The sequence below is a fragment of the Phycodurus eques genome, chromosome 9 (genome assembly GCF_024500275.1).
Source record: "Phycodurus eques isolate BA_2022a chromosome 9, UOR_Pequ_1.1, whole genome shotgun sequence".
Lineage (NCBI taxonomy): Eukaryota > Metazoa > Chordata > Actinopteri > Syngnathiformes > Syngnathidae > Phycodurus > Phycodurus eques.
In genome coordinates, this window is record NC_084533.1 from 11961924 (window position 1) to 12016661 (window position 54738).

Consider the following 54738-nt stretch of genomic DNA (forward strand, 5'->3'; position numbering starts at 1 on the left):
GAGACAAATTCCTTGTGTGTTTTGGACATACTTGGCAAATAAAGATGATTCTGATTCTGATTCTGATCTATCAGTCTGTAAAGGGTTACAAAAGCCATTTCTGAAGCTTTAGGATTCCAGCGAACCATAGGGAGAGCCATTATCCTCACATGGAGTAAACATGGAACAGTGGTGAACCTTCCCAGGAGTGGCGGGCCTACAAAGATTATCCCAAGAGAACAGCAATGACTCATCCAAAAGGCCACAAAGAAACTCAGGACTTCTAAAGGTTTGCAGGCCTCCTTGGCCTCAGTTAAGGTCATTGTTCCTGACACAACAATAAGGAAGAGACTGGGCAAAAATGGCATCCACGGCAGAGTTCCAATGCGAAAAAATTGCTGACCAAAAATAACACAAAGGCTCATCTTACTTTTGCAGAAAAACATCTGAATGATTCTCTTTTCAAGACTTTTGGGAGAATAATATTTCAACTTTTGGGAGAATATTATATGGACTGACGAGATGAAAGTTGAGCTTTTTGGAAGGTGTGTGTCTCGTTACATCTGGCGTAAATGTAGCACAGCATTTCAGAAAAAGAACATCATGCCAACAGTCAAACATGGTGGTGGTAGTGTGATGGTCTTGGGCTGCTTAGTTCCTTCAGGACCTGGACAACTTGCTATGATTGATGGAACCACGACTAATGCTCTTTAACAGAAAATCCTGAAGGAGAGTGTTCAGCCATCAGTTTGTACCCTCAAGCTGAAGCGTACTTGGGTTCTGCAGCAGGATAACGATCCAAAACACACCTGCCAGTCAACTTCTAAATGGCTTGAAAAAACAAAATGAAGGTCAAAGTCCAGACTTGAATTCAATTGAAATCCAGTGGCATGACCTTAAAAAGACCGTTCATGCTCGAAAACCCACCGCTTTTACTGAATTCAAACAATTCTGCAAGGAAGAGTGAGCCAAAATATCTCCAGATGTGAAAGATTCCTTGCTAGTGATAGAAAACGCTTGATTTCAGTTGTTGCTGCTGAGGATGGCCCAACCAGTTATTAGGTTTAGGGGGCCATTACTTTTTCACACAGGGCCAGGTAACTGAATAGTTTATTTTCCTTTAATAAATAAAATCACCGTTTTAAAACAGCATTTCAAGTTCACTTGGGTTATGTTTGTCTGATTTTTGCATTTGTTTGATAATCTTAAACATTGAAGTGGGGAAACTATGCAAAAAAATATAAGAATTTGAGAAGGGGCCAATACTTTTTCATTATGTACAATAACGTGTAGGAGCAGTGCTCACCCCCATCCGTGGGCTAACACCCCGCCCCCTCCTCCCCTGTCCCTGTGGCCCACCAAAAATCGACAAAATGGAATGAAGTCAAAATGTCTCGGACAGCAGCACCCCACCCCACCCCCCTAGGTAACAAAATGAAATAGACTCAAAATGTTTCAGACAGCACCCCACTCCTTCCCACCCCCCACATTGACGGAATGAGTCCGGCCGCCAGGAAATTTCCCGTGGACCCGGTCTGGTCACTCCGCTAAAAACAGGCTTGAACCGCCATTGCCAGTCAGACGCAATTCATGACCGACATGTTGTCAGTGGAGGTGCACTGAAAGGTGGCGTCCTCTCGATCGGGGATGCTCTTGGCGTCGCTGTGGGTGTTAGTTGGCATCGACGTGATGGAACAGTGGAAGCAGAAAGCGTACAAGAACGCCAGGATGAGCAAGAGGCAGACGGCACAAAAAATCATCACGATGACGATGGTGTGCGCTTCCATGTGGACCTCCTCCCATGGAAGCTGTGTAGTTGCGGTCAGGGGGCGAAAGGTCATCTTTGTGGCGTTGAGACAACCTGGTGGGATTACGGTGGTTGTCAGGTGCATGACTTGTGGCATGACTGGAGCCCTACAGGAAAAATACTTCATGTCCAGCATTACAGCAATACAATTGATTATGGCCTCAGTACCATTCACTGACATTATTCAGGATAAAATCCACATTTCAGTTTCAATTTAAATGCAAAAGGGTACAGGATGTCTTTTGTCCCTACCTGTGTATGTGTGTGTGTGTGTTTTGATCCAGTCTGTCAGGCAGTCTTCATTTGAGAAGTGCAGCTACGGCTAAGTGACAGACATACGAGGGAGAAAAAAAGGAGGGGAGGAGACGGAGCTGGTGGATGGAGAGTAAAAAGCAAGGTTGCCATGGAAACTCGTGGGACAATGTGACAACACACAATGATCAAGGGTTGTTTATTTATCCATCCGTTTTCAGAATGGCTTGTCGTCATCAGATGATTTTGGCTGAGAGACGGGATCCATGCTGGATTAGGCGCAAGTCAATCGCAGGCGACATAGACAAACAACCATAAACGTCTTTAATGAACATGTTTTTGAAAATATGTTTTTGAAATATGGGAGGAGAAAACCCACGCACGCACAGGGACAACATGCAAACTCCACACAGGAGGGCCTGAGACGAGATTCAAACCCAAAACCTCTCGACAGAGGCAAACCACATCAGTATTGCTCGTGATCAGACACTCTCACACTGCCACCTGTTGGTTGAAGAAGCACCACTGAACAACGCCGTGCCCTCTCCGGATCCACATGGTTCCCACTACCTCCTGCAGAGCTCCTTCAAAAGATAACAACGTCCACAGAATGTTGAAGGATTGCTTCTACTTTGTGTTGCCATGGAGATTTTCACCACTTACAGTATATTGCGCCAGAATATGTAGCACCCCCCCCCCCCCCAAAAAAAATATAAACACACCAACAACGACGCAAACACTTTAAATGGAAGACAAGCCAAGCCAAGCCTGATGTGGTGTTGAAGTGCTTTCAGATGTCTAATTACATCTCCACATGATAGCAACAAAAAATCTATCAAATCAGAGCCGTGACGGCCAAATGGCAAACATCAAGGTCATCCTCTAATACAATGTACGGTAAGGAGAAAGAAACAGCTCCATGGGCCTCTGGACACATTTGTCCAAGGACAAACAAGGGAAGACTGAGGGAGTCAGCAACTGTTCTGCAGATTACGGCAGTGAAAGTGAAGGAGACTTTCACTCAAATTTACACATGCACGTGAAGCGCTCTGTGAGGAACATAATTCAGGATTACCTCTCATACACACGAATGAAATGCTCTCATACACACTACAGCAATTTCCCCCCGCTTAAGATGCTCTCATTAACACTACTGAAATGCTCTCAAAACAAAAACATAAGTCAATGAATAATTACTTCCAATCAATGTGCCTTTTGCTGTGGCCTAACAGAGACAAGTTCAGAAATGTGCAGGCGGGTGCCACTCTCATATCATTTTCCGCAGCAAAATCTTGCATTTCTTAATTTTCATGTCTTCCATCTGCAAAAAAAAGGTCGCTTGTAAAGTTGTAACGTTGCAAAAATGTCTATGTGTGTGTCTTTACCTCCACTGAAGCCCTGAGACTGACTCAAACCCAGGTTAAGAACCACTACCACTGCCATACATACACACACACACACACACACACAATGTGAGAAGTTGTCTTGAATTATGAATGATGTCCTTTGAAGGCCCCTCATACTATTGCTCCCAAAAAGCCACATGCTGTTCATGCATAAACATAAGATTCATCATAAAGGCAAACCTCAGCAAGGGTGTGCACGCCTCAGTCCTCCAATTAACATTATTTGAACCAAAGCTTCCTGATGACAGATATTCCTGTTCATTTCTTTTATTATGTTGTGTCTTGAAGATGTTATATTATCATTCCATTGTGTGACAATCACCACTTTATTAGGTACAATGAGATCTAATACAAGAGCTTCATCTAAAATATTGCTTTTACTCAAAATAACCCTCAGTTTTAAGCAGTATTGAAAATGGATGGATGGATTGGGCCAGATGGATGAAGAATATTCCAGATTGACAAGAATTTGAGAACAGACATGACAAAGAAGATGAGCGAACATTTTATTGTCAAAAATCTCCCAAATACACATTACACCCACACTGAACTACAGTATGAATGGTACAAATTCCAAAAGTTCTAATATGGTAAAGCTTGCACAGTTTCACAGAATCACCAGACAAAGATCGTTGGGATGAGGGGACAGAAACATTTAGTAGTGAGAAACACTGTAGGAGCCTAATTTACTCATTGTAGCCTAAATATAAATAGCATGACATAGACTACAAAAAGAAAATTCTTCACATCTGTAGTGTGTGTGTCTGTGTGTGTGTTGCCATGATAAAGATGGTGGTTGCCTGTTCCATGTTATTTTGGGATACTGGCTGACTTCTTCTTATTCATGATGTTGTTGCAAATCCAGTTCATGCCATCCTGTTGAAGAGGCAACTTTCATTCAAATCCATCAGAGGAGAAATAACCAAAGCTAAAGTTTCGAGTTTCTGACCTGAACTCCTTCCCCAGACACGGCTGAGCAGGCCTGAATCTGCCACTCACGGTCCCTGTACGTATGAAGGTTAAGTCCCTCTGCGATTTCACTGGCCGCCGATGCTGTAGCCAAATCTTGTTTATTAGCAAAGACGAGGACCGGAACACCCTTCAGGTTCTCCTCGTCTATCAGCTCAGATAACTCCTGCGGGCAAAAAAGAAGTTAAGCAGCATGATGCGTGCAATCTGCCTCGCAGTCACAGGTTCTGGGTTTGAATCTCTGACTTTTCTATGTAGACTTTGCATGTTCTCCCTGTGCTCGTCTGGATTTTCTCTGGGTAGTGTGGCTTGCTTCCGCACTCCGAAAACATCCACGTGAAGTATTAAAGAATCTTAAATTGCCAGTGGGTGTGCATATGAGAGTGAATGGTTTTTTGTCTATATTGTGGCAACCAGTCTAGGGTGTCCAATTGAAGTGAATCATACTGAGAACATTTTTAATATTATACATACCATATATACCATCACAGAAGCTGGCTTTTGAACTTTGCCCCGATAACAATCCAGATGGTCCTTTTCCTCTTTGGCCCAGAGGACACAACATCCATGATTTCCAAAAACAATTTTAAATGTGGACTCGTCAGACCACAGTACACTTTTCCACTTTGCATCAGTCAGACGAGCTCAGGCCCAAAGAAGCCGGCAGTGTTTCTGGGTGTTGTTGATATATGGCTTTTGCTTTGCGTGGTAGAGTTTTATCTTGCATTTGAAGATGTAGCGACAAACTGTGTGAACTGACAATGGTTTTCTGAAGTGTTCCTGAGCCCATGTGGCAATATTTGTTACACAATGTTGCCGGTTTTTAATGCCTGAGGCATCGAAGGTCACAAGGCATTCAATGTTGGTTTTCAGCCTTGCCGCTTACATGCAGGTTGTCTGAATCTGTGTTGTCCACAAAGTGGTGAACTTGGCCCCATCCTTACATGTGAACCACTGAACCGTTCGAAGATGCTCCCTTTTTTTTTTTTTTTTTTTTAACCAAATCATGACATTCACCTGCTTCCAATTCACCTCTACACCTGTGATATAATCCTAAGAGGTGTTTTTGAGCATTCCTCAACTTTCCGAGTCTTTTGTTGTCCTCGTCCCAGCTTTTTTGGAACGTTTTGAAGGCCTCAAATTCAAAATGACAGAATATTTGCCAAAAAACAAACAAACAAAAAAACAAAAAACAATAAGGTTCATCAGTTTGAACATTAAATATATGATCTTTGTAATGTAATTGAATATAGGTTGAAAATGATTCACAAATCATTTTATTCTGTTTTAGACAACATCCTAACTGCATTGGATTTGGGGTTATGGAGTACCTAATAAAGTGATTGGTGGTGAGCGCAATACTCTAGGCTCTCTTGAGAATTGTGATAAAAAGTATGCAGGTCTATAACATCCCTGTCCGTTTACTGTGATCTTGTTTAAAAATATTTAAGATGGTTATAATCAGACACCAGGACACCAACTTCAAATCCCGCATTGTAACTAAACTGCTAGTTAAGCAACTTAACTGCAGTGTGTTGTGATTTATTTATAAAAGGTGGTTCAGGACGAGACGAGGGTTGCAATGTGTATAATAAAGGATATTTCAGGATCAAACTCACCAGTCCTGTTTCCTCAAATCGCTTTTTGTCTGCACTGTCAATAACATAAATCTGAAAGAAAGAATAAAGTACACTTTTTGTTCTTATTTGCACTTTAGCTTCAAACAGTGACTTGTAATGGACACATGAAGTATATTTTATTTGACTTAAATATGTGTGGTCACTCACCAACAGATCTGTGTTCTCCAGATACTTTTTCCAGAAAGGTCTGATCTTCCTTTGCCCTCCAATATCCCACACGTTGAGTTTCATGCCATGAGAGGCAACACTTTTTATGTTGAAGCCCTGTAAAGAAACACACTTATTATGATATTCACATACTGTACGTACTGTAGTTGACTCCAGGCCAATATGCTTGAACACAGACTTGTGCATCAAGTTCAAAAGTATCACGGCCTATTTGTGTGCCAGTAGCAAAGCAACAAGGGATTAAATAAAACGGTCACTGTGTTAATCTGTAGCCTTTTTCATAACAATGCTCGCAATTGAGGTGGTCAAACAACTAATGAACTGATATGAGGAGAAGACAAAATGTGTGGGTGTTTACTTTAGCCATCTAGATATAGGGAAAGAACATCGGTTTTACATTTGCATCTTTTAAATTCGCTGTTTAATTTACATAGATTTGTTTGTTGAAAAACAACCCAAAAACGTTTTCGCATATCTGTTTTTTTTTTTACCTTACGCCCAAGGTTTTACATAATGCTTACTTTCTTTCGTACACATGCATTTGGTACTGTTATTTCTGATACTGGATACCAGAATTCCCTTTGGAATTAATAAAGTGAAAATGCCAAGACTTGTCCTACTTCCAACCTGTTGTCATTTTCTCCCTCATAACCTCTCAGGTACGCATTGTTTTAGTACACATTATCTTCATGAACTCTCAAACATTTTCATAATTCCAAATGTTGATTTTTGAAGAGCAACTACTAATAGTGTGTGGTCAGTCGGGATACGTGTGATGTCACTATTAGTGTTGCCATACTGTAGTTACACGTCAAGGCAAATTAAGATGAGTTAGCCATGTTAGCTTCGAGCCATATGACACATGAACAGCAACTACTGTAAGTGATTATCTTGGTGCCTGATGAGTATATGGCATGATAAACATGAGTGACTTGACTAGATTTTTCAAGCTAAGCCATGTATCAAGTGCATGTCAGATCTTCTTTGAACTTGTCGGAACTTTGTTAGCTGTGTTTCAGTCCTAAATCACACATCAAACGGCATATACAGTGGGTGCGGAAAGTATTCAGACCCCCTTAAATTTTTCACTCTGTTATAGTGCAGCCATTTGCGAAAACCATTTAAGGTATTTTTTTTCCCTCATTAATGTACACACAGCACCCCATATTGACCGAAAAAAATTGAATTGTTGATTTTTTTGCAGATTTATTAAAAAGAATAACTGAAATATCACACAGCCATAAGTATTCAGACCCTTTGCTGTGACACTCATATATTTAAATCGGGTGTTGTCCATTTCTTCTGATCATCCTTGAGACTGTTCTACACCTTCATTGGTGCCCAGCTCTGTTTGATTATACTGATTGGACTTGATTAGGAAAGCCACACACCTGTCTATATAAGACCTTACAGCTCACAGTGTATGTCAGAGCAAATGAAAATCATGAGGTCAAAGGAACTGCCTGAAGAGCTCAGAGACAGAATTGTGGCAAGGCACAGATCTGGCCAAGGTTACAAAAAAAATTCTGCTGCACTTAAGGTTCCTAAGAGCACAGTGGCCTCCATAATCCTTAAATGGAAGACGTTTGGGACAATCAGAACCCTTCCTAAAGCTGGCCATCCGGCCAAACTGAGCAATCGGGGGAGAAGAGCCTTGGTGAGAGAGGTAAAGAAGTACCCAAAGATCGACTGTGGCTGAGCTCCAGAGATGCAGTCGGGAGATGCGAGAATGTTCTATAAATTCAACCATCACTGCAGCCCTCCACCAGTCGGGGCTTTATGGCACAGTGGCCCGACAGAAGCCTCTGCTCAGTGCATGAAAGCCTACATGGAGTTTGCTAAAAAAAAAAAACACCTGAAGGACTCCAAGATGGTGAGAAATAAGATTATCTGGTCTGACAAGACCAAGATAGAAAGTGTTGGCCTTAATTCTAAGTGGCATGTGTGGAGAAAACCAGGCACTGCTCATCACCTGTCCAATACAGTCCCAACAGTGAAGCTTGGTGGTGGCAACATCATGCTGTGGGAGTGTTTTTCAGCTGAAGGGAAAGGATGATTGGTTGCAATCGAAGAAAAGACGTATGCGGCTAAGTACAGGGATACCCTGGATGAAAACCTTCTCCAGAGTCCTCAGGACCTCAGACTGGGCCGAAGGTTCACCTTTGAACAAGACAATGACCCTAAGCACACAGCTAAAATAACGAAGGAGTGGCTTCAGAACAACTCCATGACTGTTCTTGAGTGGCCCAGCCAGAGCCCTGACTTAAACCCCATTGAGCATCTCTGGGGAGACCTGAAAATGGCTGTCCACCAGCGTTCACCATCCAACCTGACAGAACTGGAGAGGATCTGCAAGGAGGAATGTCAGATGATCCCCAAATCCAGGTGTGAAAAACTTGTTGCATCATTCCCAAAAAGACTCCAGACTGTATTAGCTGGAAAGGGTGCTTCTACTAAATACTGAAATATGCTTCTCCTCACTAGGGTCGCGGGTGTGTTGGAGCCCATCCCAGCAATCTTCGGGCGAGAGGCGGGGTACACCCTGAACTGGTCACCTGCCAATCGCAGGGCACACATAAACAAACAACCATTCGCGCGCACATTCAAACCTATGGGCAATTGAGAGTCTTCAATCAACCTACCATGCATGTTCTAGGGATGTAGGAGGAAACCGGAGCGCCCGGAGAAAACCCACGCAGGCACGGGGAGAAAATGCAAACACCACACAGGCGGGGCCGGGATTCGAACGCCAGTCCTCTAAACTGTGAGGCAAATGTGCTAACCAGTCGTTCACCGAGCCGCCCGCAATATAACAAAGAGTGAAAAATTTAAGGGGATCTGAATACTTTCCGTACCCACTAATAGCAGCTAGTAGTGTCGTGTTCGCTTCAAGCTTTAACACTGTGACCTAATGGTCATAACACAGCATCTGTCACCTCACCTGTGTAGGTGTGATGGTGTTGACATCCTCAGAGGCGAGGCTCTTGAGCAGGGTGGTCTTACCGGCATTGTCCAAGCCCAGAAGAACTATTCGCACTTCTTGCTCGCTGGTTCCCTTCAGTTTCTCAATGACGGAGAGTAAGCCCTGCGTGGACGAAAGGAGGAACAGAGGAGGCACAAACACATCTTTCTGCCAACGATGTATAATGACAGGCAGGATAGTTTGATGCTCTTCCATTTGATGGCAGAATGTACAATAAACCATTCAAACAACAGAATTCATGAACAGTCATTGAATCCGGCCAGTATATCAGCTTTGTGTTAAATCAAATCGTTCCAGATTTCACATGAGTGAGGAACTTATCATTATTTCAGTATTTCTACTTTTTGCATCATTTTGGTTTGGTGCTGTGCCATGAGATTTTACTTCTGTAAAATGGGGTCTTTGACTCATTAATGGTTGGGAAACACTGAGTCAGAGTCAGACTGTGAAAAAAATAGGTTAATTTGAACTTTTCTGAAACCTAACCACACTTAAACCATACTGAAAACAGTAAAAGTCCGTTAAAAAAACAACACTTTTCCACACTGCTAATATGAAATGAAGCACATAGCTATGTACTATTAAGCATGAAATCAGCCCCAAAATATAATAATTTAAAATGGATTTTTTTTTTCAAAAAATTGAAAAAAAAACCAACCTCGTTTTAAATTGAAAGCTCCTCTGACACATAGATCTTGCACATCATCTGAGCCCTGTTTTGTAAGGCGTAATCTGAGGCTTCATTTAGAATAGTGCCTCCATTCACGTAATGTTGCAGGATGTAACACGATTAGCCTAAATCAAGGTGCGCCAAAGACGATGCACACTGCAGTGCCACTAAAAGTGAGGCACTTTCCTTTTGCGACAAACTGGATGTCAAGTTGCATTAGAGGAGCCATTAAAAATAGAACCATGAGCTTTGTTTTTAAATTTTTATCAAAAAATATAATCAACAAGGTACCTTTTTTTCAAATTGAAGATTGAAGTAATGCAGCAAAATACACACTATTTTGTCAATCAAATACAAAACAAGTAAAAAAAAAAAAAAAAAGTTTGCTAACCTGTGGTTGGATCGCTCCACTAACCTGCTGAGCTTCTCCCATGGTAGCGTGTATCCTTTAGCTTGTCTGGAGGGCCGATGCTACATTCTCCAATGAGGCTCACTCACATGCAATACAGGTTAGCTATCCACAAAGATACACGCAGCCTCTTTTTTCACTTTCTTCCTGCTCAGATAACCTGTTGAGGTTAAGGATGTGCGTACATGATAGTTGTGTCTACCTGGCCATCGATCTCTCCAAACCATCAGTGCGGAGATGGCAAGCAGGAGGAGAGGGAGGGCGAACAGGAACAGGATTAGGAGGCCAGAATTAGCCCAATAGGAGTCCATAGAAAGGCCACTCACACCATCCATCCATCCACCCACCCCCTTCCTCAGTCCATCCCTCCATCTCCACTTTGCAGTGGCTTTACCTGGATTATCTCCTTAACCACCTGCTACAAGAGCAACCCGGTAAACACTCACACACACATACACATTATCACACAGTTGGGACAGTCTGCCATCTGGCTGAAGACGGAATGCTGCTAATGCAGAAAAGCAAAAATGAGGATTGACAATATGCATGGAGCATAACACTTTTAAACCTCAAAAGGATTATATCGTTGAATTTATTCCTGTGCTGACGCACCGACTCATAACGCATCCCCACATCCAATCCTCTCCGGTCGAGGAGCTGAGAGCACCATCATCTCGTGCATCTTTTCCACGGCTGCTCGTTTAAAGCTGCTCTGTGTCTGTTAGGGAGCGTTCAACTGGATTAGTCTCAGCACGCCTGTTCTGTGTCTGGATTAAAAAATTTCCAGGCTCTTTTGCTCAACTATACACAAGATTTCTGCTCAGTGGGTGTGACCAGTGCTGTGTTACACAATGGCTTGAAATGTGCTATGCAAATGGTCCTGAAAACATTCACCAACACTTTAGCTTGGTACTTACTAAAACTGTGTATTCATGCTGACAGTAGATTTTTTTTTTCTCATTAACTTGCCATTTCAACACTGCTGTATGAATTGGAAATGGCCCTTACAAATAAGTAAATCCCGATAAAAAGAAATCCATCCATCCATCCATTTTTTTAATAGCACTTGTCCTCGTGGCTCATTAGGTGAGCTACACCCTGGACTGGTCGCCAGCCAATCACAAGGCATATAGACAAGCAACCATTTGCAATTTAGAGCAGTGGTCACCAACAAACCACTTGAGGAGCTCATGGACCTGATCTAAAAAAAAAGAGCTCACCGGTGAGATATAGCTCATTTCTTTGTGTTGCTATTCCTTTTTTTTAAATCACACTTGCATTGGTGTAAAGTTGGAAATGGTAATACAGTATTTTTAAAAACTATGATAGTTCAAAGGTCAGTATTGCAGAAAGGCCTCAACTGAGATTTGAAGCCCAAACTTCAAAGCTATGTAAAAAAAAAAAGATGGAGCACCACGGCTAGCCCCGTTGCCTCTTTCCCTTTGTCTGCATGATTTAGCACAGATAAAAGCCAGAAGAGGGGTCACATTTACTTCATGTGATTTGTCATATTTGTTTTCAATTGCACTCAGATCAATGATGTGTTTATGCCCATATTGGCTAAATTATGTATTAGAAGCCAGGTGCTCGGTAGTTTTGGCTTGCACAGACGGAGAGGCAGATGGCAGGTTGTGCCTAAAGGCAATGACATCATCATCATCATCATCATCATCAGATCTACTCTGGACTCTACCAGGATCATATACACAAAGAGAATGCATTTTTTGTTTTGCTTTCTTGTTTCCCTTTTGACAGTATGCAGTAAAGTATTTTACTTGACCTATCATCTTCCAGTCATTTACTTTATTTTGTAATTTTCTGCAGTACATAGTTGTTTGCGCGTCTACCTCACAGTTCTGAGGTCCGTAGATCAAATCTAGACTTGTCATGTTCTCCTGGTGCATGTATGGGGTTTCTACACGTACGCTGGCTGCCTCCCACGTTAACTAAATGAACACTCTAAATGGTCCATAGGTGTGAATAGTGGTTTGTCTATACAGTAGGGGAGAGCGGGCTAAGACGCCCCCTTAAGAAAAATGTATGTTCTGTGAAAATATATATTAAAAAAAAAATAATAATATCAACATAATATGTACACAAGAAGTATGCCTAGGTAAACACATTTGGAAGGTAATTAAATCATTCCAAACTACAGGTTTTTTTTGATAAAACAACATGTAACATCTTCTAAAAGGGCATCTTACCCCACGGCCATGGGAACATGCCCCCCAACTGGCAGAAGACCCCACAAGTCATTTTTATCCATACAAACCTGATATTTATGCATAATATTAAACTTTATTTTCAAATTTTGATATTGCTCTTACTTAACCTGAAACACAAATGTTGAATTGAATCTGTTTATTTCGATGTGCCATTTTAAAAAAATGACAAAAAACAACAACAAAGAAAACATCTTAATAGAAAAAACAAAAATGAAACAATTGCAACAAATGAAAAGAACAACAACAACTAAATTCATAAGTAGCATAAAAATAAAAATGCACATCCGAAAAGGAGTGAGAAGAAGGAAAGCTTATAAGTTCTCACCCCTTATACATAAATTCCAAAATTGCATCTGCTCGCATTCTGAACATCCCCAGCAATCACCACTCAACAGCTTTGTTATGATGTGTTACATAAGCTTTGTTATGTTGTATATAACACATACAGAAATGATTATTGATTGTTTTTATAACAGTTTGATTATTGAAGTGCAAATTAACAGGCCTGTGACTTCATAATTGCAAACACACTCGATTCTGCTGTTAACGGTGCCACCTTGTGGCAAAGACTCAAAAATGCCACTGGAAAGGTTCACAGTGCATTGCCATATGAGGACACCTTTTTAATATAATATCTTTACTCCAATCCACACCCGCTCGCACGCGCACACGACTTTATTGTGAAGCGAAACACAAGATAATGGATTCCCTGTGCAAGAGGTCAATTGGTTGATACGATGCTTTACTTAGCCTCTGTTAGCAAAACCGATGAGAAACATTAATACAGATGCAAATTTAAACAGCAGCAGGATATTATAATAGATTTTGTAGATTTGTGTTGGGAGTCATGGCAAGGAATGGGAAATTCAGTATTGCTGTTTTATTGTTAGCACAAACTATAATAATCCAATCCAAGTCTTGGGCTTTCTAGGCTAGAACTGGTAGAACTGATACCCATATAATACCCAAGAAGTAGCTCTCGGTTTACAAAAGGCTGACGAGGGATGCAAAAAGACGAAAAGAAGTCAGACGATGTAAATCCAGTCGAGAGATACAGTTTATTCTTTATTTATCAACAAGGGAACTTCACTCACTGATTCAGTCAACTGTAACACACTGCCTTTGCACGCAAAATGAAAGGTGAACTGCAATATTGGAGCAGCAAAGTACTGCGTTATTTTAACCAGATCATATCATTGCCTCCCACGCATACCGTATAGGCATTTTTATCCTGAGACAATGTAAAAATAACACTTCAACTGACAGATTTGTTATCCAGGCCTTGGGAGCTGATGTTGGCAGCTAGCTAGCAACTAGTGATGCACTGCCAATCAAGCCATCCTGTCTCACCTGCTGCGTACGTCAGGTGTCATTGGCACCAATCAGGAGAATCAAAAGCTGTCAATTCCTACCTGCTGGCTCTCTTCACGTTCCATTCAGACGGAGCATGGTTGCGTTCAAGGGGCTTTATCGTCGTTTCTCCCACCTGGCGAAGGTTGTGGCACACAAGCAGATAAGAAGATGTGACAAGCGGCGAGCTGCGTTAACAGAAATGGACAGTGAAAAGGTAGCTCAATTAATTGTACAGACACACAAATAATGTTCGGCTATGACGACGGTGCCGTCGAATAGCTGGGTATCACTGCGGAGGACTGCCTAAATCAATCGGCAGCGGGCAAACTTTTGTGCTCAAGGGACGCATTTGATTTTTTTAAAACCGACCAATTGTCCACATTATTTGTAGATGGGGGGGGGGGGTGAAAGGAAAACCATTCACATGCATGCCAAATTGGTATGAATTATTTTAATGTTAAATATACTCAGTTTTTTTATTTTATTTATAATGACAACTAATTAACTGGTTTTCTAATGTAAAAAATGAAAGTTAAATGTACATTTTAAATTGTTTATACTTTGCAGGGGTGTCAAACTCATTTTTGTTTTGGTCCACATCACAGTTGAGGTTCCCCTCAGAGGGCCGTTATGACTGTGAATCTATATATGTAAATGTACGATTGCCTCATATTATTACATATGCACAAAAAATGGATGGATAACTCTGAAAACAGGTTTGTGGACTTCCTGTGTGTGCAGCGCTAACTATGATAACTAAGTTCCAGGCTGATGACGTGATGGTTTGAACCAGAAATTGCAAGAATATTGTTTTCCATATCACTGGCACCTTCAGACAAAAGTTAAATAAATGTACGGTATTCTTTATACATGTATATGGAAACATGAACGAAGCCTGAACACCGGATATGGTTCTCTTTGGGAGGTCTTGAAGACATCGTGTGTAAAACAAAAGACATTTTAGATGTTGAGCTTTCTACTGGTGCTTTGTCCCAGTCTCCTGCCGTAGGGCTCTGCCAAAGAACTGAACCAGAAGGGAGTGGTCTGTCTTGCTTTGCCGAACGAGGAAGTTAGTTGCACATAACTGCTATTTACGCTCCCTCAAAAGGGGTCTGTAATTGCCCATAGATGCCACAAGATCGTGGGCAAAGCACTTCAGTCCCTGATAAGTGAAAATAAAATGTCTTATAAATTTGACACACCACACAGGAGGGTTGATAACAAGCTGGCCAAATTTGAATAAATAATAAAATAAAATAAAAATACGTATATAAAATAAGGGTCCAAAATCATGAAAAATAAGTGACCTGTTCAATGCAAATCAACTATAACAAATATTAAAGGACTCTTGAATGAACTCTGAATGCTCGATGGATAGGATGCCTACAACATAGCCAGCAGGCGGTGAGGCTGTGGTAATAGAGTGTTGTCTTAGGGGCATTGTTTTGTTTTTGGTTTTTTTAAACCCTTCATCTTGGCCCTCCAAACAGGGGGCTAAGGGAAAGATGTAGCCGAAATGCTGCACACCTTTTGAAAAGTGAAAACTACAGAAATAGTTTTGAGCAATTCAAACAAATGATTTCTTTTCCTAATTAAACTATACCAACCTGTCCATACAACAGAATATTTTATGCTTATTCTTTCACATCCTAAACAAATTCACATTAGGAAAATGTAACTTTAACATTTCAATAATTTCTCCCTACTAGTACCTAGAACTAGTGACAAACTATTAAAAGTAGACATACGGCTTAGTGGTGGTTTTGGCTGCTTCAAGGGAGTCCACAAGCACACTTTGTATTTGTCTGTTTCTCAAGACGTTGGGTGCGAACATGGATGTGATCATAGTGACTTTACTTCCTCTTTTGTGGCCTGTTGCTATGGTAAAACTTCCAAGGCAGGAAGTGACCAGGGTAACCCAAGTGAAGAGGTTTTGGGGGTCGAGGTGGAGAACTTGATTGTGTCTCCAGGCATCGTGTTGTACTTGGACATCCAAGTGCGGTGTCTTGGTTACCATGGCAAAGAATTGTAATTCACAAGGGACTCCTGTTGGCCACATGGTGAGTAAGAATACAAAAGGATTGTCTGTTTGACTTGGATAGTAGGATGTTTCATACTAAAAGGGTGCAGCAAGGAGGCCTCCAGTCACTATGCTGAACAGTTTGTATGTTATTAAAGTGACGCACAGTAAATGCTCATAACGTTTGTGTCAAGGCTGAAAATGGACAGCAAGAAACAACATTAGGCCTGTCTGCCAATCTGTCATGTGTGGGCTGTGTGTGATCATGCCCGATTGTGTATTTATGTAATGGAGAAGACCTGGACGTGTTCATTTTTATTTATAGAAATAGGCACTCTACGCTTTTATGTGTGATGTGAATGTTCCTGTCATTGGCAGTGCAGACTGTTGTATGACAAATTGTTCTGTTTTTGGCTCCTTTCAAGTGAGCGCTGATGCCTGTACTCGTGGTTTGTTAAAGAAATGTGCTTTGCTGGACTCCTAAGAAACGCGGTGGTTTTCAGGTGTTGATATTGTCTTTTGTCATTACTAAATGACGCTGTCAGTGTGAAGCAGGTACGGTAACTTTAGGTTTGTTCTCAGCTTCTTGAGCTCCAAATGTTGAATGAGGGCCGACTATCAGTGTTGCAACCACTTCCTGCATGGTCTGTTTGTTGCAACTGTAAATGAAACGAAGGCATTAAACATGTTTTTGCATTTTTAAATCTGCCTGTGTTTGTGCGCACAAGTGCTAGTACAGCATCTCAAGCTACCTGGTTGTATTTTTTGTTTTTGTTTTAATTGAATTTGGATCTAGTAACCAGACTTCAGTTTAAAATATACACGTTTTACAGGGGAGCATCTAAGATCATGCACACTCTTCCAGGACATTATTTTTTGTTACAATAGATGTTTCCCCATAGGCCAAAAAGGTTGTGCTGCTTTGAATTATTGTCTGCTTCACTTTCCCTATACTGCACATGAAGAGTTTAAACGCAAAAGTTGTCAACCGCCATTTAGACATAAACAGATCTACTAGCAGACTGCCTGTCACAGCATTGTTTGATGGAGCAAAACCAAGCAAAGGATGAAATCCAAAAAACAAAGCACCGTACGCATTTTTAATTCAGCTACCATCATTTTTCAGCCAATCACGAGCCCATACATATTTGTCATTATGAACGTCATGCATGTCCTCGAACATGTCTACACCTGCTATTTCTCATTAACTCTCTGTCATAATGGCTTTGGTGCGCGAAAGTGAAAGTAAAATGATAATTGTGTGAAATGGTCTGAGAGATGATGTCATGAAACTCATCAGGCAAGTGCGATTGGTGTGAGTGATCAGGTCAGTAGATTCTACAAGGAAGCCTTTGCCAGTATTGGTCGCAATCAAGTGGGTCCACAAGATCGTGAGGATTAGGGCTTCAACCAACGATTATCTTAATCGGGTTTTTTTTTTTGACAAAGAAAAAGAGAAAAAAATTCCGTCCCATTATCCAAAAATTGGACATTTCATATTGACATTGAAAATGCACAAACAATTGGTTTAGTTACTTCACTTGCTCTGTAAAATGTCAATCGGCAACAATGTTAGTCAATGTTTTCCAAAGTAAAAGCAGATGTTTGCAAATGTCTTATTTTAAGTAAACAGAAATCTGAGACTATTCACTGTTGAAAGGCTGAAATCATAGGATTTGGACAATTTTAAGTTTAACTGTCTCTAAACAATCAATTATCAGAATATGTCAGTTAATTTGACAATCGATTAGTTGTCAATTAATTGTTGGACTCTTGAGAATAGCAGCAATGAAGAAGATAACCTAGTGCAATCAATGTGACCTCCACTTTTGAAGGCTTGGGATTAAAAGTTAATTAAAGTTAAGATCAAGGTTTATTTCAAGAGGTTGTAGTTCTAGTATACTCGCCTGTTAATCTTTACAAAGCATAATACCATTTCACATTAATTTTAGTTATGTGAAAAATTTGAACTTGTCTGTTTTTGAACGATATATATATTTTTTTAAATTAGTTCTGGTTTTGTAATGAATTGACGTCAGACATCTTTGAAAGACTTCTTCAAAAATATTTTTTTCCAAATTAGCCTTTGACCTGCTTAACACACTAAATGAAAGTTCTCTTTAACCTGGAACTATACACGCACACCAACTAATTTTACTCCATTCACAAACGAAGTCTGCTTTTGTGCTTGAACTCTTCATATTTATATTGAGCTCTCTTTTTAGAATACAATATGTAGCTAAAGAGCAAAATGCACACAGGTTACCAAAGCAATCCAATGTCTTTTTATTATTTTTTCTGAAATGGATAATATCAAAGATGTCTTTATTTTGAATGCACCCCAAGTCCTTTAGTAAATCACCTTTCACTTTCTCTTAACAGAGCCTTGCAGTGTCAGACGGAGGTGAGCGTGAAAGTGCCTGCTAATCGCAGAGTGGAACAAGTCGATGCACGACACGAGAACATATCTGATTCAGCCTCATTCTTTGTTGCGCTTATCCTTTCTGGTAAATGGGTGTGTGTTTTGCTGATGTGAGCAGAGTTGAATATGTCTGCGCGCAGCTGTGCAGGCAGCAGCTCCAGCCTCCCTGGGACCCCGGGCGGCGTGGCCTGCCCAGCTAACAGTGTGCTAAGCTGGGCAGTCTCCTTTGAGAAGCTGCTGGAAGACCCCAGTGGAGTCAGCAACTTTACAGTGAGATGCAATATATAAGCACATTGTTTCTCCCTCTCCAGGTAGGCGTGCGCGTATAGAGTCTTGTGCAATATTTCTTTGCAGACCTTTCTGAAATCTGAGGTGAGTGCAGAGAACATATTATTTTGGCAAGCCTGCGAACAGTTCAAGAAGATCCCAGCCACATCATTGGAGGAGGTATGACTGCTTTCCCTCCCTTTTATGCTGATGAGCTTGAATTAAGGATCACGTTGCAGTGAACCGTCCAAATGAGCCTTGATTGTAGTGTGGAAAAGAGACTCACAATTATACTTGTGACAACAGTGCAGTAGCCTCGATGTGATTTATTTGTCTCTGGACCTGTTGTATTTGTAGCTGAAGGCAGCAGCTCGCTCAATCTATGAAACTTACTTGTCTGAGTGCGCTCCCCACTCGATCAACATTGATGACACAGCCAAGAAAGATGAAAAAGAATTGGAACAACCCACTCCTGATATGTTTAACAAGGCTCAAGCACAGGTTTGTTTTAAACGACCTTATGCAATCACACCAGCCCACTAGTACTTCGGGTAACTTTGTCTGTTTTTATTTTCCCTTTGTGCGTGCCAGATATTTAAGTTGATGAAGATGGACAGCTACAGACGCTTTGTGCGCTCGCCCCTCTACCAGAGTTGCACTTTGGCTAGTGTAGAAGGCAAACATTTACCTCGGCTCTCCACAGAACCTTTCCGCACAGTATCCTGGGAGGATGTGGCTTATCGAACCCAGAACTTAAGTGACAAACAGGTAGCGCCAGGCAGGGAAGGAAGATAGATTAAAAAGTCAGTGAATTGGTTTGCAAAACTGATCCAGGATGTGAGTTTTAATAGCCTTGTAATGAGGTCATTACTGTCTCAAATAGTGCAAGAAGTCAGATGGCATCACTTTTACAGCTGGCAAGAGCTCCGTTGATAAGCAGCGACAGAAAAGAGGATCCTGGGGAGGTGGTGGTCATTTACTTTTCATCTAAATTAGACTTTTATGTCAATCATTTAGCTTGATCTCACGATTTTCCTCTGTCTGGTCTTAGATGCATCCCACAGCAATGTTTCACTTTCTCACAGAGAGCATAAAGCTGTCAAGTCGAGCAGTAATGTGGAGCTCGACTCCCTCTACAGGCCGACAGAGGTCAGTGGTAGAGCAGTGTCCTACGTGTATATTGCACATGGGCCCAGACAGTACAAGGGATGTGGGGGCAGGGGGACGCATCCCGTCCCTCCATCTAATTCACTCTGATCTCTTCCCACTACTTTCGCTACTACTGCATAAATCTCCAGTTAATTACAGTGTTGCATTTGTGGCACAAGTACAAGCCCCCAAAGGCATATATTGGGCACAGATGCTTTTGTGGTGAAGAACACTATTTCAAAGTAGCAACCTCACTCTCTGGCCACTAATTTATACAACTGAGTGACAACACGACACTCGCGGTGCGTGATTAAATATACCACCAGTGAGTGAACAGTTATAAAATGAAAGGTGTGGATGAACACAAAATGCCTCCTACTATTGCAACTATTAGGGAATCCTTAACCTCTAACACATTGCCACTCCGCTTGGCACGCTGGGGATTCGAGTTCCAGCGTCAACTTCCTCCGTTGCTATTTTTTTGAGTCCGCAAGAATGGAATTCAGAATTATATTTTCAGTAAAACTTTATTCATTCTTCAGCTTTTCCCCACGCGCTTTGCTCCACACAGTTTTCGGCGCTTGTTCCAACCCACTCATTTGCTCTCAACCATGCATTTCCCTGCTGCTCAAATTGCTGCCCTTACCATAGATGTGAACAATATCAGCCAATTGCAACGCAGAACTAGCAGAGACACAATGTTGGCGCATTCCGTGTGCGTGGACGGCAAGAAAACCAAAATATTGTGCTGCATTCGGTTGCACTTAACTCTATATGATTACAAGGGAGATGGTAATATCCTTTAACAGGTAAAACTATATTTTGGGCCCCCCCCCACTCCAAATTGTCTATATTAATAGCACACAATTGGAAATTGACAATGACTTGAACCCCAGTGCGCTGACGTATCTGGTCTCCTCGTCATATCTCTGGCCCTTACACTTGGGCTACAGTACATGACAAAGTGTTACAGACATACTGCAGCATGTAAAAAAATTGCTTTACATCAGAAAAATCTCACGGTAAACCACCAAATGTAACAATTATATATTCTGAAATAATGATCGTGTCTCTTTACACACATTGACGTGCTTGGTGTGAAATCTTATTTAACACTATCTGCAGAAATTGATGAAATATTGCACACAGATCTTCAGCAGCTGATTCTCTTTTGTTTTGGCCTTCACACCTAATTATCTCATGACACACTATGCTGTGGGACATGGTTTGAGAATCAGTGATTATAGAACACTCATGAAAATTACTTCAACTTCAAAATGACCTCTACAAATTAACAGACTTGCCCAAATCTTAAGAATGGCCAATCGTGTCCTCGCTCCCCGGAGCAAGCTGGCGTCTCTGGAGGACACTGTGGAGTGGAGGGCGGCTACTGCTGTGTCTACCTGCCTGACGGCAGCGCCTCCCTCGCGCCGACCCCTTATGGCCTGCCCATCAGAGACATGCTGGCTGGCCTGTGTGAGAAAAGAGGCTTCTCACTGAAAGATGTCATCATCTACCTTCAAGGCAATGATAAGGTGAGGACGTGGCAGCTCATAGGACCAAGTCCTTCAGAGGGAAGAAGTATTTCCGATCCAAAATGTGCTCGACAACGGGTGTTCGGAGATGATTACCCTTTTCCTTTGCCGTGCTTCATTCATTTTTCAAATATGGTCCGAATGCCGCCATCTCTGAAAGTCTCATTTTTATCCATGTTCCCCAGCAGCCATTATCGCTGGACCAGGACTCCTCTGTACTGAGAGATCAGCAGGTTTTGCTTGAGCTTCGGGTGATGTTTGTGTGAGTCAATGTTCTTGACTCATTTCTGTGTGTTACCGTATATTTGGTCTTACTCACACGAGCACATGTGCAACATGTCTACTCTCACACTTTTGGAGGGAATGTCCATGTTTTAACACTTGACACGGTCTCTGTAATTTATGTCATGATTTTCAATGTAAAGTTAGACTGGCTGGTGTGAATGGCAGATTCTTCAGTAACTGCACCCCTTGCTTTACTGATTTTTAATATCGTGTTGCTGTTACCCTGCCTTTAGCTGTAGCTTTTACCTGATATGATTCATGAAATCATTTGTGTGTTTCAGACTGGAAAATGCATTTACTGGAAAGACAGGTGGGATCATGGCAAAGTCCAGTAAGACTCTGCAGGAAGCCCTGTCAACAGTGTTACAGAAACACAGTTTAAAGCCTCACGAGGCCCAGGTTACCATTGTGAGTAGGGCACTTCTATCTTTGACATACAAATTAGTGGTGTTGAACTAATATCACTCTCACTACTTTTACAGCCTTTTTTTTTTTTTTTTTTTAGTAATAATCACGCACCTCTCCCCTCCCTAAGCTGATTGGGGGGGGGGGGGGGGGGGGGGTAGGGAGGCGTTAGACTGCTTATTAAAAATGATCACGCGTGTGTAATTCTAATGACAATGCTGTACATGGTGCGCTATCGTACGTTTTAGGTTGGGAGTGACGAGGCTGTGACCATGAACACTACAGTGTTCAGACTGTCCAATAAGATGCTGCGGCTTGACAAAGCCAGAGGTATGAATGCAAACTAGAATATTATGACCTTAAAGCTTGGTACAGTATTAGCGGTTATCACAAATACTGCATTAACGTTTATCTAAGCACTTGATCCAGAATGCTAATGATGCGTACTACATACTGTACTGTATATGCTTATAAATACCCCCGCACAAACCTTTCCTGTTCGCTGACTTGTTCTACTTTTTCTCCTGTTATGATCGATGTTAATCTTTCTCTTATTCTGATATTCTTAAGTGTGCCTCTCTAGTGTCCTCTAAAAGGCTACAATGTCTGAGCTCATTTGGTTTGTTGAATGCTATGCCATGTCTCGTTCACACCCCCATTTGCCTACTGCTGATACACCAGAGCCAACTTCACTTTGGATCAACGACTCTCATCTCAACTTCACACCAAGTGTAGGACGTGACTTGTGGCTCTGGCACAAGAGGGCCCATTTAAAGGAACAACTATACAACCTTTTGAAACTAACATGGACTTGTAATAGAAATCAAGGCACTTTTCACTTAACAAAATAAATTTAACACAACACTACAAACCTTTCTCATTTGTATTGTTTACATAAAAAAAAAAGGTGTATGTAGATAGAGAGAGATCTATATATATAGATATATATATATATATATAGAGAGAGAGAGAGATCTATATATATATATATACATACATACATACATACTGTCCTAATCCAAATGACTGCTTTTATGCCTCAGGCAGATTCTGCAGTTGCTTTTCTTTTGATCTCGGAATCTTAACATAAACAAGTGACCTTGTTTTCTCACAATAGAAACTGACTTGATTTTTACATTACAGATGGAAGAGACCAAAGCAACATCCCCAGAGCTAGTGGAACTGCTGCTGCCACACAGGTGAGACAGTGTCTGATTTGTTTCATTAATTGCAATAGTCTTCCCCTGAATAGTCGCAGGGAATAGGGACGGAGCCCTGCTGCAAATGGTGAAAATCTGCAAGTAGCTAACACCTACTCCACATTAATTGCACAGTAAAGTTGTTGCGTATAACAGTTTATTTTTTTTGTTTTAAACAATCCGTTAGACCCCGGATGTGCTGTTGTAACACCAGAAATCCCACTCTGGGGTTCGTTAAAGGAATATCTTTTATATATATATATATATATATATATATATATATATAAGACATAGGATTGGCCTGAGCACAAAAATTGCAATTTTTTTTTTTTTTTAAGCAAATAAGGCTAGGTTTCCAAATAAAAGCTACACATTTGCAAACTGACTAAATGGTGATTTGCTATAGTGCATACAATGGTGTAGAATAAGAATCTAGTAGAACACTAACCATGACACTGATCAAAATGGTAGCTATGGGAGTCCTTCCTCCAATTTATTTAAAAAAAAAAAAAAAAAGCTAAACTTGTTGAATGCTGTGTAAATGAGTTTGTTTGGAATTGAAACCCTGCCAGTAATTTATGATCACAAACTGTGCATCCTTTGTCTTGGATCCAGGCAGGATCAAGCAGCCTTCAGACCCGGTTGTCCCCTCAGACTGACAAAGCAAAGACTCCACCAAAGCCCAGTAAGAACCCCGACATGGATGGTAGGACTCCTTAGCAGTAATGTAGGATGGCTAGGTGATTATTAGCAGGGGTGCACACTGTACTGTCAATCTGCACCAGTTCAAAGGAGGAGTGGCAACTAGTCCATTGGAGTGTTGGGTACGCGCCATGCTGCACGGCAGGGGAAAGTTCAGCCAATGCATGAGGGCCCCCCGCCCCCCCCCCCCCCCCCCATCTTGTAACGATGTTAATGTTGTGTAGAACGTAAATAAGAACTGAGAGCTGCTTCTTGTTTGCAGTCGTATTGTTTAGTGTGGTGGCTAACCTCAATATATATTTAATTGGTGCTATTTGAGTGAATGCCAGGTTGTGCTTGATCTTAACATTAGGGCTCCTGGACATGCTGACAAGGGCGCAGTGTTGCAGGGTCGATGACCAGCGAGGTCTTCTCACCAAAGAACAGCTCAAGGTTCCTCTGTTCCTGCAGCTGCCCCCAGACCTGGGAAAGGAGCAACAATCCGAAGAGTCAAGCACAACCACCTGTTCTACTGCACAGCCAGACCAGGTTACTGAGAACTCACCACCTTCCAATTCAGCTCAATCTCAAAAGACAGATTTGCGGGAAACATCTGTATGAAAGACTTGGCGTGTGGGATGGGGATGGATGGGGGGGGGGGGGGGAGGGAAATAATGTAAATAACATTAACACTCATGCGTTCAAAAGATTTTCCTGTAGCACTTTAGTCATGAACAAATAAGCTCTCAGGCAGCATTCTGCTACCACTTCCACTGAAGCTAAAGTTTGACCTCTTTAGGCAGAAGAGAATGAAGGTATCAGGATACATTTGATAAAACACTACACTTCCTTATAAGTACAGTGTTTCATATGAAATATTTTAATCTATCTGAAATGAAAGTATCTTGCCGTGATGCAATTGCGTCTGATTCACATGTATTTTAATGAGATTTCACGTCACCACATTTATTCCTTAATGTCAATGCTTAACTATAAACTATAGCTACACAGGACTGCAGGTTTTGAAGAATATTGCATGTTGTTTCAATTCAAGATTATAAAATGTTTTAAGCTGATTTTTAGTTTTAAAAGGATGCCATTTTGTGTGCCTGCTTGTTTTCCTAATGTTTGTCTTTTTTCCAGAATGTTTTGTTTGCTGTGATGTAATTTTTTTTAATAGTCCTCCTCCTGGTGTCATCTCCTCACAATCTTAATTCTCAGGTTTATCATTATCACTTAGCGTTGTAATGCAGGGGGTCAATTAGTAGGTATAACTGCTCATGGGACATATTTTTAAATAATTAAAATCTTGTCAAATACAAAGTTTACTCTGTCCCATTTATATTTTGCACATCCGATATTAGCTTTAATAGGCATACTGTATATATTGCCAGGTAGGACCTCTTATGCTTCTTACTTGACTGATAGACTGCAGAGGAGAGCTTTTAACAATTGCTTTTGTGGAAAAGATTCCATTAATCAATGTGCTTTTGGATAGCTGCCATGTCCTACATTAGCGTACAGGATCCTGTTTGGCGTACCAGGTGTCTGGCATGCTCTCTCCTTTTTGTGTGCGCGTGCGCACGCAAATGTCTCCATCCATCTCTCCGTGCACGAATGGCACGTCGGTGAAGCTCTGAATGGGCACAGGGAGAGGCGTGTCCTCGCACAGACTCCATAGCAGCAGTGACACCAGGAGCATCTCCTTGACTGGGCGTCTTCGTCTGCGAGAAGAGGAAGAAAAGCAGGTGATTGCTTGATTTAATTTTTCACCTACTGTATATCTTAGTTTAGCATGTACTATGATAATTTTTACTATGTCCTGTTTTTCATCTGAAATGAGCTAGCCATTATTCCCCAAATGAGCTTTGTTCCATGGTGTAGCCTTTACATTTTAGGGCGAACAACCATTTTTAAACATTTCAGTATTAATTTTGCATTTCATAGTCTTACAGAAGAATACGCAAGTGTTATGGTATGAAATGAGTGGATGAACATCAGTGTGCTCTACTGGTGTAGCATTGAGCCTGGATGTGCATAGTTCACAGTGGCAACTCCAAAAGGATTGTTTGTGTGAGATCGGCTATGATAAAACAGGGTACATGTTGTCCTCATCCCTGACAGTCCCATTTGAAGTTCTTTCCCATGATGCTGCTGTGGGTTCTGCCCACATCACATTGGGGTGGTCTCTCAAGCTCTGCATGCATTTGTGATTGGTTAATTCTGAACACAGCCACATCTCCAGTTATGAGGGTGTGCACACTTATGAAAGTTTTTATTTTAAAAATTCCACCCCCCACCCCCTCTCTCAATTGTACAGATTGTCACGTTGATGGCGAAAAAGGTTTTGAAATAATTTCTCTCATATTTTTAATAACAAAAACCTGGCATTGGAACAGGGTTGGGTAGAGTCTTTATATCCACTGAAAATCATAAAGATCTTTGAGTTGGGCACTTACTGTACATGCATTGTCTGACGTTAATGAGCCTCACTTGCCTCTCAGACCTCAACTGGAAGCTGCTGTTGGCTGTCAAGGCGGCCGGCTATCCGGTCTCTCTTCTTAACTACAGTCTCTGGATATTCCTACTAATGCAATGTTATAGACTGCATCTCACATTGCTTCTCCGCTTCTTGTGTAGCCCAAAATGATGGGTGAGGGGGAAAAGAATGCAAGAGACTGTGAGGCAACATTTTGTGTTTGCCCAGCCTTGCAGATAGTCCCGCATTAGCTTTTAAGACTCAGATCTCCTTCTTTTGTTGTGGTGTTTGCCCCCTTTGCACGGCATTGTACATGAGCATGGACATGTTCGTGCATGCAAATAGTACAAGTCGCCATCGTTTTAGCCGTGTCATCGCAGCAGGATTCTTCATTCTGATTTATAGATCCACACATTGGGAGTGACCTGGTAAAACAGGTGGGGAATTTCTTCCCGATTTGGGTCATCTTACTTCAGTAAACTGGTCGGAGATGTACTCAGCCATCCTGTTGAGCTCCTCCAAAGTGTCTCATCGGTCCATAGCGTACATTTAATCTTAAATGCACAGCCTTGAGTGTGCCAAGTGAACCAGCTCAGTGTGGACATAATGGACCTGATGTATGAGAGCTGCAGGGAGCGTCCCACTGGGTTATTCAGTGACTTCAATGGACTGTACAGACACATTGACCTGGAACCATCCCATTTGACTTTCTGGCAACACAAATGTGATTCTGCCATGACATCAGCAGTCACAGTGGATGAGTGATGTTGGTCGAACAGCATCCATTTATTCTAATGGAGCCTCGCACTGTAGAGCAGTTAGCTGAGCACCCAGGGGAGGAACATTTACTGGGATTATTTTATTCAGCCTCAAGTCTTGACTCCTTGGTTCTACTAAATGTCTTGAATTGCGCTGTGATTATGATGATGACATTATTTTGAAGATGGTGGGGAAGAGCAACATTCATATCAACCCCAATTCCAACATTGGGACATTGTGTGAACACGATTTGTAAATCCCTTTCAAACGATATTCAATTGAATATACTACAAAGATGAGAATTAATGTTCAAACGTTTTGGTGCAAATATTCTCATTTTGAATTTTATGCCTGGAACACAGTCCTGAAAACCTGGGACAGGGGCAACACAAAAACTGGGAAAGTTGAGGAATGCTCAAAAAACACTTTTGGAATATTCCATAGTTGAGTGTCATGATTGGGTATAAAAGGAGCAGCCCCCAAAGGTTCAGTTGTTCACAAGCAAGGATGGGGTGCGGTTCACCACTTTGTGAACAACTCCGTAAACAAATAGTCCCACGGTTTAAGAACGTTTCTCAACGTACAATTGCAAGGAATTTAGGGATTTCATCATCTATGGTCCATAATATCGAAAGATTCAGAGAATCTGAAGAAATCGAAAACCAACATTGAATGCCTGTGACCTTCAATCGACGCATTAAAAACCCGCATCATTGTGTAAAGGATATTGCCATGTGTGCTAAGGAACACTTCAGAAAAAAATCGTCAGTTAAATTTGTCACTACATCTACAAATGCAAGTTAAAACTTTACCATGCAAAGAAAAGCCATATTTCAACAACACTCAGAAACTCCTCCGGCTTCTCTGGGCCCAAGCTCATCTGAGATCGACTGACAAAAAGTGGAAAAACGTACTGTGGTCTGACGAGTCCACATTTCAAATTGTTTTTGGAAATCATGCACTTTATGTACTCCAAGCCAAAGAGGAAAAGGACCATCTGGATTGTTAGCAGCGCAAAGTTCAAAAGCCAGCATTTGTGATGGTCTGGGGGTGTGTTAGTAGTGTCTATGGCATGGGTAACTTTCACATCTGTGAAGGAACCATAAATGCTGAAAGGTACATACAGGTTTTGGAACAACACATGCTGGCATCCAAGCAATGTCTTTTTTCATAGACGCCCCTGCTTATTTCAGCAAGACAATCCCAAACCACATTCGGGACGTGTTACAACAGCGTGGCTTCATAGTAAAAGAGTGCGGGTACTAGACTGGCCTGCCTGCAGTCCAATGTGTGGCGCATTATGAAGCGTAAAATACGACAACGGAGACCCCGGACTGTTGCTGTACATTAAGCAAGAATGGGAAAGAATTCCACCTACAAAGCATCAACAATTAGTGTTCTCAGTTCCCATATGTTTATTGAATGTTGTTACAGGAAAAGGTGATGTAACACAGTGGTAAACATGACCCTGTCCCAGCTTTTTTTGGAACGTGTTGCAGCCATAACATTCTGGGTTAATGATTATTTGCTAAAAACAAAGTTTAGCAGTTTGAACATTAAAGATCTTGTCTTTGTAGTGTATTCAATTAAATATAGGTTGAAACTGATTTGCAAACCATTGTATTCTGTTTTTATTTGTTTCACACAACGTCCCAACTTCATTGGAATTGGGTTGTACATCCAATTCATAATCTCAACCCTTTAAACCACGCCTGCCAAACTGCTTCAGTTTCCAAATAGTTTCATCACCCAAACTGACTGTGACAATGGAGCAGGCTGGTTATCACCTACATCTGACTGACAGAGCGTGGCAGGTCCAGAGCCTCACAAGATTAGATGTGGAACGTGGCCCGATGACTCACTCCACGATCTGTGAGGATCTGGATTGTTAGCAGCGTATAGTTCAAAAGCCAGCATTTGTGATGGTCTGGGGGTGTGTTAGTAGTGTTCATTGCATGGGTAACTTTAACATCTGTGACGGATCCATTAATGTTGAAAGGTACATGCAGGTTTTGGAACAGCACCTGCTGGCATCCAAGCAATGTCTTTTTCATGGACGCCCCTGCTTATTTCAGCAAAACGATGCCAAGCCACATTCTGCATGTAGTAATAAAAGACTATGGGTACTAGACTGGCAGCAGTCCAGACCTGTCTCCCATTGAAAATGTGTGGCATATTATGAAGCGCAAAACATGACGGGGACCCCGGACTGTTGAGCAACTGAACTTGTACATCAAACAAGAGTAGGAAAGAATTCCACCCACGAAGCTTCAGAATTATTATCCTTAGTTCCAAAACGCTTGTTGTTGTTGTTGTTGTTGTTAAGGAAATGATGTAAAACAGTGGTAGACATGTCCATCCAAGCTTTACTGCAGGTATCAAATTCAAAATCTGTGAATACAGTATTTGCAAAGAACAGTATCGTTTTGAACATTAAACGTCTTTGTTGTGTATTCAACTCAATGTAGGTTAAAGGATTTGCAAATGTATTTTTATTTACACAACATTCCAACTTCATTGGAATTAAGGTTTGTATTCTATAAATCTGTGTTTCATCATGTGAATGGACTCAGTCTTCCAGGCTGTTTGTCTTTGATTCAGGCTTTCCCATGATGAACACCCAAGGGGCCTTTTCCGGATGAAGTGAGAGAAGTAATCCCTTCTCACTTGTACTCATCTGTGGTCTGTCATCAAAAGTAGTCATTTTGAAAAATTACATGGTTCTACTGCTTCATGGTGTGTGGTGTCCATTTCTACTTTGGTTTAACTACCAAGAATTGCTGCTATCGGGTGGAATCCTTGCATCGCCAAAACCATCACTATTCAGGAAATCAAAACTGCGCGTTTGTGAAACCATTAAAATTGCATAGTCAAAAAGAGAGTAAACCTTTTTTAACACTTTAAATTGGTAATTTGTAAAAATGACAGACTCTCATGGGGACTGGCCAACGATATTGATTTGTGGAAAAAAACTAGTCACCAAATTTGGACATTGCTGTCTGATAGTCGATCCATTGTATTAGGATTGCAGTTATTTTAAAATATACTCTGTCTATAGGCAGTTTTCCAATTGAGGTCATCTTTCAGTGAAGTCATCCATGGAGCAGAAGACAAATGAGGTACAGCCCCATTTGTAATATGATTAAGGGTACTACTTGATAAGACAAGCTTTTCTTCTCTTTTGTAATATTTTTCCTTTATCTCAAGTGCTCCACCAGCACCTCTCCTCAGAAACGCATGAAGAACCGCTCCAAATCTATAGAGGAGACTCAACAGTCAAAGAGGGTGAGAGTGGCGCACGAGTCCTTCAAGTCCACATGCTGATAACGCTAAAACGATCATGTCTTTCTTTACAGGCCTTTTCTTCACAGAAATCCCTCCCAGGAAGACCAGAGCTGGACAGAGTGAAGGTGAACTGTTTGTTTGATTGCCTGTGTTTCATTGCAACATGCCTTTTATACAATTTCTGTCTTGCAGGAGTGCCTTGAGGGTTCAGAGACGCCCTCGTCCTCCACTGAAGAATTAAAGGGATGAACGAATAGCCAAGTAAACTTGTCGTCAGACAAATCTACCTACGAATACATGGAAAACAAGGCAAACGAAATTGTAAGGAAAAGTGGGCAATGTGAGCATGTTAAATGTACTGTAAGCTGCCATACGCATAAACATTAAGCTGATGATCATGTATGTAATGCAAGTTTTTATCCTGTTCTGTTGTATTTGTAAGCACTGCAAAATGTGAATTGACGAAAGGTGACGTTATTGGGTCTATTCAACAGTTTGCCCGAGAGGTCATGAAACTGCTTTGACTTTTCTTTTTGAACGTGGTCTGGTCATCTTCCAGGAAAAATGAATACCTTTTTGAGTGCATCTTGTAGCAACAAACAAAAACATCAGCCACTATATTTTGTCTGTATGTCCTGGCATCCTACCAGCAGAAGGTGTAATTTAGGAACGTCATTACTGCCAAGCTATCAAATTGTGGGTTGAGAGTGTTGGTTCTCTTTTCTCTTCCGGACTAATTTTGTAACGGTACACTCACTTAATTTGATACGAAACATTACAAACGACTCTCAGTATCATGCAGTGCAGATTTACAATACTGTCAATTATGACCACTCTCAGTGCTGTTCAAACCTGTACATTATTTGTTTCCCCCCAATTCAGCTCTTATGGATCTCATTGTGGTAGGTGACTGTTTTGTCACTTGAATCTAGCCAGGATATGTGGATAATGTTTGTAATGTTCATTTTTAATAGTTTATCTGTTTATTAGATACAATCTGGTCAGGCCATGGTTAAATTAAAAATGATGATGCGCACCTAGAAAGCAGTCTTTTCTTGTCAAAACTCTCCACAAACATCACTGAACACAATGAAGATGCAACATTGTAAGGAGGAGGGGGGAGGGGAGGGGGGGAAAGACTGTGAGGGTTGTTCAACTCTAATTTCCCCGACGCAGCAGTATCCTCACCTTCAGTTTGGCTGTGCGCAGAGCTTTTATGCCTCTCAGAGTCCCAGCTCTCATCACTGCTTGGAAAACAATTTGCCTGAAGGAGGTGGGAGTTAAGTTGTATTTCTCTGGGGTATGCATGTTAAGATTACAATATTGCTGATAGAACAAAACTGCCGATGGACAAATTACCAATCACCCCGTTCTACCTGGAACGTCGCTAGTGTCTTGTGCCTAATACAGTAGTTCCCACTTGAGTCAAAGTTTGCAAAACGTTCATGCAGAAATCATGGTGCAAAATGGAGAAACTTCCACACATGGTATTTATACAGTCTTGGGTCCTATCAATACTGCAGTGCTGTTGGAGGTGGAACTAATTTCATTTTTGCACTTGCCTGAATACTGCACCCAAAACAGGTAAGTCAAGTTACAATTATTAAAGTTTGTACTCCTTAAGACTAAAGAGTTCATCCTTGGTTTGTTTCAGCTTACTAAAAGACATTTCCACACACGTTTGACAGATTTCATGGTTCTATGAAACCAAGGTTGAGCTTTTTGGCCATAATTCTAAAAGGTATGTTTGGTGCAAACACAACACTGCTCATCACCAAAAGACCACCCCACCTTGGATCCACTGTATGTGTAGCATTGTGCTTTTGAAGGTGTTTTTTTTTGTTTGTTGTTTCCCTCCCCCCCCACCCCACCCCCTTGCTTTTATTCTTGAGCTGGAACTGGGGCCTTGGACCAGGTGGAGGGAATGATCAACAGTTCCAAATACCAGTCGTTGGTACAAAACAGTCAGGCTTCTGCTAGAAAGTGGAAAACAAAAAAAAACTAAAATCAAACAAAAAAAACCCTGCTTGAGCAACTTTATTTGAGGTTAATCAGAGACACTTTAAATGGTGGAAGGCGTGGGCAGACACCCATTTAACCTGAGTTTAAATGTGATTGGCTAATTCGGAACACCGTCACATCCCACTTATAAGGTGTGCACTTGTGCAACTACATTTCAGTTATTTGTTTTAAATTCATGTTTTTAAAACAGTTTTTAGAAGTTTTTTTTTTTTTTTTTTTTTCCTGGCATTTGAGCAGGGGTGTGTCGACTTTTTTTTTTTTTTTTTTTTTTATATTCACTGTATTTCCAAAGACTAAACAATTATTTTACCATTATTTGTCCAGATGAGGTGATTGAGCACATTCTCATTTGCATTGGCAAGAGGAAAACTAAACAAAATAAAAGCAAATGCTCTAAACTATAAAATATGGGGAGCAAAACTTGCCACTAGATGGCGGACTCTTATTTCTGTTCGATGTAGCACAGCACCATTATTTCATAAATTATACAACTTTTTTTTTTTAATAAATAAATTATACTTACTCGAAACATTGCTCTTTCATTCTCATCATCAGCGCCCAAATAAGTAATCATCTCATGGTACAACGCATGCTTTAACCATGCATCATGAAGTTAATTCTGTTACTGATTAACAATGAGGCCAAGTTGATAAACAATGTAGATGATGTGCATCCTCTATGATTCATTTCGTTTGTGTTGCTGAAAGACACCACAGATGTCAAACTCAAGGCCTGGGTGCCAGATTTGGCCTGCCACATCATTTTATGTGGCCCGGGACAGCAAATAGTGCGTCTACTTCATGTTTCTTGCTGAATGAATTTGCTCTTTCATTTTGGCAGAAACCGGGCACGTCCCACCGGGAGGAGACCCCGGGGACGACCCAGTAGACTACACCTCGGGATCCCCGTGGAAGAGCTGGATGAAGTGGCTGGGGAGATGAAAGTCTGGGCTTCCCTGCTGAAGCTGCTGCGACCCGACCTCGCATAACACCCAGAAAATGGATGAATGGATGGATTTTGGCAGAAATTCTGTTCCATTTTTTTTTTTAAATGTTGGTAAAAATATAATAAAAATAGAGCTCTTCAGTATTGTACTAAATAAAACCTTCAGAAATAACATATTTAAGTCGGGGGGGACAGTTTGTGCCTCATGATTTCATGCTTTAATTCATTGTGCTGCTCCTTTCAGTGTGAGTGCCTTTGCCACCTGGGGGCAGCATAATACAGACATACACATAGGTTTGAGGATGTTTGTGTTCAAATGTGTCGCTTAAAGGTTTATAACGACTGCAATATTGATGTTAGTTTCATTAGCCTGTCTATGGCATGTCCCATTATGTGTTAGCATGAAGCTAGCACTGCAGACATTCTTAAGTAGAGATTTTGCTGCTATTCATTATTTGTTCCTTGTTCTGATGTTCCCTGCCACTATCAAGCGCTCATTATTCAACTTTTTGCCCTCAATTTGTATCTTAAAACAAACAAACAAACAAACAAACAAACAAAAAAACAAAAAAACTCAAAAATCAGATCTCTTGTAAGTTGACATGCCACTGTGTATGATCTTCACAATCATCATGGGAAACCATAAATAACGACGATGAGATGATGAAAAGGAGTTTGACGATAAAACTCAAAAATCATGTCTTTTCTCTCTGCTCTACAAAAAAAAAAAGAACACTCTCATTCTGCAAGTTGAGTGAAAGTCATTTGTACCAGTAATTAAGTTCTCTTCTGACTTTTTGTTCTTCAAATCAGAAGCAGTGCACACTTGAGGGGACGTTGGCAAGTAATCGGTCTCCTTAGGTACCTGCAGGAAAATAAATTTTCGCAAGAAACTTGTGAGGAGAATTGCCCGACTGGTTAGCGCATCTGCCTCACAGTTCTGAGGACCGGGGTTCAAATCCCGGCCCCGCCTGTGTGGAGTTTGCATGTTCTCCCCGTGTCTGCGTGGGTTTTCTCCGGGCACTACGGTTTCCTCCCACATCTCCAAAACATGCATTAATTGGAGACTAAATTGCCCGTAAGAGTGAATGTGAGTGTGAATGGTTGTTTGTTTATATGTGCCCTGCGACTGGCTGGTGAATAGTTCAGGGTGTACCCCGCCTTTTTCCCAAGGATAGCTGGGATAGGGACCAGCACGCCCGTGACCCTAGTCAGGAGAAGCAGAACGGAAGATGAATGAATGAATGAACTTGTGAGGATCAGAAAGAGACGCAGAGACAGCTATAGATGGGCACTGTGCAGGTAGCTTGGATGATATCACCCACCTAAAAGTGACTGCAGTTGACATATAAGGCCCAGACTCATTGTATGCTGTCACGACCTGTGTGCAGCCTCCGCCAGGATGCAACATAGGGGCGATAATGATGCTGCTGACTGTAATTACAGTAATTCTGGCTGCTGTAATGATTCAACTCACTTGCATCCTCTTTGCTTTTGAGAGACATGTTAGCGCCCCCCACGCCCCTCCTTCTCGGCTGGGTTCCCCGAAATACACTGAAGAAGCAGACATGAAAAGGGGATGAAATGGCACTTCTTTTTGAAATGCCGTCCTTTGAATAGAGTCGCTGCTCCGTAGAAGGTGGAGAGAGTCCCTGAAAGAGCTGACTGGCTCACTGCAGCTGCAGGAAACGGCTTATGAGAGGAGACGTTAAAAGGCTGCTGATGTTTCCTTATTGAGTTTGACAGCATGTTTATTGGTGGAGAGGCTTGGTGGTGCCTCGCGGTGTATATGATTTAAGAGCAGGAACCGACGTGGGCCGCTTTTGTCCTCATCTAATTCACAGTGAACATCTTTTTCCTGCTTCGGGAGGCTGATAAACATGTGCTCCCTGTGCTCTTGGGTGTCATCCTGCTTTTTTCTCCAGCACATTCCTGCCCTCCATCCTGCACAGAACATCATGTCCTCTCGACCAGGGAGCCGCAAACTTTTCGAGCCCAGGGAGAAATGTTTCAAAGGACTCCCTCATCAACCTAAGGCCAATTAAACATGACATGTTTCTTTTCTCATCTTTGGAGTTGATAAAGAATCTGACCATGTTTCCAATTAAATTCTCTCCAGATCCTGGAGGTAGTGGATGTGCACTGTGTTTTACAAATATTCAACAATTCTTCCTTGGCTATTTCCACTTTCAATATAGAGAGATGGGGACTTTCTTCATGACATCATACTTCTGTACAGGTCTGAAATCGCTTTGCACTTTTTCCCATTGTTCGCTTTTCGAGCTCAAAACAACTTCATGATCAGCGGCAGTGGTTTTGATCTCCTTCTCATAATAATCCCTTATTTGTAGGTACCAATATTGATCGTATCCGTGTAGTCCAAATCTATCCCTTATTTTTTCGAAACTGCAGCTCACCATGTTCGACTATTGCGCACATTGCTGCGACATTGTTTAAACCCATCCATCCATCCATCCATTTTCTGAGCCGCTTCTCCTCACTAGGGTCGCGGGCGTGCTGGAGCCTATCCCAGCTGTCATCGGGCAAGAGGCGGGGTACACCCTGAACTGGTCGCCAGCCAATTGCAGGGCACATACAAACAAACAACCATTCGCACTCACATTCACACGACCCCTGTGCTCTTGGCCATCCATCAGATAATTTGCAATAAAAGATGTATATGTACCTGTAAAAGTGCATTCCGACATATGCGGTATTTTTGGGCCAACTAAGTTCTGAGCCCTGACATCCCTGCATTATCAAGATTTCATTTACCACATTTTTTCCTAATATTAGCTGATAATAATCTATGTATTCATTTTGTATTGTTTTTATTCATTTACCACATTAAATAACTTATTTAACGTATTTTAAGTAACATTTTCAAAAAGTAGTAAAATAAACCCTGCGACCCTAGTGAGGATAGGAGGTAAAGAAAATGGATGGATGGAGTAAAATAAATATTTTCATTGCATTATTTTCTCAACATTCCAAACTGTCATACACATGTAAACAAAAGTTAAGTGCTGTTTATAGTATTATTTGCAACACTTTTAAAACGAAATTACTGCAACTTCGGTTATTCAGCAATGCAATTTTGAAGTTTCGATCTCAGGGCTGACTTGAAGCCAGTCACAAGAAGGAGTCATGTCATATCATCTATGACAAAACTCCTTTCACAATGCTGCTTTTCCTTGCTTCTGGGTCATTTCAGAGGTACTGTGACATTTGGTGCTGGCCTCTCTCAGAGCAGTTTCCCCAGTGTACTTTTAAACACAATGTTATGGAGAATGGGGCAGGTTAAATCTTCTACCAACAGTTCCTAATTCCATCACTTCAAAAGTCATTTTGTGCTTGTGGTGCTCTCCCAAATGCCTCAAGGTGGAAACCATCAGCGCTACTGAAAGCAGAAAACCGTCTTTAAAATAGAGCACTCTCCACCATTTTTTTGCAGCACACAAAATCCGTTAAAGCGAAAAATCAATTTAGCACCCACTATTTTGGATCTTAGTAAATCAGACTGTAAGTCGTACACTCAGGTTTAGAGGGGACCGATGATGGAAAATTGACTTTTATTTTACAAGTAGTTGGGTCTCTGAAGTGCTTGTTTACAACTCAAGTGTGATGTTAAATAACCAAATATATCTTTTCATATCTGCCTATTTCTGAAAATGTGAGCCATTTTGCATGTTGATTTTAATTCACATAATAACTGCCCCAACATTTTCTCTACCCATGATTGTGCAGCTAGGCTCCTCGATACACCATTGCCAAGCGACGGCTGTGGTAACTTTGTCAAGCACCAAAACCAAGTGATTTCAACCAGAGTGTAACAAGTAGATGTTAAGTGTAATGCAAGTAATGTGTGCTAATGTGTTTTAATAGAAGAACGTCTGAGACAATTAATTAAGACACCCGAGACCTGTGAAGAAAATGTCAAAATAGGTCTCCAACTTTGAGGATTGTCATTGTGGACTAATTGTTCATGCACATTTTTAAAAAATGTATAATGAAAAACAACAATATTTTTTCTTTGCATTTTAGATGAAAAAATGAATACATTTGGAAAAGGATGTTTTTTTTTTGTTTTTTTGTTGTTGGACAGCAATGATAGGGGGGATTTATCCTGTGCTTCATAAATGAACATTCTTTGAGCGCTTTCTGCTTTTGTTTGAGTGATTTTAACAAGTCATTTTAGTTTCTTTTCAGTAATAAGGCAGACTCTGCAGGCAGTAGCGCGTCTGTGTTGAAGTGACATCTCGCAAGCTCTCATCATTAGAGACGCCGTCAGCTGCAAACCTCTGCCACCACTCGCCCACTGCTGACAGTCACCTCTCCTCTCCATTAGAACTCCCAATGCGTTGCGAAATGTGACAGGTCACAGGTCTCTGACTAATGCATAAGCCCCTCACACAGAAAAACCCATTTATTTTTTTATAAGCAATGAGAAGCACACACAGGTGAAAACTGGGTGGGTGTTCATGACTGAGACAGAAAGATTACTTTAAAACCTTTCCATGCTCTCACCTCATAGTGTCAAAGGTCAGGTCGCCCATTCCCGTACATCCGTCAAGAACACCATTGGCAGAGAGGACGGAGTTTGAACAATGAGTGGTGATGGCCTGGTCATGGTTGAGTGGCGCGGGAGCACAATAGCACCAGTGAAGATACGGAAAAGTTCAAGTGTGGATTGTTGCGAAGGCAAGCGAGAGGAAAGCATTGAGAAGGAAAAAGATGAAAGCTCATTTGCTTCAGCCTTCTTGACCAATTAGTACCACCATAGTGCTTCCTTTAATTGCTTTACTTTTATTGTACCATCCTCATTCCTGGTTTCCAATCTTATTGTTGGTGGTGTTTCCTGGATGTTAACTTTTGTTTTACTTTTTTTATAAAGACTGTGTCGCCTTGTTGGTCGAACATTATGTTGCGTCACAGAGCATTATAGTCCAGCGACGGCGGCAGACGGAGAGTCGAAAGCCCTCTCTAAACTGGCTCTTAGCAGACGAGATGCCAAAACGTGATTCGTCAACTCATGACTATTTAACTATCAGCTCAATACCAATATCTATCTACCTTGAATTGTACTGTGGAAAAAAAAACTTCTCTCTCTCTTTTTTTTTTCTATGGCAAGTGCTATACAAATAAATAGGGGCATTCCTACACCTAATGGTGCCCTGTGCGACGACTTTCAATTGCACCCACTTCGTGCATTGGTGGCACCATAGTGTCCTAGTGGTTAAAATGTCCATCTTCCCAGGTACTGAAGCTCTCTCCCACATTCACAAAACATGTATGTTAGCTTAATTGAAGACGCTAAATTGCCCATTTGTGTGAATGTGAGTGTAAATGATTCTTTGTCTGTATGTGCCCTGCAATTGGCTGGCGACCAGTCCAGGGTATACAACCGCTCTCACCCAGTATAGAAAAAGGATGGATGGCATGAATTAGTACCGCACATTAACAGATGACATGTTACTTAATGTTTATCCTAGCAATAATGATTAATTATTAAATGTTTCATAATGTACTTGCACCCTCAAACCAAAAACTCTCATTACATTTCATATTCAAAAGCATCTGGGGCATGAAAAGCTGATTAACATGCAATCATTCAGAGTAGTTAATCACATTGATGGCTAACCTGAGTCAACATTGAATTATTACAAAGCCTGTGCTTGGGCAACAATCAACTATTGTTTCAGATGCCTGTCGGTTCTAGTTATGTTGCCACTGGAGACCGGTGGCGGCCTCGTTACTCACCTGATACACCTGGCGTCCGGTGTCAGGCGGAGGTCTGGAGAGGAAGCGCACAAGCTGCTCGAGGTCATCACAGGGCAAGTCACCCCATTCGTGCAACTAGAACCATTTTGAGACCTGTCAGGGTACGAAACCAACAATCTCATAACAGTCAATACAAGAGCTATCTTAACACTGTCAGAATATTATTAATGTAACAATATGTTTGTTATTGTGGTTGTAGTCCCAAATGATGTAGAAATGCATTGCATTACACCGAGAGGTGAGAGCTCAGAATAATATTTTCTCTGCAAACTACAACTACAGTCTACCTTATGAAGTGCATTCCAATTCAAATTAAGTTTACCTTTAATGGTTACAGTGTATTTTAGGTTCATCCTGAAATTTCCCCGAAAAGTCAAATATCCCTAACTTTATAAGTAGTGCATGTGCCTTGACTCACTAAAAATTGGAAATACTGACATAGCACACGCTACACACAAGCATGGGGAGAACTCCACATGACAACACCAGGGCTAAGACTCGCACCTGAAACCTCTACATCTGCATTAAAAATCCTAAGTGAACTTGCTGTACATACTTTTCTCCTAATGATGAAATAATAATGCGGACGTGTGTGATCACGCGGGTCTCCCCGTGAGACTAGGACATGCAAAACAGTAGACTGGTGAGAAAAGGGTGGCAACCAGATGGAACTTGCTATGTTAACCAACGCCCTCCTGAACATGCAGTCATACTACCGTGTAGCACACACCATGAGCAAAATAATCTGAGAGCCTGATCATTGAGTCTGAAAACAAATGTCCCTTTTCTGACCCTCAAACCCTTCAGATTATATTGTGCAAAGGAGTCTTTCACAATGTGTAGAACTCTGACGCGTTCCCTCCTGCTCTGAGCCTACACCGCGCGGAACTTCAGTCAAGTCAATTGAATGAGTGAAACAATAAAATACGTCTATACCAACATTAAGCGCTGGGTTGCACTCTTGCACCAACGGTTTTTAGCGTTTATTTTAGTCTTCAAACATGCCAAAAAATATGATAAATATCTGGACAAAAATGGCGGCACGGTGGACGACTGGTTAGAGCGTCTGCCTCACAGTTCTGAGGGCCGGGGTTCAATGCCCGGCGCCGCCTGTGGAGTTTGCATGTTCTCCCCGTGCCTGTGTGGGTTTTCTCCGGGCACTCTGGTTTCCTCCCAAAAACATGCATGGTAGGTTAATTGACAACTCTAAATTGCCTGCAGGTCTGAATGTAAGTGCAAATGGTTGTTTGTTTGTTTGTATGTATGTGCCCTGCGATTGGCTGGCAACCAGTTCAGGGTGTACCCTGCGCTGCTGGTTTTAGTTTGCATTGATCGATAGCACCTACCTGTGGGAAGGAGCTGGAAGAGGCAACCAGGATGTGGAGAGTCCAAGAGGATTTTGCATGCTCTTGTCTTAGTTCTGTGAAAGTGCAAGTCCTCAAGGGTGGGTAGGGGGTCACCAGCCCGGGTTTTTTTGGCAGTCCTGATTGTCCATTGCATTTGGAGTTTGTCCTTTTTTTGTGGCTCCAACAAATCAGACTGTGATAGATGAACACAGGACTGATTCAATCACTGCTGTTTAGAACTGCCTCAACGGCACCTGTGGAAGACTGTGCTTCCTCAGAAGGAAGTACATCCTCTGCTGGGCCTTTTTGAGGATTGCGTTTATGTTGGTCTCCCACTTCAGGTCCTGAGAGACTGTAGTTCCCAGGAACTTGAAGGTCTCGATGGTTGACACAGGGCACTTGGACAGCATGAGGGGCAACTGTGGCGAAGTATGCTTAATCAAGTCCACGATCATCTCTACACTCTTAGCGTGTTCAGCCCCAGGTTGTGTCGGCTGCACCCAAGCTTCTTCCCTCTTGCCATTAACTTCTTAAACAGTTAACTTACAATTCCATTTTAACATGCTGCCATTTTGTCTTGAGATTGTTGTCACATCTATGTCGGGACACTTCTACATTATTCGTACACTCACTGTAGTAGTCTGTCACTCTGCACTATTTGCATATCTGTTGTTGACCAATGCTGACCACTTGTGCTTGAGAACTATTGGCACCATTTGCACAATTGTCACTGTACCAGATCACTACTGGATTACCAACTACCGGAGACAAATTCCTTGTGTGTTTTTGACAAACTTGGTAAATAAAGATGATTCCGATTCTGATTCTGAAATACAAAAGTGTGTCGGCTTTTGTTAATTTGTTTTCTGAAATGTGAATTTGTTTCAACTTTTGTGAATTTGTTTTCTGAAATTCTAATTTGTTTCGGCTTTTGTTAGTTTGTTTTCTGAAATGTAAATTTGTTTCAGCTTTTGTTAATTTTATTTTCTGAATTGTAAATTTATTTTGACTTTTTTTTATTTGTTTTCTAAAATGAAAAAGTGTTCCACAATTTGTTAAATTGTTTTGCACTTCCCAGCCACTGTATTGGTACATACCCCAGCTGACTCCGGGTGAGAGGAGGGGTACACCCCGAATTGATGGCCAGCCAATTGCAGGGCACACATAGACCACTCCCAGAGAAAACCCACACAGTCACGGGGGAGAATATGCAACCAATTTTTATCGTGTGAAATGCTGAAGGTTACAAATTGGTTGCACTTTAACAACTATGACATCCTAAACTACCTCCATCCTTACCTTTTTGTACAATAGAGGGTTCTGAGTGTGTAGGGGTCTCATGTGGCTATTCAATAGTCCCATAAATCACTCCATATTTTCAGCTGTATGAGTTCTTAAATCCGAGCAATGTTTATCTTTTTTCAACGTTCTCATCATTTGAGAATATTACTTTAACAAAGGCTTGTGATATAAGAGCAGGTGTTGCCCACGTCAGGAACATGAATATTGGCAAAACATTTTCACAGCGGATCCTGCCAGAAAGTAGTGCCAGCTTCTTCCAAACTCGTTGGATAGTTTTTTTTTTTCTGTCGTTCCATTTAATACTCCACTTCGCATGAAAGGTTTACTTCTCCTTCATCTTCTTCTTTTTTTTTAACCTTTGGTTTCTGTCGTGACCAATGGTCATGGATGAGTTTGTCTGGTTTTGTTCATTTTATGGACCAGCCCCTTTAATCACACAAAATTACACACACAAAACACTGCCCAAATGGTGCATTAAATTACTAACAGGGAGGAAGTATACTGTATAAACATTTTCCTGCAGGTCACACACACACACCAAGGACAGAAAGTCAGATTTCACGTGCAGAACTAACCTTTAAAAAAATTTTTTTTAATGCCCCTTTGGAAATTACTATGATTCAATATTATTTTTGTGATCCAAGAAAGCACAGGTATGCTTGTACAATGATGAAACGTTGCATTGGATGAGGCAGCTTGGTCAAAGGTCATATGAGTCTGTTTGTTGCCATCACATTTAGGAATGAAATTAAGGCCCATATATATTCACTTAAAGGGCACATTGAGGGAATATTATTTAAAAAAAATCACTTTTAGAGTAATTGTTGATATATAATTACTACTCGGGAGTGCCTGGCCAGCCACCAAGTGTCAAATTAAAGAACTGTACTATTTTTAAAATTCTCACTCATGCTAAATTCAAAATTACAGGTCAATCCTAGGTTAAGGTCCACGCATAGTTAAATTAGACAACGGCGGATTCATGCAAAGGCAGTTCATTTGTAGTCTGGAAGATGAGGGGTCCTATTCTGGAGGGAGTCTCAGACTTTCCAGAAGCTCCAATTGGACCACAAAAAGTTGCTAGATGTAATAAAAGTTGCTTCACAAAACAATACTCTAGAATGGTCAGAAAAGTTGCTAAATTGGTAATACTGAGTTGCTGGGTGAGGATTAACTCTAGGGCTCTGCACGAATCGGTGGTGATTCCACATGGGATTCGATTGGGACTGAAAAAGCAGAATCCCCTGTCAGAAGGTGTTTGGAGAATACTTAAAAGATCTCAATTCCAATTCCACCGACACGCCTTCCCATGAGGAAGCAGAGTCTGGGTTCTCTGAGGCGGGCTGTCCTATCTCTGGGGTTGAGGTCACCAAGGTGGTTAAAATTCTCCTTGGTGGCAAGGTCCCGGGTGTGGATGAGATTCGCCCAGAGTTTCTAAAGCCTCTGGATGTTGTGGGGCTGTCCTGGTTGACATGCCTCTGCAACATCGTCTGGACATCGGGGACAGTGCCTCTGGATTGGCAGACTGGGGTGGTGGGTGTGTTCCAACTACAGGGGGACCACACTCCTCAGCCTCCCTGGTAAGGTCTATTCAGGAGTGCTGGAGATGAGGGTCCATCGGGAAGTCGAATCTCAGATTCAGGAGGAGCAGTATGGTTTTCGTCCTGGCCGTGGAACAGTGGACCAGCTCTACACCCTCGGCAGGGTCCTCGAGGGTGCACGGGAGTTCGCCCAACCAGTCTACATGTGTTTTGTGGACTTGGAGAAGGCGTACGACCGTGTCCCTCGGGGGGTCCTGTGGGGGGTGCTTCGGAAGTATGGGGGTCCGGTTTGGTGGCCTCAATGCAATACTGAGGCCACCAAACCGGACCGCCTCTACGCCTCGGCTGCGTCTTGAAATTCTGTCCATAAAAGTTATGAACAGAATCGGTGGCAAAGGACAGCCTTTGTGGAGTCCAACCCTCACCGGAAACGAGTCAGACTTACTGCCAGATATGCGGACCAAACTCTGACTCCGGTCGTACAGGGACCGAACAGCCCGTATCAGGGGGTTCGGTACCCCATACTCTGCTTTTTGCAGATGATGTGGTTCTGTTGGCTTCATCAGGCTGTGATCGCCAACTCTCACTGGAGCACTTCGGTGTGCCCTCTCGAGGTCGGGGATGAGATCATGCCCCAAGTGGAGGAGTTCAAGTATCTTGGGGTCTTGTTCACGAGTGAGGGAAGAATGGAACGGGAGATCAACAGGCGGATCGGTGCCGCGTCTGAAGTGATGCGGACTTTGTATCGGTCCGTTGTGGAGAAGAAGGAGCTAAGCCAAAAGGCGAAGCTCTCGATTTACCGGTCGATCTACGTTCCTACCCTCACCTATGGTCACGAGCTGTGGGTTGTGACCGAAAGAACAAGATTCTGGATACAAGCGGCCGAAATGACTTTCCTCCGCAGGGTGTCCGGGCTCTCCCTTAGAGATAGGGTGAGAAGCTCGGTCATCCGGGAGGATCTCAGAGTAGAGCCGCTGCTCCTCCACATCGAGAGAAGCTTGATGAGGTGGCTGGGGCATCTGATTCGGATGCCTCCCGGACGCCTCCCTGGTGAGGTGTTCCTGGCACGTCCCACCAGGAGGAGATCTCGGGGACGACCGAGGACACGCTGGAGAGCCTACGTATTTCGACCCGCCTGGGAACGCCTCGGGATCCCCCCGGAAGAGCTGGATGAAGTGGCTGGGAAGAGGGAAGTCTGGGCATCCCTGCTAAAGCTACTGCCCCTGTGACCCGACCTCCGAAAAGCGGAAGAAAATGGACGGATGGATGGATGGATAGTGATCTGGTAATGCCGGCTCATTTCATATTTTAAGTGCGTATGCACACGTACGCACCACTTGTGTGCACACCCCTACAAATAATCATGCATACTGATGGGCATTTACAGATGACCAATTAGGTTCTGATCTTGCTTGTACTTCCCTGAAGTGACAAAAAACTCCCAATGGAACTTGTCAAGTTGCGGCTTTGAGGTATGTTGCCTTCAAATACGAATGATGACAGACTGCAGATGGGCTAAATAAAACAAAAAACACAGATGGACGGAGATCCCTTTCAGTCAAAGCATGTTACTGTTTTTAGGTCGCTCTCTCCTTGTTGGGAGTTTTTCAGCGCACCCACTTTGACAGAAAATTTAATTTAGGTTAAAAATAGAGATTCTCATGCCATGCCATAAGAAATCTTCTCAGTATATATCTACATCCATCCATCCTCTGTTCCGTTTATCCCCACGAGGGTCGCGGTCGTGCGGTAGCCCATCCAAGTTATTTTCGGGTGGGAAGATTGGCGGGCCTGAACTGGTCGCCAGCCAATCTCAGGGCACATATAAATAAACAATCATTCGCACACACATTCACAGCTACGGGCAATGTAGAGTCTTCAATCAACCTACCATGCATGTTTTTGGGATGTGGGAGGAAACCGAAGTGCCCGGAGAAACCCACGCAGGCAAGGGGAGAACATACAAACTCCACACAGGTGGGTCCAGGATTTGAACATATATATATATATATATATATATATATATATTTTATATATATTTATATACACACACACACACACACACACACAATTCAGAAAGTATTCAGACCCCCTGAAATGGTTCACTCTTTTATATTGCAGCCATTTGCTATAATTATTTACGATCATTTTTTTCATCATTAATTTACACACAGCACCCCATATTGACAGAAAAAAACCGAATTGTTGAAATGTTTGCAGATTTATTAAAAAATAAAAACTGAAATATCACACAGCCATAAGTATTCAGACCCTTTCCTGTGACACTCATATATTTAACTTGGGTGAGGTCCATTTCTTCTGATCATTCTTGAGATGGTTCTTCACCTTCATTGGAGTCCAGCTGTGTTTGATTATACTGATTGGACTTGATTAGGAAAGCCACACACCTGTCTATACCAGATTCATTGTCAGATTCAAATGAGAATCAAATGAGAATCATGTGGTCAAAGGAACTGCCTGAAGAGCTCAGAGACAGAATTGTGGCAAGGCACAGATCTGGCCAAGGTTACAAAAGAAAATCTGCTGCACTTAACGTTCCTAAGAGCACAGCGGCCTCCATAATCCTGAAATGGAAGACTTTGGGACGACCAGAACCCTTCCTACAGCTGGCTGTCAGGCCAAACTGAGCAATTGGGGGAGAAAAGCCTTGGTGAGAGAGGTAAAGAAGAACCCAAAGATCACTGTGGCTGAGCTCCAGAGATGCAGTCGGGAGATGGGAGAAAGTTCTAGAAAGTTAACCATCACTGCAACCCTCCACCAGTCAGGGCTTTATAGCAGAGTGGCTCGACAGAAGCAAGTGCTTCTCAGTGCAAGACACATGAAAGCCTGCATGGAGTTTGCTAAAAAACAAACAAAAAAAAAAAAAAAACAGCTGAAGAACTCCAAGATGGTGAGAAATAAGATTCTCTGGTCTGATGAGACCAAAATAGAAATTGTTGGCCTTAATTCTAAGTGGCATGTGTGGAGAAAACCAGGCACTGCTCATCACCTGTCCAATAAAGTTCCAACAGTGAAGCATTGTGCACAAACTGTGGGGGGTGTTTTTCAGCTCCAGGCACAGGACGACTGGTTGCAATCGAAGGAAAGATGAATGCGGCCAAGTACAGGGATATCCTGGACGAAAACCCTCTCCAGAGTGACGAGGACCTCAGACTGGGCCAATGGTTCACCTTCCAACAAGACAATGACCCTAAACGAACAGCTAAAATAACGAAGGAGTGGCTTTAGAACAACTCCGTGACTGTTCTTGAATGGCCCAGCCAGAGCCCTGACTTTAACCCAATTGATCATCTCTGGAGAGACCTGAAAATGGCTGCCCACCGTTCACCATCCAGCCTGACAGAACTGGAGAGGATCTGCAAGGAGGAATGGCAGAGGATCCACAAATCCAGGTGTGAAAAACATGTTGCATCATTCCCAAAAAGACTCCAGGCTGTATTAGCTCAAAAGGGTGCTTCTACTAAATACTGAGCAGAGGGTCTTAATACTTATGGCTGTGTGAAATTTCATGTTTTCTTTTTCAATAAATCTGCAAAATTCAACATTTCCGTTTTTTTCTGTCAATATGGGGTGCTGTCTATACATTAATGAGGAAAAAAATAAACTTCAATGATTTTAGCAAATGGCTGCAATATAAAAGTACAAAAATGAATAATTGAGGGGCTCTGAATACTGTATATGGGTGACACGGTGGACAACTGGTTAGCACGTCTGCCTCACAGTTCTGAGGACCCGGGATAAAATCTGGCCTTGCCTGTGTGGAATTTGCATGTTCTCTCCGGGCCTGCGTGGGTTTTCTCCATGTCCTCCGGTTTCCTCCCACACCGCAAAAAGGTTAAGGAAAGAAGGTAAGGTTAATTGAAGACTCTAAATTGCCCGTAGGTGTGAATGTGAGTGCGAATGGTTGTTTGTTTTTGTGTGCCCTGCAACTGGCTGGTGAGGATAAGCCGTACGGAAAATAAATGAATGAATGTGTGTGATGTGTATACATATATATATCAATTTTCTGTGCGTTTTATTATATTACATATTATATATATATTATAATAAATGTTAAGAATAATTAATAATTCAATTAAGTTGTAATTTTAGGTAAGTGCTCTTTATATTGTTTACTGTTTAGGCCAGCAGAGAAGGCTCTGAAGGGTCTCAGTGCACACCACTGATATATACAGTACTGTACATATATTCCTTATTCCTCTCCTACATTATATTCCCATATGGAAATATCCAAAGAGCACTGTTCCAGCCGTTGAATACTGTCTGTACTGATTGATTTATCACGTGTGCACGTGTTAGATTCGCATCATCCATCACTGGAATGAATGTGGTGCCTGCTTCATGCTCATAATCTAAGAATGGTGACAAAAGGGTCGGGGGGGCTGATAGGTTGCTATGACAATCCTGGCTCAGTAATTTCCACTGTGGGAAACTCTACTATAGACAATCTGGCTTTTGCCTGGATGTGTCCTTGGCTCAGTGGATAACTGGTATTGTGTTCATGCCTTTGGGAATATTGCCTCCTCTTGTCCTCGCCACCAAGGCTGCCCTCCACCTCCGCCACCACCACCTATCATGCTAGGTTTGAGTTAGAGCACAGTGACTCTATTCTAATTGGCAGGTTCCCGGTGCACCTTGCCCTAATTGTGTGCAATGTGTAATGCATGAGGTTGGTACCTGCTTTGGATTCCAACAAGCAATGGCACTGTCAGGCACTTAATTGCTTTCGTCCTTGTGCCTCCACTAACGTGTTTGGCCATGAATGCATATGAATGCCTTAATAACATGCACCCAGTGAGCAGTGCTAAATGTCAGTTAATGACAGTTTGCGTGTGGATAGTATATGGACATGTTTGTGTCTGATGGTGCACTTAATGAAATGGTATCACACAAGGCAAATGTCTTTCCTTCATATTTGTCACCTTCCAAAGCAAGCTCTTAGAGTGGGGAGTAAAAAAAATAACGGGCTTAAAGATACGGCAAAGGAGAATATGAAGACGTGAATACTATTTGGTCTTGAAAAGAGGTGATGATGATGTTACGTATTCATGCAAAGATGCAAACAGTGTAAGAAATGTGCAATATATTGCGCCGGTGGGCCGTGCCCAAGGAGTAAAGGCTGAGTATAAAGAGGAGGATTTGCATGAATCACCAACATAAAAGATTCATTTGATAGAGGCACGCTGACGGAGGGGTGGATCAGAGTGGTGGAAGCAGGCTGGCAAAACTCATTTCAAATGCCGGCTGTTTGTTTTTCCAGTGTTACATCTTGTATTTATTTGCAGGTTTGGAAATGAGCAGCGTTCAGGTTTGGATCCCCGATGCCCTCTGCTTCGCAGTTCTTTAGCCACCTGTGATGACACCAAGCCTCTAAGTGATGGCTGCATGATGATGTTAAACCACCTGTCACGTTAACAGGGTGACCTTAGCACAGCAGATGGTGCCTCTGAGGTTGTGCACTCTGCAGCACAAAGCTGATAGTTATCATATTTCGCAAATTTAGCAGAGTAGAGGCAGAAGAGTGTTTTCTGCTTATGGAGAACTGGCCATTTGTTTTATTTCTGTCTATTTTTATTTAGTTTCACAAGTCATTGTGCTTCCAGATGGCAGCTTTGATTGGGCAAGATGTATTGTTTTGTTATGGTTTGTTAGCCAGACTGTGCAAAACCTATCCAACTGATTTCCATGAAACATTGAAGGGGTGACCCGTGCAGAGCATTCAACCCATACAATTTTGCTTCAAATGGCAAATTGTGGAATTTCTCTTTAAACATTTGACTCCCTGGTTCAAAGGCAAGAATAATTCTTTTGATTGCTCTTGGTTGGTGTGGACGATTATGCAAAAACGACAACTGATTTTAAGAAAATGATGGTACATCCACTAAGGAAGGACTTTAATAGTTTATCACTTGAATCCTTTAGTCACTCTATGATTTCACATTTATTTATATATTTTTATTCCATGGCATCTACTCTGATCTATTATCCTGTCAGTGGAAGCTCTCTATGTATTTCAGAATCAATTGGCATCGCCCATCCATTCAAAGTGTCTAACAACATTCCCCATGAATCCCCCATCAATGTTTCTAACATAGAGAGTGACAAACTACAGAGCCCAGACGTGACATGTAAAAAAAAAAAATAATAATAAAAATATTAGTTCGTGTGCACAAACTACTAATTTGTATGCACAAACTATTATTTCGTCTGCACGAACTACTACTTCATGCACACGAAATAGTTTTTCCCCCCTCATGTCATGTCTGGGAATTCAGCCTTGTGCTCTGCTGAGTGACATTGTTATTCACCACCTAAGACACAATCAATAACAATTTGTATCTGAAAAGGGAGACAAATAATTCTCCCTTCAGAGTTCTTTTCAAACAGAGTGATCTGGGTTTGTTTTCTTCGATATTCAATTTGATATAAGCCTGTCTTGAGCCAAGTACACAGGGCAAGTCTAACATTTATTTACTGCCTCCTCAATGACAGGTCTAAAAGAACAAAAAGCACAAAAAGGCGTCGCCGGTTAGCTCAGACATGTTGTGAGATTTGTTTTGTTCTGGACAGTTCTCAGGAAGCAGTGATCAGTCATGACGCAACAGTGGTGGGAAATTGTTATTCATGCTACCATAAGCATCCTTGTCATTGTTTGCTCATCGTTCAGTATTAGCATGCATATTTTTAGTCCAGTATAAAATGTGATGCAAGGCCGATAAACAAAAAACTTGAGAGCAATAGATAACAGTTAATTGTACTTGTATTTTAAGTTGGCTATATTGTTGGAATTGATATGGAATTTATAATTACGTGTTAATTATTCACATCTGAAACAAAATGTCACTATCAGTGGGCCCAGCAATATCCCACTTTGACAAGTTAGAGCATCCCTTTTTCCCATGCACTAAGGGGAGTTGAGTAGAACTTCTCACAAAAGTGACTGTAATTGAAATAGAATAGGTCAAAAACAAAACACAATTTTTGCCTTGTTTGTTTGCTGTGTTTTGACAGGATTTGCCATTTTTTTGTAGTGTGAAGTCACAACTGAAGTCACAGTCAACCACCGTTATGAATGTGATTGAAAAGGTCACAAGGCATCCTATACCGCAAAGATTAAATTAGAGTTGCATTAATATGCGCATTCCAAAACCAATAAACTGCAAACTTGAAGGATAATTTTCTTTTGGTGCAGTAAAATCTTTTATTAACTTTTCAGAGGCACTGAATCACAATCACTTTGAACTTTTGTCTTGTATTATGTAATATTGAATAAGAAAAAGAGTCGCAGTCATTATATATTTATAACATTTTGAACTCTCCATCCATCCATCCATTTTCTGAGCCGCTTCTCCTCACTAGGGTCGCGGGCGTGCTGGAGCCTCCCAGCTATCATCGGGCAGGAGGCGGGGTACACCCTGAACTGGTTGCCAGCCAATCGCAGGGCACAAACAAACAAACAACCATTCGCACTCACAGTCACACCTACAGGCAATTTAGAGTCTTCAATTAATGTATGTTTTTGGGATGTGGGAGGAAACCGGAGTGCCCGGAGAAAACCCACACAGGCACGGGGAGAACATGCAAACTCCACACAGGCGGGGCCGGGGATTGAACCCGGGTCCTCAGAACTGTGAGGCTGATGCTCTAATCAGTCTTCCACGATGCCGCCCATTTTGAACTCGTATCTTTTTTATTGTAATATGTGATGAGAAAATAAAAATCTGAGCAAATACTGTGATGTTACCAATATGTGAAATGTAATGTTATTTTTGCTGATGAGGGTCCCATAGCTAGCAGGAGACAGCCAATATTTACTGCATTATTTTTACAGAAATCGTAAAGTAGTGATTAATTTACATCAAGTAGTTGTGTTTAGGGCTCCATGTTCTGGAACTTTTAAACCTACGGTCGAAGGTTTTAGAACATGTCAATTTTTTAAATGTTTTTTTAATTCTAAATCAAGTAGTTCAAATCCAGTAAATAGCCACACAGTTATGGAAACTTCCACAACAGAGTTGGGAAGAACTTTCTGACGAATATTTGATTTTCATTTCAGAGATAATGCCCCAAGTTTGTTCAGCTGCTGTATCTGCCCAAAATGGCTACTAGAGGCTTAGAATACATTTGTGTTTGTAGATTGATTCCATGATTTAGTTTGTAACTTGAATAGTGTATTTGTTCTGTGCTTTCATTTCAGAGTAAAATGAGTAATTGCACTGCATAAATTTCAATTTTCAAAAAGCTGAAAAGAATTGGGATGTTGCACAACCTTTGACAATGGACGGACCGACGGACGGACGGACAGAAAGATAGATACGGTAGATACCGCTTCCGGAAAGGAGGGACAGCAGTGTAACGTTTGACATGGGAAACTTACTGCCTTCGCTCTGTTGTGTTGAAAGCAATGATCACTGTATTAGTAGTAGTAATATTTTAGATTGGCACCATGCCGTGTCGCTGTGTGAAGACGCACACGTGACAGTATTACAGGTCTTCAGTTACAGCTCTGATGCTGCAATTTCATGGGGCCTCTGTGTAAAAGAGGCAGTTGTGATATGTGGTAAAATGGTCTGACTTGAAATTTCACAAAAACGGGAAGACTACAGTATCTCATGTCCTCAGAAAGGAAGGTCACCGTCCCACAATTTGAACACCTCCCCGCCCATATAAAGGAATATAACTAGTAAGAATTGGAGACTATATTAAGAATTAACTTTCCATTACATTGGCTTGAGTTCTCATGCTAATAATAAAAAGTAAATTGCATCCATGTTTGCCAGTAGTTCATTTCTGTCTCAGAAAGTCCATCACACACTTTGGCTGATTTGAGAAAAGGTGTTTGATGAGGTGTAGTGAGGAAATGTCAGGGCAGTTCAGGGAGCATCGGGTCGTCGTGATGAAAATGACAAGGTGAACACCCAGCAGTGGATGATCCGCCATATTAACACGCTTACATCAGAATGAGGAGGAGGTCCGCCTCATCCTAGACTGAACGATGAGGCAGTAAGGCAGCGATGTAAAGAGACCAAGAGCTTGAATGCAACTCGCTAGTGTTTTTGCATTGATATATTGTGTAGAGAGGTGTGCAAGTACACACGGGAGAGTTTACAAATGACAGCAAGCCTCTCGGATATTACACTAAACACTTGTGACGATGAGTGTCAATGTTAGGAAAGAATAAATTACAAAGTTCTATCACAATTTTAGGTCTGCGCAGGATTATTAATGTTTGATAGCCAGTCTAAAATGCCAACTTGTCAAATAAAGCATAATTTAGGAAGACTCAAACATGTCTTCATGAATTCTGAAGAGAAAACGTGTTTTTTGTTTGTTTTTTTGTCGAGGACAACATTGAGCGAAAATGCAAACTAATGTCTCAGTTTCATTTCTCAAGGTGGCGAACGATCAACCACTCACAGTCAACTGCAGGGGAAAACTGTGTGAGTCTATTCATTTTACCAGTGACTGTCTAGAGGAGTGTCATCATCATCATCAACATCATCATCATCATGACTATCATTGTCATCATTGTTAGTCCCAGCTCATTCTTCTCCAAACAAGTTCTCCTCTCCAAGTGTATTGGCCTTATCCGTCCCTCCTCCGCTATCTCACTTTGCTCACAACTGCTGTCACTGTTGACAGCAGCCGCTGAGAGAAGCCCAACGGCTGCTAACACTTATTAGCGCGGCCTTTTTGAGTTGGGATGAAACTTAGTAGGATGGACAACATTTCGGATCACTGAGTGCGCGGCAGGCGTAAAATTATTGTGTGATTCTGTGTGATTCAAATGAGCAACACTGGAAATGTTTAACGAATGTTCCTTTTTCACTGCACAGTACCAGCTCGGCTTGATTTTCCATTTCAAGATACGACTGGCTTCGTTGTAACAGGAATCTAGGAAGGCCACGCTCCATTTAAGGCTTTAGTCGGAACAAAAAAAAGGCAGACAAACAACAAAGCAGGTGAACAAGGGTCTCCTGCATTGTGCATGTGATAGTATGCTCTTTGTCCTCACTAGTGGGACAATTCAGCACACTAGTAGAATGACAATGAGGCTTATTCACTAAGAGTGCGTACGCACAAATTTGTGATGAAATGGTGTGTACCCACGTTTGACGCAGAAATCCGGTGATTCAGCAATATGTTCGCACTTGAATACATGCGTACTCTGCGAACAGATTTAGAACCTCCTGAGACCATGCGTCTGCACAAACAATGAAGGATCAGCTTTCGAAAAAACGTCAAAACACATTTTTCCCAAGATGTACAATGTATTGATACAACAGACATTCATTAAAAAATATATATATATATATAATAAAATAGTAATTTTAATAATAACATAAATCGGGAATTGACCATTTAGTTGACTAATCTCATACTCTAAATAACAGTGAAGAACACTTTCCATCACTTTTACCCTTTTTCCATTCCATTCAAGTAGTTGTAAGTGCTGTATCTCTGTATCGTGTTTGTGTGTGTGCGGCCAGATGTGAAGGCGCCTGGTGCCCTATATATGGAATAAAAACATTTCACCAGCCGCCACTGGTTGTATGTAAAAGAGTACGTGTGGTATGTTCACTTTTCACCTCATCTGCAATCCTGACTCAAATAATATTGCAGCTCAACAGCAGTTTTGTATTCCTAAAATGTTGCAAACGGCTTTAATTAAAAGTTTTGTTTTTTTTTCTCGCCTGTCCTGCACTGAGCGTCTTGCAGTGTCCCAATTCTCATTGGCTTCACATTTGGTGCGTTTTCGCTGTGTTTTGATTACAAAGTAGTGAGTTTGTTATGCTCAGTTTTTTGTGTTGATATTTTTTCCAAAACAAAAATCAGAGTTCATTATTTTGGCACCATTCAAACTGTCTGTCATTGTGCTTGGCTGACACATCAAACCCCGTGCATAGTGCCTTGACTTGTAAGCGCAGGGTGCGTTCGCTTCCTTCAATTTTGTCTCTTGATTTGTTTGTGCCGATCACCATGGTTTTACCAGACTCCCAACTCTTAATTCTATTTGGATTTATTTCAACTACGGACACAGTCCCGTTAATCATTTACAACCCAAATCCAATCGATGTGAAGCAAGCTATGCTATAGCAGCACCTCAGCGCTAAGATTTTAAAATTGAATTCGGGCCATGGGGATGAAATGTAAGGTATTTCTATGGAGCTGTCATTGTTGGGCATTGTCGTCAAAGCCACCTGAGTACTGCATAATTCATAGGTAGTGTACACACTCCCATCACTGTAGTAAGCCAATGTGATATGAAGGCTCACTTCCATCAGCAAAGAACACGATGCAATGTGAAAGCAAATCACCTCACTGTGTTAAGCAGAGTGCCGCAGATGGTCATAGAGCAGATCAACACTTTGCCATATCCTCGGAGTTCACAAAAAATAAAAAATAAAAAAAATAAATAATCTTTTTTTATGT

At 41.7% G+C, this 54738-nt stretch overlaps 2 protein-coding genes across 9 annotated transcripts; one reads left to right on the top strand and one right to left on the bottom strand.

Annotated features, from left to right (window-relative positions):
• Positions 1–3798: 3798 nt before the first annotated feature.
• On the bottom strand, positions 3799–11555 carry arl3l1 (ADP ribosylation factor like GTPase 3, like 1). 3 transcript variants are annotated; one of them, XM_061686294.1, is made up of 7 exons: positions 10486–11487; positions 10266–10388; positions 9163–9306; positions 6201–6317; positions 6033–6083; positions 4394–4579; positions 3800–4320 (listed from the first exon to the last, which is right to left on the bottom strand). In XM_061686294.1, exons 2-7 carry the CDS (start codon positions 10305–10307, stop codon positions 4255–4257), a joined length of 606 nt encoding a protein of 201 aa, XP_061542278.1. In that variant the 5' UTR covers positions 10308–10388; positions 10486–11487; the 3' UTR covers positions 3800–4254. The 3 variants fall into 3 exon arrangements, with proteins under 3 accessions (XP_061542279.1, XP_061542278.1, XP_061542277.1); XM_061686295.1 differs by having other exon boundaries at positions 3799–4320; positions 10290–11555; XM_061686293.1 differs by having other exon boundaries at positions 10266–11487.
• A 4223-nt stretch (positions 11556–15778) lies between these two features.
• rgs14b (regulator of G protein signaling 14b) lies at positions 15779–31391 on the top strand. Of its 6 annotated transcripts, none has more exons than XM_061685572.1 (19): positions 15779–15921; positions 18264–18285; positions 18422–18573; positions 18658–18750; positions 18928–19071; positions 19162–19338; positions 19454–19535; positions 19622–19719; positions 21018–21254; positions 21440–21516; positions 21821–21947; positions 22193–22274; positions 23088–23143; positions 23759–23849; positions 24198–25572; positions 30121–30181; positions 30270–30347; positions 30419–30472; positions 30540–31391. In XM_061685572.1, the coding sequence occupies exons 1-15, from the start codon at positions 15877–15879 to the stop codon at positions 24443–24445; spliced, it is 1731 nt and encodes a 576-aa protein (XP_061541556.1). In that variant the 5' UTR covers positions 15779–15876; the 3' UTR covers positions 24446–25572; positions 30121–30181; positions 30270–30347; positions 30419–30472; positions 30540–31391. The 6 variants fall into 6 exon arrangements, with proteins under 6 accessions (XP_061541556.1, XP_061541560.1, XP_061541557.1 ...); XM_061685576.1 differs by having other exon boundaries at positions 23759–23828; XM_061685573.1 differs by having other exon boundaries at positions 21443–21516.
• Positions 31392–54738: the final 23347 nt, after the last annotated feature.

What these genes read in the sequence shown, in the direction of transcription:
- arl3l1 (XM_061686294.1), bottom strand. Translation starts at nt 10,307, where the DNA reads ATGGGAGAAGCTCAGCAGGTTAGTGGAGCGATCCAACCACAG. An exon ending in ACACCATCACACCTACACAG is followed by an intron (nt 6,318 to 9,162) that starts GTGAGGTGACAG and finishes GTTTCTTTACAG; the next exon opens with GGCTTCAACATAAAAAGTGT. An exon ending in TGGAGAACACAGATCTGTTG is followed by an intron (nt 6,084 to 6,200) that starts GTGAGTGACCAC and finishes TCTTTCTTTCAG; the next exon opens with ATTTATGTTATTGACAGTGC.
- rgs14b (XM_061685572.1), top strand. Translation starts at nt 15,877, where the DNA reads ATGGCAAAGAATTGTAATTCACAAGGGACTCCTGTTGGCCACATG. An exon ending in ACCTTCAAGGCAATGATAAG is followed by an intron (nt 21,255 to 21,439) that starts GTGAGGACGTGG and finishes CATGTTCCCCAG; the next exon opens with CAGCCATTATCGCTGGACCA. An exon ending in GAACTGCTGCTGCCACACAG is followed by an intron (nt 23,144 to 23,758) that starts GTGAGACAGTGT and finishes TCTTGGATCCAG; the next exon opens with GCAGGATCAAGCAGCCTTCA.